This window comes from Elgaria multicarinata, chromosome 11, assembly GCF_023053635.1.
Source record: "Elgaria multicarinata webbii isolate HBS135686 ecotype San Diego chromosome 11, rElgMul1.1.pri, whole genome shotgun sequence".
In the NCBI taxonomy this organism is placed as follows: domain Eukaryota; kingdom Metazoa; phylum Chordata; class Lepidosauria; order Squamata; family Anguidae; genus Elgaria; species Elgaria multicarinata.
The window spans coordinates 36,736,158-36,806,448 of NC_086181.1; the positions used below are offsets into that span (position 1 = coordinate 36,736,158).

General features: G+C 43.2%; 3 protein-coding genes, 1 long non-coding RNA gene and 2 other non-coding genes across 7 annotated transcripts; all 6 read left to right on the forward strand.

Annotated features, from left to right (window-relative positions):
• The first annotated feature begins 13,035 nt into the window (after positions 1–13,035).
• LOC134405713 (uncharacterized) lies at positions 13,036–31,572 on the forward strand. Its single transcript, XM_063136959.1, has 10 exons — positions 13,036–14,356; positions 15,752–15,979; positions 16,205–16,432; positions 17,900–17,927; positions 19,175–20,520; positions 23,568–24,830; positions 26,392–26,950; positions 28,083–28,219; positions 29,771–29,942; positions 31,068–31,572. Exons 1-10 carry the CDS (start codon positions 13,340–13,342, stop codon positions 31,352–31,354), a joined length of 5,265 nt encoding a protein of 1,754 aa, XP_062993029.1. The 5' UTR covers positions 13,036–13,339; the 3' UTR covers positions 31,355–31,572.
• A 1,708-nt stretch (positions 31,573–33,280) lies between these two features.
• LOC134406520 (uncharacterized) lies at positions 33,281–37,571 on the forward strand. Its single transcript, XR_010025975.1, has 4 exons — positions 33,281–34,172; positions 34,695–34,844; positions 36,690–36,768; positions 37,396–37,571. It is a non-coding gene; the product is annotated as an uncharacterized LOC134406520 (long non-coding RNA).
• On the forward strand, positions 34,930–35,007 carry LOC134407093 (small nucleolar RNA SNORD126). The gene has a single exon (XR_010026017.1). It is a non-coding gene; the product is annotated as a small nucleolar RNA SNORD126 (small nucleolar RNA).
• Positions 37,030–37,176, forward strand: LOC134407090 (small nucleolar RNA SNORA79). The gene has a single exon (XR_010026014.1). It is a non-coding gene; the product is annotated as a small nucleolar RNA SNORA79 (small nucleolar RNA).
• Positions 37,572–41,927: 4,356 nt separating the features above from the next.
• CCNB1IP1 (cyclin B1 interacting protein 1) lies at positions 41,928–45,004 on the forward strand. Of its 2 annotated transcripts, XM_063137423.1 has the most exons (3): positions 41,928–42,224; positions 43,337–43,670; positions 44,651–45,004. In XM_063137423.1, the coding sequence occupies exons 1-3, from the start codon at positions 41,928–41,930 to the stop codon at positions 44,848–44,850; spliced, it is 831 nt and encodes a 276-aa protein (XP_062993493.1). In that variant the 3' UTR covers positions 44,851–45,004. The 2 variants fall into 2 exon arrangements, 1 of the variants encoding a protein (XP_062993493.1); XR_010025963.1 differs by lacking the exons at positions 41,928–42,224; positions 43,337–43,670 and adding an exon at positions 44,048–44,137 and having other exon boundaries at positions 44,651–44,725.
• A 674-nt stretch (positions 45,005–45,678) lies between these two features.
• Positions 45,679–56,310, forward strand: TTC5 (tetratricopeptide repeat domain 5). Its single transcript, XM_063137422.1, has 10 exons — positions 45,679–46,418; positions 47,964–48,096; positions 48,677–48,888; positions 49,289–49,439; positions 49,549–49,640; positions 50,274–50,330; positions 50,782–50,928; positions 51,021–51,235; positions 53,786–53,933; positions 55,314–56,310. Exons 1-10 carry the CDS (start codon positions 46,371–46,373, stop codon positions 55,431–55,433), a joined length of 1,323 nt encoding a protein of 440 aa, XP_062993492.1. The 5' UTR covers positions 45,679–46,370; the 3' UTR covers positions 55,434–56,310.
• The last annotated feature ends 13,981 nt before the right edge of the window (positions 56,311–70,291 follow it).

The following is a 70,291-nucleotide window of genomic DNA, read 5'->3' on the forward strand; positions in this document are numbered from 1 at the left end:
AATGAATCCCTATGGGCAAGTATGGTTTTTCTATGGAGAAGTCTGTCCCATGGATCCCTATGGGCAAGCGATTTGCAATGAATCCCTATGGGCAAGTATGGTTTTTCTATGGAGAAGTCTGTCCCATGGATTCCTATGGGCAAGGGATTTGCAATGAATCCCTATGGGCAAGTATGGTTTTTCTATGGAGAAGTCTGTCCCATGGATCCCTATGGGCAAGGGATTTGCAATGAATCCCTATGGGCAAGTATGGTTTTTCTATGGAGAATTCTTTCCTATGTTTCCCTATGGGCAAGCGATTTGCAATGAATCCCTATGGGCAAGTATGGTTTTTCTATGGAGAAGTCTGTCCCATGGATCCCTATGGGCAAGGGATTTGCAATGAATCCCTATGTGCAAGTATGGTTTTTCTATGGAGAAGTCTGTCCCATGGATCCCTATGGGCAAGCGATTTGCAATGAATCCCTATGGGCAAGTATGGTTTTTCTATGGAGAAGTCTGTCCCATGGATCCCTATGGGCAAGCGATTTGCAATGAATCCCTATGGGCAAGTATGGTTTTTCTATGGAGAAGTCTGTCCCATGGATCCCTATGGGCAAGGGATTTGCAATGAATCCCTATGGGCAAGTATGGTTTTTCTATGGAGAATTCTTTCCTATGTTTCCCTATGGGCAAGCGGTTTGCAATGAATCCCTATGGGCAAGTATGGTTTTTCTATTGAGAATTCTTTCCAATGTTTCTCTATGGGCAAGCGATTTGCAATGAATCCCTATGGGCAAGTATGGTTTTTCTATGGAGAAGTCTGTCCCATGGATTCCTATGGGCAAGGGATTTGCAATGAATCCCTATGGGCAAGTATGGTTTTTCTATGGAGAAGTCTGTCCCATGGATCCCTATGGGCAAGGGATTTGCAATGAATCCCTATGGGCAAGTATGGTTTTTCTATGGAGAATTCTTTCCTATGTTTCCCTATGGGCAAGCGGTTTGCAATGAATCCCTATGGGCAAGTATGGTTTTCTATGGAGAATTCTTTCCTATGTTTCCCTATGGGCAAGCGATTTGCAATGAATCCCTATGGGCAAGTATGGTTTTTCTATGGAGAAGTCTGTCCCATGGATCCCTATGGGCAAGGGATTTGCAATGAATCCCTATGGGCAAGTATGGTTTTTCTATGGAGAAGTCTGTCCCATGGATCCCTATGGGCAAGCGATTTGCAATGAATCCCTATGGGCAAGTATGGTTTTTCTATGGAGAAGTCTGTCCCATGGATCCCTATGGGCAAGCGATTTGCAATGAATCCCTATGGGCAAGTATGGTTTTTCTATGGAGAAGTCTGTCCCATGGATTCCTATGGGCAAGGGATTTGCAATGAATCCCTATGGGCAAGTATGGTTTTTCTATGGAGAAGTCTGTCCCATGGATCCCTATGGGCAAGGGATTTGCAATGAATCCCTATGGGCAAGTATGGTTTTTCTATGGAGAATTCTTTCCTATGTTTCCCTATGGGCAAACGATTTGCAATGAATCCCTATGGGCAAGTATGGTTTTTCTATGGAGAAGTCTGTCCCATGGATCCCTATGGGCAAGGGATTTGCAATGAATCCCTATGGGCAAGTATGGTTTTTCTATGGAGAAGTCTGTCCCATGGATCCCTATGGGCAAGCGATTTGCAATGAATCCCTATGGGCAAGTATGGTTTTTCTATGGAGAAGTCTGTCCCATGGATCCCTATGGGCAAGCGATTTGCAATGAATCCCTATGGGCAAGTATGGTTTTTCTATGGAGAAGTCTGTCCCATGGATCCCTATGGGCAAGGGATTTGCAATGAATCCCTATGGGCAAGTATGGTTTTTCTATGGAGAATTCTTTCCTATGTTTCCCTATGGGCAAGCGGTTTGCAATGAATCCCTATGGGCAAGTATGGTTTTTCTATTGAGAATTCTTTCCAATGTTTCTCTATGGGCAAGCGATTTGCAATGAATCCCTATGGGCAAGTATGGTTTTTCTATGGAGAAGTCTGTCCCATGGATCACTATGGGCAGGCGATTTGCAATGAATCCCTATGGGCAAGTATGGTTTTTCTATGGAGAAGTCTGTCCCATGGATCCCTATGGGCAAGGGATTTGCAATGAATCCCTATGGGCAAGTATGGTTTTTCTATGGAGAATTCTTTCCTATGTTTCCCTATGGGAAGGGATTTGCAATGAATCCCTATGGGCAAGTATGGTTTTTCTATGGAGAAGTCTGTCCCATGGATCCCTATGGGCAAGCGATTTGCAATGAATCCCTATGGGCAAGTATGGTTTTTCTATGGAGAAGTCTGTCCCATGGATTCCTATGGGCAAGGGATTTGCAATGAATCCCTATGGGCAAGTATGGTTTTTCTATGGAGAATTCTTTCCTATGTTTCCCTATGGGCAAGCGATTTGCAATGAATCCCTATGGGCAAGTATGGTTTTTCTATGGAGAAGTCTGTCCCATGGATCCCTATGGGCAAGGGATTTGCAATGAATCCCTATGGGCAAGTATGGTTTTTCTATGGAGAAGTCTGTCCCATGGATCCCTATGGGCAAGCGATTTGCAATGAATCCCTATGGGCAAGTATGGTTTTTCTATGGAGAAGTCTGTCCCATGGATCCCTATGGGCAAGGGATTTGCAATGAATCCCTATGGGCAAGTATGGTTTTTCTATGGAGAAGTCTGTCCCATGGATCCCTATGGGCAAGCGATTTGCAATGAATCCCTATGGGCAAGTATGGTTTTTCTATGGAGAAGTCTGTCCCATGGATCCCTATGGGCAAGCGATTTGCAATGAATCCCTATGGGCAAGTATGGTTTTTCTATGGAGAATTCTGTCCCATGGATCCCTATGGGCAAGGGATTTGCAATGAATCCCTATGGGCAAGTATGGTTTTTCTATGGAGAAGTCTGTCCCATGGATCCCTATGGGCAAGCGATTTGCAATGAATCCCTATGGGCAAGTATGGTTTTTCTATGGAGAATTCTTTCCTATGTTTCCCTATGGGCAAGCGGTTTGCAATGAATCCCTATGGGCAAGTATGGTTTTTCTATGGAGAATTCTTTCCAATGTTTCTCTATGGGCAAGCGATTTGCAATGAATCCCTATGGGCAAGTATGGTTTTTCTATGGAGAAGTCTGTCCCATGGATCCCTATGGGCAAGGGATTTGCAATGAATCCCTATGGGCAAGTATGGTTTTTCTATGGAGAAGTCTGTCCCATGGATCCCTATGGGCAAGCGATTTGCAATGAATCCCTATGGGCAAGTATGGTTTTTCTATGGAGAAGTCTGTCCCATGGATCCCTATGGGCAAGGGATTTGCAATGAATCCCTATGGGCAAGTATGGTTTTTCTATGGAGAAGTCTGTCCCATGGATCCCTATGGGCAAGGGATTTGCAATGAATCCCTATGGGCAAGTATGGTTTTTCTATGGAGAAGTCTGTCCCATGGATCCCTATGGGCAAGCGATTTGCAATGAATCCCTATGGGCAAGTATGGTTTTTCTATGGAGAATTCTTTCCTATGTTTCCCTATGGGCAAGCGATTTGCAATGAATCCCTATGGGCAAGTATGGTTTTTCTATGGAGAAGTCTGTCCCATGGATCCCTATGGGCAAGGGATTTGCAATGAATCCCTATGGGCAAGTACGGTTTTTCTATGGAGAATTCTTTCCTATGTTTCCCTATGGGCAAGCGATTTGCAATGAATCCCTATGGGCAAGTATGGTTATTCTATGGAGAAGTCTGTCCCATGGATCCCTATGGGCAAGCGATTTGCAATGAATCCCTATGGGCAAGTATGGTTTTTCTATGGAGAAGTCTGTCCCATGGATTCCTATGGGCAAGGGATTTGCAATGAATCCCTATGGGCAAGTATGGTTTTTCTATGGAGAAGTCTGTCCCATGGATCCCTATGGGCAAGGGATTTGCAATGAATCCCTATGGGCAAGTATGGTTTTTCTATGGAGAATTCTTTCCTATGTTTCCCTATGGGCAAGCGGTTTGCAATGAATCCCTATGGGCAAGTATGGTTTTCTATGGAGAATTCTTTCCTATGTTTCCCTATGGGCAAGCGATTTGCAATGAATCCCTATGGGCAAGTATGGTTTTTCTATGGAGAAGTCTGTCCCATGGATCCCTATGGGCAAGGGATTTGCAATGAATCCCTATGGGCAAGTATGGTTTTTCTATGGAGAAGTCTGTCCCATGGATCCCTATGGGCAAGCGATTTGCAATGAATCCCTATGGGCAAGTATGGTTTTTCTATGGAGAAGTCTGTCCCATGGATCCCTATGGGCAAGCGATTTGCAATGAATCCCTATGGGCAAGTATGGTTTTTCTATGGAGAAGTCTGTCCCATGGATTCCTATGGGCAAGGGATTTGCAATGAATCCCTATGGGCAAGTATGGTTTTTCTATGGAGAAGTCTGTCCCATGGATCCCTATGGGCAAGGGATTTGCAATGAATCCCTATGGGCAAGTATGGTTTTTCTATGGAGAATTCTTTCCTATGTTTCCCTATGGGCAAACGATTTGCAATGAATCCCTATGGGCAAGTATGGTTTTTCTATGGAGAAGTCTGTCCCATGGATCCCTATGGGCAAGGGATTTGCAATGAATCCCTATGGGCAAGTATGGTTTTTCTATGGAGAAGTCTGTCCCATGGATCCCTATGGGCAAGCGATTTGCAATGAATCCCTATGGGCAAGTATGGTTTTTCTATGGAGAAGTCTGTCCCATGGATCCCTATGGGCAAGCGATTTGCAATGAATCCCTATGGGCAAGTATGGTTTTTCTATGGAGAAGTCTGTCCCATGGATCCCTATGGGCAAGGGATTTGCAATGAATCCCTATGGGCAAGTATGGTTTTTCTATGGAGAATTCTTTCCTATGTTTCCCTATGGGCAAGCGGTTTGCAATGAATCCCTATGGGCAAGTATGGTTTTTCTATTGAGAATTCTTTCCAATGTTTCTCTATGGGCAAGCGATTTGCAATGAATCCCTATGGGCAAGTATGGTTTTTCTATGGAGAAGTCTGTCCCATGGATCACTATGGGCAGGCGATTTGCAATGAATCCCTATGGGCAAGTATGGTTTTTCTATGGAGAAGTCTGTCCCATGGATCCCTATGGGCAAGGGATTTGCAATGAATCCCTATGGGCAAGTATGGTTTTTCTATGGAGAATTCTTTCCTATGTTTCCCTATGGGAAGGGATTTGCAATGAATCCCTATGGGCAAGTATGGTTTTTCTATGGAGAAGTCTGTCCCATGGATCCCTATGGGCAAGCGATTTGCAATGAATCCCTATGGGCAAGTATGGTTTTTCTATGGAGAAGTCTGTCCCATGGATTCCTATGGGCAAGGGATTTGCAATGAATCCCTATGGGCAAGTATGGTTTTTCTATGGAGAATTCTTTCCTATGTTTCCCTATGGGCAAGCGATTTGCAATGAATCCCTATGGGCAAGTATGGTTTTTCTATGGAGAAGTCTGTCCCATGGATCCCTATGGGCAAGGGATTTGCAATGAATCCCTATGGGCAAGTATGGTTTTTCTATGGAGAAGTCTGTCCCATGGATCCCTATGGGCAAGCGATTTGCAATGAATCCCTATGGGCAAGTATGGTTTTTCTATGGAGAAGTCTGTCCCATGGATCCCTATGGGCAAGGGATTTGCAATGAATCCCTATGGGCAAGTATGGTTTTTCTATGGAGAATTCTTTCCTATGTTTCCCTATGGGCAAGCGGTTTGCAATGAATCCCTATGGGCAAGTATGGTTTTTCTATTGAGAATTCTTTCCAATGTTTCTCTATGGGCAAGGGATCTGCAATGAATCCCTATGGGCAAGTATGGTTTTTCTATTGAGAATTCTGTTCCATTGTTTTCTATGGGCAAGCGATTTGCAATGAATCCCTATGGGCAAGTATGGTTTTTCTATGGAGAAGTCTGTCCCATGGATCCCTATGGGCAAGGGATTTGCAATGAATCCCTATGGGCAAGTATGGTTTTTCTATGGAGAATTCTTTCCTATGTTTCCCTATGGGCAAGGGATTTGCAATGAATCCCTATGGGCAAGTATGGTTTTTCTATGGAGAAGTCTGTCCCATGGATCCCTATGGGCAAGCGATTTGCAATGAATCCCTATGGGCAAGTATGGTTTTTCTATGGAGAAGTCTGTCCCATGGATTCCTATGGGCAAGGGATTTGCAATGAATCCCTATGGGCAAGTATGGTTTTTCTATGGAGAATTCTTTCCTATGTTTCCCTATGGGCAAGCGATTTGCAATGAATCCCTATGGGCAAGTATGGTTTTTCTATGGAGAAGTCTGTCCCATGGATCCCTATGGGCAAGGGATTTGCAATGAATCCCTATGGGCAAGTATGGTTTTTCTATGGAGAAGTCTGTCCCATGGATCCCTATGGGCAAGCGATTTGCAATGAATCCCTATGGGCAAGTATGGTTTTTCTATGGAGAAGTCTGTCCCATGGATCCCTATGGGCAAGGGATTTGCAATGAATCCCTATGGGCAAGTATGGTTTTTCTATGGAGAAGTCTGTCCCATGGATCCCTATGGGCAAGCGATTTGCAATGAATCCCTATGGGCAAGTATGGTTTTTCTATGGAGAAGTCTGTCCCATGGATCCCTATGGGCAAGCGATTTGCAATGAATCCCTATGGGCAAGTATGGTTTTTCTATGGAGAATTCTGTCCCATGGATCCCTATGGGCAAGGGATTTGCAATGAATCCCTATGGGCAAGTATGGTTTTTCTATGGAGAAGTCTGTCCCATGGAACCCTATGGGCAAGCGATTTGCAATGAATCCCTATGGGCAAGTATGGTTTTTCTATGGAGAATTCTTTCCTATGTTTCCCTATGGGCAAGCGGTTTGCAATGAATCCCTATGGGCAAGTATGGTTTTTCTATGGAGAATTCTTTCCAATGTTTCTCTATGGGCAAGCGATTTGCAATGAATCCCTATGGGCAAGTATGGTTTTTCTATGGAGAAGTCTGTCCCATGGATCCCTATGGGCAAGGGATTTGCAATGAATCCCTATGGGCAAGTATGGTTTTTCTATGGAGAATTCTTTCCTATGTTTCCCTATGGGCAAGCGATTTGCAATGAATCCCTATGGGCAAGTATGGTTATTCTATGGAGAAGTCTGTCCCATGGATCCCTATGGGCAAGCGATTTGCAATGAATCCCTATGGGCAAGTATGGTTTTTCTATGGAGAAGTCTGTCCCATGGATCCCTATGGGCAAGCGATTTGCAATGAATCCCTATGGGCAAGTATGGTTTTTCTATGGAGAAGTCTGTCCCATGGATCCCTATGGGCAAGGGATTTGCAATGAATCCCTATGGGCAAGTATGGTTTTTCTATGGAGAAGTCTGTCCCATGGATCCCTATGGGCAAGCGATTTGCAATGAATCCCTATTGGCAAGTATGGTTTTTCTATGGAGGATTCTTTCCTATGTTTCCCTATGGGCAAGCGGTTTGCAATGAATCCCTATGGGCAAGTATGGTTTTTCTATGGAGAAGTCTGTCCCATGGATCCCTATGGGCAAGGGATTTGCAATGAATCCCTATGGGCAAGTATGGTTTTTCTATGGAGAATTCTTTCCTATGTTTCCCTATGGGCAAGCGGTTTGCAATGAATCCCTATGGGCAAGTATGGTTTTTCTATGGAGAAGTCTGTCCCATGGATCCCTATGGGCAAGGGATTTGCAATGAATCCCTATGGGCAAGTATGGTTTTTCTATGGAGAATTCTGTCCCATGGATCCCTATGGGCAAGCGATTTGCAATGAATCCCTATGGGCAAGTATGGTTTTTCTATGGAGAAGTCTGTCCCATGGATCCCTATGGGCAAGCGGTTTGCAATGAATCCCTATGGGCAAGTATGGTTTTTCTATGGAGAATTCTTTCCTATGTTTCCCTATGGGCAAGCGATTTGCAATGAATCCCTATGGGCAAGTATGGTTTTTCTATGGAGGATTCTTTCCTATGTTTCCCTATGGGCAAGCGGTTTGCAATGAATCCCTATGGGCAAGTATGGTTTTTCTATGGAGAAGTCTGTCCCATGGATCCCTATGGGCAAGGGATTTGCAATGAATCCCTATGGTCAAGTATGGTTTTTCTATGGAGAAGTCTGTCCCATGGATCCCTATGGGCAAGGGATTTGCAATGAATCCCTATGGGCAAGTATGGTTTTTCTGTGGAGAATTCTTTCCTATGTTTCCCTATGGGCAAGCGATTTGCAATGAATCCCTATGGGCAAGTATGGCTTTTCTATGGAGAAGTCTGTCCCATGGATCCCTATGGGCAAGCGATTTGCAATGAATCCCTATGGGCAAGTATGATTTTTCTATGGAGAATTCTTTCCTATGTTTCCCTATGGGCAAGCGATTTGCAATGAATCCCTATGGGCAAGTATGGTTTTTCTATGGAGAAGTCTGTCCCATGGATCCCTATGGGCAAGGGATTTGCAATGAATCCCTATGGGCAAGTATGGTTTTTCTATGGAGAATTCTTTCCTATGTTTCCCTATGGGCAAGCGGTTTGCAATGAATCCCTATGGGCAAGTATGGTTTTTCTATGGAGAAGTCTGTCCCATGGATCCCTATGGGCAAGCGATTTGCAATGAATCCCTATGGGCAAGTATGGTTTTTCTATGGAGAAGTCTGTCCCATGGATCCCTATGGGCAAGCGATTTGCAATGAATCCCTATGGGCAAGTATGGTTTTTCTATGGAGAAGTCTGTCCCATGGATCCCTATGGGCAAGGGATTTGCAATGAATCCCTATGGGCAAGTATGGTTTTTCTATGGAGAAGTCTGTCCCATGGATCCCTATGGGCAAGCGATTTGCAATGAATCCCTATGGGCAAGTATGGTTTTTCTATGGAGGATTCTTTCCTATGTTTCCCTATGGGCAAGCGATTTGCAATGAATCCCTATGGGCAAGTATGGTTTTTCTATGGAGAAGTCTGTCCCATGGATCCCTATGGGCAAGGGATTTGCAATGAATCCCTATGGGCAAGTATGGTTTCTCTATGGAGAATTCTGTCCTATGTTTCCGTATGGACAAGCCCTTTTCAATGCATCCCTATGGGCAAGTATGGTTTCTCTATGGGCAAGTATGGTTTCCCTATGGGCAAGCATTGTCCTTTGTTTTAGTACGTCCCCTTTTTAGCTGAGAGAGAGAGAGAGAGAGAGAGAGAGAGAGAGCGAGCATATCTTAGTAGCCACAGTGTTCATCAAGAGTTTGATGATCTTAACAAGTAGCATCCTCCAAGGATGTGAAATGAGAGGCTATTGGTCCAGAGGAACGGGTGAGTTGAATTGCAACTAAACCTTGGCCATGGGGAATAGCTTTGCTCTATTGAAATCCTAGCCAAATGCATCTGCCTTCAAAACACTGCTGCTTGCTGGGTAATCCTGCTGCCACGTGATGTTTTTATGACTGCTTCTAGATTCCTGACAAATTAGAGCAAAACAAACAACAACAGAAAGCTGTTTGCCAACTCTGATTTTTTTAAAAATGAAGAAAGATTCTGAGCATGTGCAGATTAATATTAAAGAAGAAGTGGCGCCTCTGAGCATGTACAGGGTGCCTTCATTCCATCATGGCAGTGTCAACATAACTTTCATTGCCAGACAGTTGACATTGCTCCCCTACTTTGAAAAAATGGGATTAATATTCAAGTTCAGCAGTAGACAGGCTTGATAGACAGGAAATGGAAAGTGAAACTTATTTGCATCTGACAGAAAAAAGAGAAGAGAGTGTGTGAGAGAGGGCATTTCTCAGGAGCAAGAGTGTTCATGAAGGGTTTGATCTTGGCAGGTAGCATCTTCCAAAGGTGTGAAGTGAGAAGGAGTTGGGAGGCTCCAGGGCTGCAGAACCAGGTGAGTTGAACTGCAGCTCAGAGGGAAAGCAAGCCTTGGCAAAGGGGAATAGCTTTGCCCTATTGAAATGCCAGCCAATTGCCTCTGCCTTCAAAGGAGCACCGAAGCAGCAGGGAATCTTGAACCTCCCTCATGGTCTTACACCCCCACCCCACCTTTAAAGGGCTTCAATTGTGTAGCACAAAACGATAACTTCACTTCTCTCATCCGCTGCCATACGTGCTTTATGGCTACTTCCAGATTCTTGACAAGTTAGAGCAAAACAAAAACAATAGAAAACTGTTTGCCAACCTTGATTTTTAAAAAGTGAAGGAAGGAAGGAAGACACTGAGTGTGTTGCGGTTTAATGTTAAAGAGCCTCTGAGCATGTATAGAGGGCCTTTGTTCCATCACAGCAGCATCACCACAACCTTCCCTGCCTGACATTCCTTCCCCTGTTGAACAAATAGGATTAATGTTCTAGATCAGCAGTGGATTCTGTAGACAGGCTTGATAGACAGAAGTTCTGCCTGTTGAATTTCTGCCTGTTGTGCAGCTGATTCAGTCGCTATGGAGGCTTATGTGGAGAGGGGCAGCCCATCTTATCCTGAATATCTGTTCCTTATTGAAGCACACACACCGTTTTGCTTTCGGTCTCCAAAAAGCACTCTGCCATATAGCTGCTACCAGCTGTGTGGCATAGTAGTCAGAGGGCTTATTTATTTATTTATTTTATTAGCTGAAGCTCTTTGGGAGGTTCACAACAATACACAGATAAATATAATTAGCCTGGGACTCAGCAGATCTAGGGCTTAATCCCTACTCGGGCATGAAGCTCACTGGATGAATTTGAACCAGTCATTGACGCTCAGTTTAGCCTACCTCACAGGGTTGTTGTCAGGAGAAAATGGAGAGGAGGAGGACTATGTGAGCCATTTTGGGGTCCTTGCAAGAAGAAAATAGGCGGGACATAAATGGAGTAATAATAACATTATTATTATTATTATTATTATTATTATTATTATTATTGTTATTATTTATATAGCACCATCAGTGTACATGGTGCTGTACAGAGTAAAACAATAAAATAGCAAAAATACAAAAGAAACAACAAATACAAAGTGTTCAGCTTTATGCTGGTCTTAGAGGGGCCAGGCAGCAGGATGACACATTCCTCTATCTCTGGCTGAGTGAGTTTTTTCAGCCTCAGGTGATTTTATTAGGTGTCAATGGCCAGGTGATAAAATTGTCCTGAGCTAAATAACATTTTCCTGGGGCCTATCAATCAATGGCCTGAATGCCCGGATGTGCAAGATGTTACGCGTGCCACAGGGAAGCATAGGAATCCCAGGTGCATGTGTTTCAACAGTGACACCTGCATCCCAATGGGATCCTGCCCTTTGTCCCTTGCCACATGCTCTGATCCCTTTGCCCAAGGCACATTGCAGTTTGGAACGGGGCTGGCGTTATGACTGGAAAACTATTTCCCGGCATTTGGGAGTTCAGTTCAACCACAACTCACGAACCACCATAGTTTTGCCACTGCTAGGATAAACGGGTGAGTCAGCTCCCCACATCAGGTATTTTTCATGGCCCGTCTGAACTCCCATAAAAAAACACATCCACAGAATGTTACAGCTGTGCATCCGGTGGCTCATAAGGCATAGGACATGTGTTATTTCGTTTGGCCTCGCCTTCGGAAAGTGAAATGAGAAAATCACATTCTTTAAAGAAATGGAAAGTGAAACTTCTTTGCATATGACAGAAAAAAGGGATGTGTGTGTGTGTGTGTGTGTGTGTGTGTGTGTGTGAGAGAGAGAGAGAGAGAGAGAGAGAGAGAGAGAGAGAGAGAGAGAGAGAGAGAGAGCATTTCTCAGGAGCGAGAGTGTAATTAAGGGCTTGATCTTGGCAGGTAGCATCTTCCAAAGATGTGAAGTGAGAAGGTGTTGGGACAGAGGGGGCTCCAGAGCTGGAGAACCAGGTGAGTTGAACTGCAGCTCAGAGGGAAAGCAAGCCTTGGCAAAGGCGAATAGCTTTGCCCTATTGAAATCCCAGCCAATTGCCTCTGCCTTCAAAGGAGCACCGAAGCAGCAGATGATCTTGAACCCCCTCATGGTCTTACACCCCCACCCCACCTTTAAAGGGCTTCAATTGTGTAGCACAAAATGATAACTTCACTTCTCTCATCCGCTGCCATACGTGCTTTACGGCTGCTTCCAGATTCTTGACAAGTTAGAGCAAAACAAATGAAACAACAATAGAAAACTGTTTGCCAACCTTGGTTTTTAAAAAGTAAAGGAAGGACGGAAGACTCTGAGTGTGTTGCGGTTTAATATTAAAGAGCCTCTGAGCATGTACAGGGGGCCTTTGTTCCATCACAGCAGGTACAGCATTTTGGCAATATGATGGTGCAGTGATGGCAGAAGCTTTGCCTGTTGAATTTCTGTCTGTTGTGCAGCTGATTCAGTTGCAGTCTCATTAAGGTAAGTGGGGAGGGGGGAAACGGGACTATGAGGCTTACATGGAGAGGGGAAATGCATCTTATCCTGCACATCTGTTCCTTTTTCAAGTACTCCCCTTTATGCTTTCAGTCTCCAAAAAGCATTCGGCATGCTGCTGCTGTTTCTGTTACTACTATTAATGATATTAATCAGACAGTGTGGTGTAGTAGTTAGAGAGCTGATTTTATTTTTTATTTATTTCATTTCTATACCACAATTCTAATAGGTGTCAATGGCCAGGTGATAAAATTGTCCTGAGAACTAAATAAAGTCATCCTGGGATTTATCAGTCAACAGCTTGAATGTGGGAGATATTATGTGTGCCAAAGGGATGCATAGGGATCCCGAGCCCCTGTGTTTCAACAGTGACACGGGCATCCCAATGGGCTTCTGCCCTTCATCCCTTGCTAGGGTGACCATGGGGAAAGGAGGACAGGGCTCCTGTATTTTTAACAGTTGCATAAAAAAGAGAATTGCAGCAGGTGTCATTGGTATGTATGCAGCACCTGGGGAAATTCCCTCTTCATTGCCACAGTTAAAGCTGCAGGAGCCCTGCCCTCTTTTGTATCTGGTCACTCGAGGGCAAAGCTTCTGCAGCTTTAACTGTGACGAAGAGGGAAATTCCCCAGGTGCTGCATGCATACAAATGTCACCTGCTGAAATCCTCTTTTCTATGCAACTGTTAAAGACACAGGAGCCCTGTCCTCCCTTTTGTATGGTCACCCTACCAGGTTCTGCTCCCCTGTCACTGGCTGACAGAGAGGGCAAACATGGCCTGTGGCCATCTGTGGGACAGTATATAATGCTTAGTGGCTCCTTGTCTTTCTCCTGTACCACCACTGCTGACCTCTTCCCTCTCTTCTCAGCAGTCAACTAATCAGGTCTGAAGGAGGCCAAAAGATGCCTTTGCTGGCCACGTCGGCAGTGAATATTCATGATAGCAGCTGGGGCAAGATGGTTGCATGAGCAAAATGGAGTTCTAACCGGCTTCCCGCCCTCCATGTTGATGTTCACATGCGAGGACAAGATGAGCCAGGAATCCCAGCATGCAGCATTGATTCCAGTGCTACGATGCCCACCTCGGAGCCAAGTGGAGGTTACTTATGGAGGCAGGTGGAGTGGGCAGGGGTGGGTGAGCCCCACCACAGAAGCCTTGGACACCACAGAGACCCTGTTCATCACCCCTGTGGAACAGCAGTTGTGGGAGCAGCTGGTGGGGCTCCTGTCCCCATGCCTTTGGGGAGTCAAGGTTTCTGGGGGCCTCCAAGGTGACACAGGGATGATCTCTTTCTCTGGGCCCCTAGAGGTAATTTTGAGAGCCAAGGAGGCCATCAGCAAGCTTCTCATCCTAGTGGGCTCCCTAGTCAAAGTCAACTTGATGGCCATTCCGCGGACTGAGCACAGGGCCGCTGGGTTCTTCCACCTCCGTGAGGGGTTCCATCTTTTCCTCTGGGAAGGAGAAGCTTCTAGATTCAAGGTGGACGCTCTAGTGAGGATCAGGCTTCCTGGTGGAGGCGTGGATGGTGGAAACGCGGTCTTTGCTCAGAGGGTGTGGAGCCAGGAAGGCTCCTTCCATACTAATTTGGACATTCACCTTCCACCCCTGGCAAAGGCAGAAGTAGCAGCTGGAACAATGAAGCTAGCTTTAGAGGCCGCCTCCCAAAGAGGCCTCCAGTCTCTAGTGATCTCCGACTCGGGGGCCTCCATCTCCACAGCTGAAGCAGAGGCTATGGCTGTAGGAATTGAAGCTTTTAAGAAAGACCACCCCATATCCTCCTTGAAGAGCATTAGTTTTGTTTCCCGTGGTGGAAAGGCGGTGGAGCTATTCCGGGAGGAATGTAGGAAGCGCTGGTCTCCGGGAAAGGACAACCTGGAGAGGCTGAGAAATGCACTGCTGACTTTGGAGGCTGCCAGGATCGAGGTCGCTGCTGCTTCCAGCACAAGGAAGAAGGTGAGTATTTCTTACTGGTCCAGCCTGACGAAAGGGAAGGGGCAGGAAGAGAGGCAGATGAAGGGATTTGGGGGTTTGAAAAGGGATAGAGAGGTGATAAAGGCATGAGAGTCTGGGGTTCACCATTAGGGTGACCATATAGAAAGGAGTGCGAAAGCAAGGAAAGGGGAGTAAAAAATTGCCAAAGGCAGGGGCGGAACCAAGTAATCTTCTACAATAATATTATTAGTAAAAGTTTTATTAAAGTGCCAGGTGCCCACGCGTTTTGAAAGCGGTTGCGTTCTTCCTCAGGGCCTTATAACGTTAGTGCAGTTGTCTGTAGAAGCTTCTAGGCTAGCATGATACAGAAAGAAGCGAGATATATGGGGGAAAGAGATCTCACTTCTTTCTGTATCATGCTAGCCTAGCAGCTTCTGCAGACAACTGCACTAACGTTATAAAGCCCTGAGGAAGAACGCAACCGCGTTTGAAATGCGTAGGCACCTGGCACTTTAATAAAACTTTTACTAATAATAGTATTGTAGAAGATTACTTGGTTCTGCCCTTGCCTTTGGCTATTTTTTACTCCCATATAGAAAGGAGGACAGGACTCCTGTACCTTTAACAGTTGTATAGAAAACGGAAATTCAGCAGGTGTCATTGGTACGCATGCAGCCCCTGGTGAAATTCCCTCTTCATCACAACAGTGAAAGCTGCAGGAGCCCTGCCCTCTTGACCAGATAAATCCCCCCATCCTTGCATGCTGCAATCCTGATCTGGATACAGAGCTTCATCCCACATACCTGTTTCCTTCGAATTATCCCCTACAGCGTTTAGCTTTCGTTGTTGTTGTTGTTGTTGTTGTTGTTGTTGTTGTTGTTATTGTTGTACCCCAGGCGGCAGCACTTTGCATACCAGGAAGTGGGTTTAAGGGGGGAAATGTAAAAAAATTATAAAAAATCAACGGATGACCCAATCCGATTCAAATTTGGTATGCTTAAAGCTCTCCTTAATATCTATTACTGTGCCGATTTTGATGTTTCTATTTTTAAAGCTTACGCAGATGTAAGCATTTGTTTCATTTTTCTCAAATCCTGCTCCTGTTCCCCAGTGGCCGCTCGGAAGATACGCTCGAAAACTAGTGACCAAATACAGTGAGGCTTTTCCCTTTATAGCACAATTAAAGCAGGATGCATGGGAGTACTTCACAGTCAAAGCAGATTATAAGGTGGAAAACTTCGGAGTCCTTTGCATGCAATTCGCAGTGATTGCACAGTATAACCCTGGTGTGATAAAGCTCTAAGTCCCTGCATGCTTACCGTTGGGTAAAAAAAACAGAATAGATGCAGTTCTGCATTCATTGATCTCTGATTGAGCTAAGGCCATTGCCCTCTCTGGGTGCATTGTTTGTTCCAGACAGATGTTGTGGTTGTTCCGCTGGTGGTGGATTCTGATGGGCTGGGCTGGGGCCCGGACGCCTTTGCCGTCACGGAGAAGGCTCTAAGGGCTGTGCCGCGTGCTGTGGACTTGCTTCCGGGAGAAATTCTTCCAGTGACAGCGTCGTACTTCCCAGAATTGGACTGCAGTGTCGTCTATCTGGTATGGCTTGAAGGGTCTCAGCTGAAGCCTAAAGATGCCTGTAAGGTAATGCAAATGGGACGGAGTTACCCTGTTGCTGCCCCAATATCTATTTCTCTTCCGTCCTCCACCTCAATACTACCTTCCACAGATATGCCTCTCCCATCCCTGCTATTGCGCATCTGTCAGCTTTTCTGGTCTCCAATTTTCTCAAATAGATTTGCACAAGGCGTTTGGCCTAGCTCATAATCTAGTTTCCACCCACTAATGCGCCTCACTGCCATTTTCCAGCAGGCCATTCAGAAGATGGTTTGGAATTGCCTCTGCACCTGCTATGGGTCCTTCCTGGAGTCCATTTCATTCCCTCTCCTACAGCCAGCAGACCCAGGCCTAGCTGCAAAGGGAGACATCTTGATGACCATGCTGGAAGAGATGGACCGCTTCCTGAAAGAGGTTCCCAACACCTGGATGAAGCTGGTGCAGATTGTTCCTCCGTCAGGACGGACTCTCCCTCACCTGGTAACCATTGTAGGAATGGACCGAAGGAAGGCACAATGTGCTGTCTAGGTGCAAGAGCAGAAAATGGGTTTTTCTGCACAGGGCCGGCGCTACCACTAGGCGAACGAGGCAGCTGCCTAAGGCGCCGACCCTGAGGGGCGCGAGCGCAGGCAGTGTTGGGTGATAGCTGGGTCAAGATGGCCTTGGGTGCGGATCGTCATGTCACAGTGTTGCAACAGTGAGAAGTGGCTCCTTCTGAAATTCCTCCTCCATTTTACAAACCAGTGAAAGATGTAGGAATCCTCTTCTGCGTTGTATCTGTTTATTTTATGGAAGGGTAGCAGGCTCTATTGGGAGCCAGGAATCCAGACTTCTGAATCAAGCTCAGAAAAGGGTATGCATGACTGAAAAGGTTAGAGACACCTGCCTTCTTTCACTTGTTTTGGGAGAAGCGTGGCTTGGTGGCTTAGGAAAGGGGTCAGGAATTCAGATTCCTCATTCCCCAAGTGTTTCCCCAGGTAGAGGCAATGTGAACCACTGGTTACAGTTTCCGTGTTGTGGAGAGTGTGTGTGTGTGTGTGTGTGTGTGTGTGTACATACAACTGCATGCAACTCAAGGGAGGTGCAGTAAGGTCTAATGCGTTTAAACTGGGATGAGACTAACCTGAGGGTGCTTCCAGGCAAGACTTTTAATGTTCAATCTCCCTGCCTCATTCACTGCATTTTGCCAGAGGTCCAGATAACAACTTTATCCATCTATAACCTTCCTTTGTTTCCTACTTCTTGTTCTTCCTTTTTTTTCTCACCGTGGAAAACCCATTAAGGAAGAAAAGACAGAATAGCTGCACAATGCCTTCTGACAGAGCTCTCCATAGGTTGGCTACTTATGCCTCGCCAACCAAGAGGATACAGATTTGCAGATGCAAATGTATCTGTAGAAGTGCACTTTTTAGATATCGTAGCTATTATTTAAATAGAAATACTATACATCTCATCATAGTGGGAACACTGTGACCAGATGACTCCCTGCTTAGTCTGCTGTCCAGGTGCTAACTGGGGATGGACAACTTCAAGGTCCATCTCTGCTCTCCCTCCTTATAGTTCTGGACTTGGACTAGGCAGCCCATCAAACAGAAGACACCTTCAAGTAAAGCTCTGTCCTCTGCCAGCTTTTCAAAACAGAGGATGGTTCTCTGTATATTAGGTCACCTGGCCACCCCACCTCTCCGTCTGGAAGCACCTGGATACTTTTGGGTTCCATCATCAGTCTTGGAAATACAGCAGGGTAGCCACCCTTGATGGCACTGTGGCATGCGGGAATTAAACAGTTGGAAGAAGGCTTCCTCGAAAACCCTTCCTCCACTGCTTAATTTTGGCACCCTTTCAAGGCAGAGGTCAATGGAAGGGGGAAGAAATGGTGGCCCCCTTAGAATGTGGTCTTTTTAATAAATATAACATGTTAAGTTGAGATCTGTCTCTGTCTTCTAGGTGGAAGATTATATCACTGCTGCTGTAGGTAAGATCATGACATTATAATTGCTTTAACAGTGGGCCATAGCATCTATGTAGGGATACCTCCCTGTTTACCAGATATCTAAAGACTGCTTGCCCTTATTGCATTTGTACAGTTGTAGTAGATTTAAGGGGGCTGGAGCTGTCCTCTGGAAGCCACTTTAAAATGCACCACATGAATGCTGTGTGATACTTTTCTCCCACAAATATCCAAAAAGAAAAGTTTTGTCAGCAGGGGCATGGAGAAAACTGCCATCTACAGTGACCCTGTAATCTGGAATACCAAAGCAGGTCTATCAGAGAGTCATACCTGTTTACCTGTTCACACAAATATATGTTTGTTTTATGTAGAGAGGTGGGAGTGACTTGAGTCTGAATCAGCCTGAAGAATGAAAGGCTGTTGTTAGCTAGCAATGCAGACTGAGAATAATGCTTTCTTTTCCCGAGAGGTTGGAGAGGGTTTGAAAGACAGATTGCTGCTCATGGAAGTGGATAGACGCCTCCCACTTTGACCTTTAGTAAACAGGTTTTGCAGGTTTGGGTTGAAATGCTTTAAAAACTTGCAAAACCTATTTGATCACAGGAGACAGCGAGGCAGAGTAGATATGTATGTATAGTCTCTCTTAATCTGCTTTCATTTCTTGGGGGTTCAATCCTATGAACACATGCTTAAGCGTTGGCTACTTGAACACTTTCATCCTAGGAATAAGACCCATTGATCACAATGCGGCTTTCTTCTGAGTAACGTACTTAGGATTGCACTGTTAGTGTGCATGTAGATATGATTTGGTTTTATATGCATATTTTTATAAAAACTGATCTTGCCTTAGGCCCACAAAAGGTTCCAAAACCAAAAATGGAGGGGTAGGGGGAGAGATGACGTATGTGTTTTCACAGCTCTCTCAAAAAGCCATGAAAGAGGGAACCAATTAGGACTTGAATGAGGGAATTCCGCAACCCAGGTGCCACAGCTGAGAAGGCCCTGTTGCAATGTATCTTAACAGCAGGGGCCAGATTGAGACTCCAGGTAGGCCAGATTTTGCCCATGGGCATGAGGTTCCCTAGCCCGATATAAAGCATGTGCTCTACAACCAAGCTGCATTCCCTTCTCTATCCCCAGCTTCCAAATCCCAAGTCCTCCTAGGAATCTGTCAGGAATACACAGGCCAAAGAAGAAGATAAATCAGATCCCGTTTGTATTTACAAGGTACCAGCATAGCCTACTATTCAGTAAATCCACCTTTCTTCCAGAGCCGGTGGGTTTATGTCATCTGGAGGACCCACTCTTCCTCCAGTACCTGGAGGAGAGCCCGGATGCCTTTCACGAGTTCGAAGTGCGGCTGAAGGAGGTTGGTTACAGCATCCGGCTATGTTCTCCATGGGGAATGTTGATGTTCCAGGCCACTGGTCCGCCTGTGCAGCTGCATGAGTTGGGAACCGTATTTCATTCCGTGCGCGAAAGGTATCTGCTGCATTGTGAGATACGGCCAGAAGTGCTAGAAGCCCTGCTTGAGCAACAGACTCTCGTGAAGATGTTCACATCCATCCGGATCTACATATGGGACAGAATGTGGTTCGTGGGCTTGTTTGAAGAGATAGACTCTTTCTTACGGCGCCTCGTCCAAGTGGCCTCTCAGAGGCAAGTGGTGAGTTGGGAGTGCTTGGCTGAATCGCTGCCCAGGTGCACCATTGCCAAAGATGCTGTGCTGCAGGAGATGCTCCCATCCAACCCCCTTGTAAGCATTGAGATCCTTACTAAAGCTCAAGTGACAATCAGATTTTGGGGCCGCCGTCAAAGAGTGGAGGAAGCGATGATGCGCTTTAAGGAGCTCCTCAACGCTTTCCAAGTTTGGCCGGTTCCTCTGTCCAATCTCCAGTTTCACTTTATCAAGACACGGTGGGGGGAATTCTTCCACAATGACTTCTTCTTGGAGCAAGGCCTCCTTGCTGTGCTGGAGATTTCTGAAGTCATCCAAGTTGCTGGCCTAGACTTGGTTAAAATGAAGGAAGCCAAAGAAATCATCATGAAGCAGGTGTTGGAGAGGACAGTGGAGATACCGGAGGAGCTGAGGTGGACCACTGAGTGTGCGGAGTGGAAGGAGCTGCTGCACAGCTTGGGGTCCCATAAGGAAGTAGCTCTTCATCAGGCTGCATCCCAGCAGGTAACCGTGGTTGGCCTCTCTCCCCGTATCACTGAAGTGGAGGAATCTATTAAGGAGTACCTACAAGATAATTCTCTGGTGGAGGAAACAATGACTGTTGCCAGACCAGAACTACTATTAGCTGGGGAGAGTCTCCTTCATATTATGGATTGGAAGCATCTCAAAGTGAGCATCCAACTCCAGTCACATGGTCAGATTTTATCCCTGCACCTGAGCGGCCTCCGAAAATACGTGAGGAAAGCCACGCCAGTCATCAAGATGGACTTAAATTCCCTCGTGCTTGGTTCGGTGCCTCTGAGGAAGAAGGCTCTGGGGGAATACTTCTTTGGGGTTGGAGCATGTCTGCTCAAGCAAATGGCCCAACGATTGTGCTGCGTCACTAAAATTAAGAATCGTAGCAGTAAAGTCACCAATAGCAAAGGCAGTTGGGAGCGGGTAAGTGCCAGAAATGTGTCTATTTAGTTAGATGTTGGTTGGATGGGGCTATTCAGAGCTTTGTCTCCTGAGGTCTGTCTTTTATTTGTGGAATGGTGAAGGAGATGGTCCATTGGATTTGAACAAGGCCAAGGAAGGTAGGTGTGTGTGTGTGTGTGTGTGTGTGTGTGTGTGTGTGTGAGTGTGAGTGTGAGTGTGTGTGTGAGAGAGATGTTTACAGGGGCCAAGATGTTGTGGTAGGAGCTTTAAGTTAAAATATGCTAGCCTTTTTGATCCCACCACTTTTCCTCTTGCTCCTTTTGCCTTCGGCCCCACCTGTCAAATGCCAGTCTCCTGGCTTTCTTTGTAGTCTAGCTGTCAAATCAGTATTTCTGGTCAATCACTTTTATTATGCGAACTACAGACATTATAGGCATTGTCTCAGGCTACAGACAGTATCCTCATGCAGCAATTAGAGGCTGGCTTTCCTAACAGGCTTTGCATAATACGGTATTGTGTAGATCTCAGATCGCTACCCAGAATAAAGCACCATGAAAGAAATTTGCTACGAAACTCCTGTTGTCTACTATGGGGTATCCTTCTGAACTTGAGTGGGGTACCAAGTCCTGCCCTCAAGGTGGATCTTTCCATGGGGTGGTCTCCCTTGCTCTAAGTCTCTTAGAGTGCCTCGTGACCCAGCATTGAGCCTCCTCTTTCACCTGACGTTTAACTCTTGGGTCTCTTATTCCTACTCCTCCTTCTCTTCATTAGCAGTCTGCATACCCACAAATTCAGAGGGCCCCACTTATTTATTTATTTTATTTTATTTATTTTTATTTTATTACATTTATATACCGCCCCCCAGCCGAAGCTCTCTGGGCGGTTTACAACAATTAAAAATAGTAAACATTAAAAGTGTACAAAATTTTTAAAAACATAAAAACAGTATAAAAACAATATCATTCAAATGATTAGGTGGCAGCTGGCCTTCATCCTCTCCGTCACTGTTACTCTCACCAGCCTCCTGCTTCCATAACTTTGGTGCCTTGACAACACCTTCCCTGTCACCCTCTCTGTCTGACTCAGAATCACTTCCATGTCTGCAGAGGTGCTGGGCCCAATCCCTATACCGCCCACTGCTGGACTGAAGTCCTCAAGAGCTTCTCTGAAATGGAATTTGGTCCTTGGACTGAAAGAAGTTCAACATCCCTGTCCAAAGGCCAACGGGGCAGGGTCAAAATACCAAAAGCATCAGCATATTTTAGCTTGAAGTTCTTACTGTTCTTACTCTCCTGCTTAGGAGAGGCATTTCAGTCTCTTAGAATGGGGGGAGGGGGAATGGGCAAAAGCCAGGAAACAAGCAAACAATAGGAGATCAGGGTAAAGGCGGTAGGGCCAGGGGAAGAGGGGTGTGGCCATTTGGAGTACTCCAGGGGGCCAGATTGGGACCCCAAATGGGCTGGATTTGTCCTGTGCTTCTGAGGACCAACAGCCTTGTTCTAGATGCAAAGGTATCTTTATTTAGACAGGCCTTTGGCTGACAAGGTGACTTGCATTTATTTATTTATTTATTTATTTATTTATTTCACTTTTATACCGTCCAATAGCCGAAGCTCTCTGGGCGATTCACAAAAATTAAAACCATGAAAAGCATAAAAACAACCAACAAATTAAAAACATGAATACAAAATACAATATAAAAAGCACAACCAGGATTAAAACCACACAGCAAAAATTGATATAGGTTAAAATATAGAATTAAAACAGCAAAGTTTAAATTTGTTAAATTAAGTGTTAAAATGCTGAGAAAATAAAAAGGTCTTCAGCTGGCGACGAAAGGAGTACACTGTAGGTGCCAAGCTAACCTCTCTGGGGAGCTCATTCCACAGTCGGGGTGCCACAGCAGAGAAGGCCCTCCTCCTAGTAGCCACCTGCCTCACTTCCTTTGGCAGGGGCTCACGGAGAAAGACCAGCAAAATATTTTAGCTGGTTGTTTTTAATGATGTTTTATCTGCTATCTTTGAATGTTTTGTGTTTTTTTACTTTGCATTTTATTGCGGATTTATTGTATTTTTATTTGGCTGTTGGCTACCTTGAGCACATTTAGGCCTGTATCACACACATCTGTCATAAATAAATGCATCTTAGCAGCATCCTCTGTGACATTGCACTGCATCTTTATTTTTATTTATTTTATTTATTACATTTTTATACCGCCCAATAGCCGAAGCTCTCTGGGCGGTTCACAATCTGGGGCTGGGCTGGATCGACTGCTTCTTCACTGGCTGCTGTGAAATATTGCTGCCCTTGCTGATCAATGGCAAGTACACTTCTACTTGCCCTAAATTTTCTCGCTATTATTTGTTTTTTATTCTTCTTATTGCTAAGCCAATGCTTCACTTTCTCCATCCTCTTCCTATTATGACATTTTAAAACTTCAGAGGGAAAGTCCATTGCAGCATAAACAACAGGTCTGGTGGCATCTCCTGACAAGCTTATTATGGTGTCAGTTTTCACACACAAGCTTTTGCGGGCATCCCACAAAGTGGGGCTTTGGCCGATGAAAATATATTTGTTAGTCTTTGGGGCGCCACCAGACTTTGTTTTCAGTCTCTCTTTTGTAACCCCACTAAACATGGGAACATCAGACTTTCACTGGGTTCACCTATTATGGTGGAAGAGGCCTTCAATATGTTCACCTGTAAAATAGATTCAAAATAAGAGGAAAGTCCACGTGGATGATTTTGTGCTTTCTCCATCCACTTTGTCAGTTAGATCAGCCTTTCACAACCTGATGACCTCCAATTGTTTGGACTACAACTTCCAGCATTTCTGACCATTGACCATGCTGGCTGGGACTGACAGGAGTTAGAAGCCTGGGGTCACCAGGTTGGGGAATGCTAGGCTAGATGGAAATTTTTCAACAGGTTTTTATTTTGTTGGGTGGAATTCTTATACAACTTTTAATGTAGAATCTTTGCTGATTTTATTTCTTACATTGTAGATCTTATCAAGGCTTATTTTGTGTCTAATTTCAGATTTTGGCATTTTCTTTTTCTTTCTTTTAGGGATTTGTTGAAGGCTATCCAGGGATGATCTATGCACTGGGCAGAGAGAACCAGGTGGTCTCTTTCGAGCAAATTTTGGCTGGTTTCATCGCCACATTCCATGAAGAATCCATCTGCGATGAAGCAATAGCAACTTTCAGTGACGAGAACCTTAATAAACTCCACAAGAATACACGGCATCAATTTCCTGTAGGTCTCCATCGCTTGCGCGATGAAGAGTTGCAGATCTGTGGCTCCCAAGGAGACGTGGCAAACATTCTGCAAGCCATTCACGCACAGATTGAGGAATACCAGGCGGAGTGGATAGAAGTTATGGCTCAGTACAAGGCAATCCCATCCATCATTGTGAAAGAATGTTTGTTTGAAGAGATACTCCCAGCTAACCGGGGAATAAACGCCGAAGTCCTGGCTGAAAATCCACCAACTGTCATATTCAGGGGTCCCCGTCAGAAGGCGGTAGAGGCCGAGAGGTCTTTAGAGGAGATGCTCAGTGGCTTCCAGGTGCTGCCAGTTCCTCTGTCCAATCTCAAATGTCAGTTTGTCAAGGCGCAGTGGGACGAGCTCTTCCATGAGAGCTTCTTCTTGGGGCAAGGCCTCCTTGCCGTGCTGCAGATCTCTGAAGTCATCCAAGTTGCTGGCCTAGACTTGGTTAAAATGAAGGAAGCCAAAGAGATAATCATGAGGCAGGTGTTGGAGAGGACAGTGGAGATACCGGAGGAGCTGAGGTGGACCACTGAGTGTGCGGAGTGGAAGGAGCTGCTGCACAGCTTGGGGTCCTATAAGGAAGTAGCTCTTCATCAGGTTGCAGACAGCCAGGTAACCGTGGTTGGCCTCTCTCCTCGTATCACTGAAGTGGAGGAATCTATTAAGGAGTACCTACGAGATAATTCTCCGATGGAGGAAAGGATGGATGTTGCCAGACCAGAACTAGCATTAGCTGGGGAGAATCTCCTTCATATCATGGACTGGGAAGATCTCAAAGTGAAGGTCCAACTCCACCCAAACGGTCAGATTTTATCCCTGCACCTGAGTGGCCTCCGAAAATTTGTGCAGGAAGCTATCCAGATTATCAAGGAAGACTTGGCTTCTCTCGTGCTTGGTATGATACCTCTGAAGACGAAGGCTCTGGGTGAATATTTTTTGGGGTCTGGGGCATGTCTGCTGCAGGAAATGGCCCAAGAAAGGGATTGTACAGCAAGGATGCAAATCCAGCAGAGCTCTGGCCCCTACAATGGGGTCATCAATAGCTATGGAAATGAGCAGGTAACTATGATTGTCTTTTTGAGGGTACAGCTTTTCTGTGCCCCTTCCTCAAATGTATGTTGGTCCTCAACTAGTGTGAAAAGTCTGGAGTTAAGAGCTGTGACTCCCAGACAGGTTTACTTGGTTAAATACTTATGGGGATGAACCTTTCACATCTAGGACTCCATCCATTAGACTTGTTTTGGTGTAAAGGACTAGATAGGAAATAGATTTTTTTTGATGCAGTTGCATGTATTGGAACACAGAATAAAACCAACACCCAAATTGTAGAACCCCTCCATCAAGGCTTCTTGTGGCTCTAGACTTGGGGTCTACAAGCTTTTTGACCCCAAGGGCTGCATCAGGTGCCTGCTGGGGTGGTGGTGGTGGTGATGGCCTGACATAAGTGTACCCACACAGACACCACTCGTGTGTGTGTGTGTGTGTGAGTGAGAGAGAGAGAGGTTGAGATCCATCACACCAGCATTTTATCGCACTCTTGTCATGCCTGGTTTGCTGGTTTGCAGCAGGGTACTCACATGACATTGTGCCTGTCCTGCAGTTACCCCACCTTCCCCCACCCATTTCTCGTGTTTTCCTAGAGCGGGGAAAGTCTGGCTTATTTCCTCCATGCAGGATTAAGTTGCCCTTCCACCTCTGTGTATTGCTGTCTTCACATATTTTCTTTTGTTGGGGGCGTGTGCTTTGACCGTGTGATTGCTGATGAAAGATGAGAGCGGTGCGGTGCACCTCCTCCAGCACACCGGGTCAAATGAGCAGGCTTGTGCTGAGCTGGTCAAATGGGCTTTTTCTGCTGCAACCCCACCCTCCTTACCTGCAGAAATGGCGCCCAGCCAATTAAACGCTGAATCGGTAAAATGCTAGACAACAAAGCTAGAGTGAGGGATGGGGAGGCTCCCATGTCCATCACCCGACAAGAACCCATGAAGTGGAGGGGGAAGGAGAACGGGTGGGGTGGACACAATAGTGGGAGTGCAAACAAGTGAAAAGAGAGTCCCATGGTATAGCTATGATCGTGAAAGGGACAGCACTTGCTGCGCTAAAGAAACAGAGGTCAAAATGTGGGTGCATACCAGGAAAAAAAAAGGTGTGATGGAGCTCTGTCTGTATCTCTCTCTTACACACACACACACACACACACACACACACACATACGTACACAGACACAACTCACACTCACCCCAGCAGCAACAGCACCTGTTCCATGTCACAGCATTAAGGTGTTGAAGCCCCCTCCCCTCCTCAGCCACTCAAATCCGATCATTAAAAAAGAGAGGGAAAATGCTCTAGGAGCAGGCACTATGGTTTGTGCCATAAACACTTGCTTCCTAGAGTATCCTGGGAATCTGGAAGGAACTTCCAAGTGCTCCAGGGCCACACTAGGAATGAGCTTTCCGTGGCAGGAACCATAGGACCTGTTCCTAAAGCATTTTTCCTCCCCCTTTTTCAGTGGCAGCAGATGCTGGGAGTCTGGGGGTTACCAGATATTGCTTGGGGTAGCTGCTGCAGCCTGTATTCTTGTATCCGTTCTCTAAGTAATTAGACGTTCTTGTTTTCCTAGGATCTGGCTGAGGAGCACTGGGCTGCAATACATGTAGTGGGCAGAGAGAGCGATGTGACCTCGTTCAAGCAGGTTGTGGCCGATTTCATTGCCAACTTCCATGAGGAAACCATCTGCAGTGCGGAGATTTCAGCCTTCAGTGACAACATCCTCAAAGAACTCTGCGATAACACATCACATCAGTTTCCGGTTGTCCTCCATCGCCCCAAGGAGAAGGTTGCCCGGATTTGTGGTGCCCAGGAAGACGTTGAAAACATTCTGGGGGCCATTTACACAAAAATTGAGGAAGCCTTCCTTACAAAGTTGCAGGAAGCCCACGCTGAGTGGATTGAGTCCAAGCTTCTGTACGAGACTATCCGGTGGCATCGGATGACTGATGCTGGCTGGTCCACATTTGACATGAACACCAACCGGAGACTGGAGATGGCGTACCACAAGAAGAAAATGTGGGCGCAGTTGCCGTGGGATGGACAGACAATCAAGATCAACTGGCTAAAGGGTGAAGCCTTCCTGCCAAGCAAGGCGAAATTCAGGATAAGAAGAGAGATCTGCTTGTGGGGTGAGGAGATGGCACCTGTCAACTGAAATCTCCTCCTTTTCCTTCCCACTTTCTTGTGGGGAGTTGTCTATGTCCAGATTCGCATGATCAATGTGGCTTATTTTCCCCTCCATGCATGTTTGTTGCGTGCCGGGGTGGGTGGGATTGGTCGTGTCATGTAAACCATGCCAAGGTGGCTTGTTGCCATGGGTAACAAGCCACCCGAACCCATAGGCTGCTGTAGGGTGCCTTATTTCCCGCTCTGTGGTCGTGTGAATTGGCATTGTTGATCTTCTACAATTCCCATTTCTGCTCATTGTGCTGCACTGCTCCCCAGAGTGTTGTTTCATCTTATAAAGATAAAGACAGTGTTGCCGCACAACAAGCAGAAATCAACAGGTGCAGTTCTTTTCACAGCCAAAAAAAAGAAACAAAAAGCTTTGCTTGTTGATTCATATTGGTTGTGTAGTTACAAAAGACTTCAAGTCTCCGGTACAATGGGGGTGGCAATGGGGATGGGATGGCCACTACCTCCTGCTGCTGTACATGTTCATGGTAATAGCCTTTTCTCTAAGGGGAAAACAGGTGTAGGGCTTTAGTTGTCAGTATTTTACAGCCTGGATCCCGAACGCTGAGATTTGCCTCTCCTAGTATGCATTCATCGCCTTCCCCAATCCAGTTCCCTCCAGATGTGTTGGACTGCAATTCCCATCATTCTCATGATGGGATATGCAGTCCAACACACCTGGAGAACCAGGTTGGGGAAGCTGCATTTGGTGAAGTGTTCACCTCCCCTACTCCGCATACTTTTTGAAGTGGCACATATGTCTTTACATGTACGTTCATTCATCCTTCAGCATACCAAAAGCAAAACTGTAGGCATTTAAACCAACAGGTGTAAAACTCTTCTGGAAATTTGTGGGCAGCACAGTATTTGGAGGATGGACTCTCACCAGTCATCTTTTTCCTGACATACTGAAAAAGTGCATGAAAGCTGTTATTTTTGACCCAGAGCAGGGCAGTAGGTGAGCTTTTACTAGGGCAGCAGTGGCAGGCGCACCTAAGATGTTGTTTTGTGACACTGAGAAGGATATAAGCAGAATGCAAGGTTGGCCGCTACAAGCCAGTCATGGTTTCTGTTTTGCCATTGCAGACAAGAATATTGCTCCACAATGGGAAGCCATGGATGGGAGTCTGGTGAAGAAAGTGGAACTGCAGACCAGCTCGGAGGAGTATCAGGACGTTGTAAAGAATTTCAAAAGGACAGCCAGTGACTGCACAGTCCTCAAAGTGAGTTGTGATGTTCTTGGATGCTGAGGAGGAGGCCTCTTTTGAGCCAGAAGGCGACATAGAGCATCATCAAATGAGTGTTTTATTGCATGCTCGTTACTCCCCCCTTCTAGATGTTTGCAGGTCCTTTTGACAACGTTGTCCACCTCCCATGAGTCTCCTGCTCCTTCTTGGCTTTTTTCTGTCACAAAATAGACCCCTTTAAATCCTTTTTTTTAAAAAAACGGAATGTGCCACCATTTCCTGCTATGTGCAGGAAAAGTGGCGTGATAAAAACGGCCACTGAATGGGCCACGTATTCATTGTTTACTTCCTCTTTCTTTCCCTGTGTGAAGAAAGAGGAAGTATTGTGGGACAGAAGCAGGGGGAAAGCAGTGGTAAGGAAACATGACCCCCACCCCCACACCAGTCTCATGACGCCAGTCTCATCACGAGAGGGAACTGGCTTGTGCTACAGGGGATCAGGGGCACATGTGGAAATTTGAGAGAGAGCATGGGCACTCTCAAAAAATGGCTGCCATGGGGAATGCAGAACGCAGACAAGCTGGAGCGTGTTCAGAAGAGGGCAACCAGGATGATCAGAGGTCTAGAAACAAAGCCCTATGAAGAGAGACTGAAAGAACTGGGCATGTTTAGCCTGGAGAAGAGAAGATTGAGGGGAGACATGATAGCACTCTTCAAATACTTAAAAGGTTGTCACACAGAGGAGGGCCAGGATCTCTTCTCGATCCTCCCAGAGTGCAGGACATGGAATAACGGGCTCAAGTTAAAGGAAGCCAGATTCCGGCTGGACATCAGGAAAAACTTCTTGACTGTTAGAGCAGTGCGACGGTGGAATCAGTTACCTAGGGAGGTTGTGGGCTCTCCCACACTAGAGGCCTTCAAGAGGCAGCTGGACAACCATCTGTCGGGGATGCTTTAGGGTGGATTCCTGCATTGAGCAGGGGGTTGGACTCGATGGCCTTGTAGGCCCCTTCCAATTCTACTATTCTATGATTCTATGAATGTGTGGGTGTCCATTCAGAAGATGGCTACCATGCTGGTCATGGCCGGTCACAAAACATTTCCCAAATGGCAAACTACTGAAACTAAAAGAAACATAACTTGCCAAATAACCTAATTACAAGTAAAAAGGGAATCTAAACTCCAACACACAAAATTACTATTTTGAACTCAAATAAAGATGGTGCGGGAAGGCAGAATTTGTAGCCTCCCAGGTTTTTTTTTAGTTTTTTAATAAAAAAAATCATGAATTTTAAAAAGTTTAAGAAATAAAATAAAAATCAGGAGACGCAGGGAGCCTGGTGGGTGCTGAGAGAGAAATTTGGCCATCCGGTTTCTGGGTTTTTAGGGAGTTAAATAGACAGTTGTCGACCAATTCTAGAGCTATTTTTTCAGTGCACATTTTGGGGAGGAGGGCTGTAATGTGGCAAATTGCCCCCAGGGGATTATTTTGGCCTTTTGACATGAACTCCATGATGGAATTATTTAAATACACAAGGCTCACTCGAATGAAATGACCCCACCCAATGCCCTGGCAATTCCCAACAGGTGGAGAGAATCCAAAACCGGTACCTGTGGGTTTCCTATAGCTGGAAACGCAGCTGGATGGAGAAGAAGAACCCGGAAGGGACACAGAATGAGCGCATCCTCTATCATGGGACATGCCCAGAGAATTGGTATTCCATCCACGAGATTGGCTTCAAAAGCACCTGTAGGAAGGGTAAGAGGGTGTTAAAGCTGTTTCTATTGCCCACACCTAAGAGCGATCCAGTCCTGCCAGTCTTGAACTAAAGGGTGTCATCAGACAAATGTTTTGTGGCACGCTAGCGACTGGCCACTCACAGATCTTCGTGAGACACTTTGACGACACTGCAATCCTCCTGTGTGTCTCCAGCTCCTTCTCCTGTTTTTCTCACTTCAAAATACCACCCAGAAAATCCGATTCTTCTGGCTGTAGCATTAATTGGTGCTATTTCCTGCTGTGTGCAGGAGAAGTTGCACCATAAAATCATCCACTGAATGGGCCACGTGGTCGTTGCTTTCTTCCTCTTTCTTCCCCATATGAAGAAAGAGGAAGCTGTTTGTCCCTATTGTGGGACAGAAGCAGGAGGCAAAGTGATGGTAGGGAAATGCGACCCCCCCCCCCCCACCTGTCTGACTGGGCCAAAGTCACCCAATGGTTTTCCATGGCTGAGTGGGGACTAGAACCCAGGTCTCCTGACTCCCAGTCCAACACTTTAGCCACTACACCACACTGGTTTATAAGGATCCTAGGGAAAGCATTGTGTGTTCTTTTTCTCTCCCCCTTTCTCCTAAGCTCTCATCTACACCAAGCAGGATATTCCACTTTTTAAGTGGTATGAAAGCAGTGTATAAAAGGCAGGAGCCACACTACTGCTTTATAATGGTATTAAAGTGCACTGAGAGCTGTTGCCATGACACATACCATATACTGCTTTCATACCACTTTCATAGTGTTATATCCCACTTGGTGTAGTTATGTCAATGGGCCCCAACAGTGCACTTCAGTACCACAATAAAGAAGTAGTGTGGCTCCTGCCTTTCATATACCGCTTTCATACTGCTTTCATAGTGGACTATGCTGCTTGGTGCAGATGAGCTCTAAGTTTTACAGTGCAACAATACTTCCTTGAAATGAGGATAGGTAAACCAGTCCATGGACATGCAAGGGCTTGACTTTCCCTAATCACTTAAATACACCATTGCATCCTTACACCATTTCAGCCTATCAGAATTGTATTCAATTGCATTCAATTGCCAGAGAAATGATACTTGGACAGTGTGCCCAAATGTAATCATGTCTTCTGCTTTTGTTTCTTTACAGTGGGCCTCTATGGACAAGGTATTTATTTTGCAGGGGATGCCAGCCGTTCTGCCTTCTATGCCAAGCCAGATTCCCAAGGACACCGGTACATGTTTCAGGCTCGGGTTCTGACTGGGGAGTATGACTGCGGGAGCGAAAATATGGTTTTGCCACCCACAAAGCGAGGGGGAAGAGGCCGATATGACAGTCTAGTGGATGTTCTCAGCAAGCCAACGATCTTTGTGACGTTTTTTGATGATCACGCTTACCCCGAGTACCTCATCACCTTCAATGGGCTGGCATCATGACCAAGGCTATGAAGGAGTAGAAGGGACACAATTGGAAGCAAATGTTACTTTCTAATGAACTGGAGATTCAAAACAGTGTGGACTCCAGGCTGGAACTGGAAGCAGTTTCTTTTCTTTTCATTTACTCCACAGGAGGAAAAAAGAAATATATATAATTTAGTAATTTCATTTCCTGAATGGTTAGGTGCAAATTGCAATAAACCCAGCTTATTTTGTCATTTTATTTTGTGTTCTTTTGGAAATGAAACCACATGTTCTGCTATTGTTGCAAAGGACAAGGGTTGACATTAGTGGAATTTTCTGACTGGTAGCCATGGATAAAAATCTCCCATTTCTTCCAGGATTCACATCAGGTTGATGATAGGGGGCTTATGGGAGTTGTAGTCCAACATGTCAGGAGGGCACCAGGTTGGGGAAGGTTGATCTAGCAGTGACCTGAAGTAGCTCTCTGAGGTCTTTCTGCTCCTTACAGTCTTATAACTTGATATACACAGGGGAAAATGCCGGGGCGGGGATAGGGTTCTGTCTGAATCTCCCCTGCAGCTGCACTTTTCTCTCTTTGTTTTAACTGCAAGACACCCTATTCACAGATATGCCATGTAATGATGCCCCTCAGTTAAAATAAACATCAGGGGGTTCAGTTCAGTGAAAACTTGCTGCTTCATTGTAATATAAGAACCAGGAATATATTGCTAGTTGGGTTACTCACTAAGGTGGATTTTCATTGTGGCTCTAAGGCCAGACTGAAAGCTCCATCCGACGAGCGTTTTATTGCAATCTCGTAACTGGGCACTCACTGAGTTTTCTCAGGTCCTTCACATGACATCGTCTGCTTCCCGTGCACCTTCCACCCCTTCTGGCCTTCCTTGCGTAACAAAAAAACCCCCTCATTAAGTCCATTTTTTTTTAAACTCGGAATTGCTGCTCTCTCCTGCTGTGTGCAGGAGAAGCAGCACCATTAGAACAGCGGACTCAATGGGACTCGTGCTTGAAGTTGGAATCCACCAGGGGAAGAGCCTTCAGCGTGGTGGCGCCCCTCCTGTGGAATTCCCTGCCTCTGGAGGTCAGGCAGGCGCCAACCTTGTACTCCTTTCGGCGCCTCCTGAAAACATCTTTATTCCAAGAAGCCTTTCTTTAACATGCAGCCTTGGATTTCTGTTTTTGCTTCTTTTAAATTTTGTTTTAACTGTTGTATTGTTTTTGTTTTCATTCTACCTTGTACACCGCTCTGAAATTTTTCAATGGGGAGCAGTATATAAATATTCTAAATAAATAAATAATAAATAAGTTATATTCTGGTTTAGATATATCTCTAGCCATGTGCATATGTGTTTAGAAGCACATAGCCATGAATCTATTGAGTATGGAAAGGAATATCCACACATTGCTGAGGTCAGAGGTGGGTTGCCTGCCTACCCTAAGTAAATTGAAGCCAGCTAGCAAGGATTTCTGAATCCAAATAGTAGAGATAAAATATCTCTCTATCCCTCTCGCCCCCACTCCCTGTTCTAAACGGCAGTCCTGAAATAAAGAAAGTTTAGGACAACCACCAGTGGATTATTTGTTGGGAAGAGCTGTGAGCTCCATTCAATTCTAAGACGCAAAATACATTCCTGGGCTCAGAATTCTTTAATTCTAAACATATGACATTTGCACCAGCCTCCGGTTGATGCATTTCCGCGTTGTAATACAAATAAAATACCCTCCCCTCCAGGTAGCTCTCTCAAGCCTGACGTCTGCGCTTCACTGTTGACGCAAATTACTCATTCCCAGCCAAAAGAATCACTGCGCCTGGGTAAGAGAATCGCCCGCCTCGAATTGAAAAAGTGATTGGCTTGCCTGCTCGGCCAATAGCAAGGCAGGCTACCAGTATTTCCTGGCCCGCCTAACTTCTTCCTCTTTCCTTTTGTTCGGTCATTTGGCTGTCGGGTAGGTAAGCAGTGGGTTTGTGCGGGACTGAATCCGTTGCTAATCTCGGGCTTGTTTTCGTCATCCGTCCTTATTATAGCTTTGGGAAGAGTTCTAGTTAGAGGTAGGGGTTGGGTGGCTAGAGATTTGGCCTAAGATGATTACACCCGTAAATATATCCCATTGAGTTCAGACGGATTTATTCCGGATCTTCTATGCTTAGGTTCTTGTCTGCCTCTCGGCATGTTTTCGGTACCATGTTTTCTCCCGTGCAAAAATTCATGGTAGTGTTCAAGCCCCACTTTTCCTTTTTCTCTCCCGGTACACGTGCTTGTGCTATGGAAAGAAATCGTATATATTGAAGGTTAGACCGGGAAGTGCTGTAAAACTGCTCTTTTGCAGAGCTAGAGGGGGAAATCGGTTAAATGCTGGCTCTTGAGTAAGAATCTTTTCACTCCGGTTAAGGGTGTAATCTATGGATGCTGGAAGGCCTTTTTTTTTGTCTAAAACATCCTTGGGAGTGTGCCTTTAGTGGCTTTTGTTTTGTATGTGCCATGTTTTAAAAAATGACTTCTTGTAAAGAGCAAAAAGTGTCCGAAAGGTTATTCAGGCCTCATATGGGTAAAATCCCTTAAAATGTGGATCTAAGAAAGCAGTGCGTTCTCTTTTTGTACTCCTGGATGCTTCCCCACCTTCATCCCTGTCTCAAGACTAAGTAGAAGCCAAAAGTCTGTCATTTAGCAGAGGTGTTCACATTTGTTCTTTTAAAGCTTCCCTCACCACGTGTTCAACAGATTGGGGAAAAAATGGATGGGCACTACTTACCTTCGTCACCAAAGCAGTGCTATATCATCATGGAAACCAGACATCTGGCATGGACACCGGACTTTCTTTTTCCACATGCATTTAGGTAAGACATTACTGAGAGGGAGTTTTTGAGCCTCTAGTTTTGCAAGGATTCTGGAAATTGCTGCTTCACAGTTTGGCAGGATGTATGTATTTTCTAGGGTTGGTCTTCATTGTGATTAGAAATTCCAGGAAAAAATGTGGAATGTGCCATTATCATAGCTAAAGTAAACACATTGTTTATTACATAAGAAATTTCCTTTAACTAAGCCACAGCAATAGTTTTTCTAGCCTAGTATCGACAACTCTCCTGGTTGGAAGTGAAATTAGTATTTTGCCTATGCTATCCTTTTTCTTTGGCAAATTAACCACCATTTTCCTATTCCTTGTCAGTATGGTATGAGGTTTTTATTTATTGCATTTATATATTGCCCCATAACCAAAGCTCTCCGGGCGGTTTACAAAGATTATTAACTTGTGTTTGTATGTTGCCAAGAAAGAATACTGCGATGCATTGGCTATATTTGGAGGTTCTGGGCTGGATAAGTATGTTAAATTTATAATAACCTATGACTTTCTTTCATAGAACATGTGTTTGGAGGAGGACAAACACCAAATATTTCAAATATACCATTCTGAAGTGAGCAGCTGCATTGCAAGATGATCTGAGGAAATTCTGAAAATGCCTGAGATTTCTAAACTCAGGAGTTTGTTACCTCTTGATAGTGAAGCTAAGGTATGGCATTGGTTTCTCTTAAAATGAGAAATTGTGATCAGCTGGCTTCTTTTTGTGACTGGGAAGTTTTAAGATAATTTTGGGGAGTCTGCTATGATGAGCTGCATGATCTGTCCGTGTTTCACCTGATTAACCCTGATTATAAACATGCCCTGAGCAGATACCTCCCCCTTTCCACAGTGGCTATCTCCAGAAAACTGCTGATGTCCATATGTCTATTTTAAGTATATTCTTGTCAAGGCTGAATGTTACATAGATAAGCTTGTAAAGGCTGGGTGTTACATCGATAACTTACAAACAACATAGTAACCTATTGCAGCAGTATCTGAATACCTTATTTGCCTTCTGAAAGGTAAAGATGTTAACTCAGTGTATCTAGAGAGAAAGATGATGGCCACAAGACTTCCCCCAAAGTCAGCAAAGAGTATTGTGGCACTAGATCAGCACTTACTATGGCACAAATTTTCTATTTGGACTCTAGTACACAAAACCATGTGCCATAATGAACTTGTTAGTTTAAGGCAGCCTTCCCCAATCTGGTGGGCTCCCTGATGTAGACTACAAATTCCACCATCCCTGACCATTGGCCATGCTGTATGGGGCCAATAGTTGTACAAAAATCTGGAGCCCACCAGGTTGAGGGAAGCTGATGTTAGGTGTTGGAAGACTCATTGTTTTTGCTGCAGCAGACAAACATGGCTGCCCCTCTGGAAATGCATGTGTTGAGCAGACATCTCTTAAAAAGTGTTACTTGGACTAGCAAGCTTTCAGTTATAGAATTCTTTCGACTGGAGATTGTTCACTGGGCAATTCCCTTGGTGCCCACCGGCCCGATTATAATTTTATTACGTTTTAAAGAATTAAAAACATTTTAACTGCAATATGAAGTGCTGCCTTCCAGTGCTATTTTTATTTGGGTTGAAAGAGTGATTTTATGTTAGAGCTCAGTTTCCACCTCTGCCTTGTACCAAAGTTCTTGGACAACCTGCTTTTCTCTTAGTCTCACTGGTTTGCCTTCTGGGAAATGCGAGTTTTATGAGCGGCCGTGGCCCCATGGTTTCCATTTCATGAATGGTTAAACCCTGCCCCCCATGGCAGCCATTTTGTGAAGCACCCATGCTAATCTCAAAATTCCAAATATGCCCAGTGGCCCAAAACATTTGGGGACTCCTTTTGTACCAAGTCACATGGTACTTGACATTCTTACCGCTTTAGCACCCAGCTTAAACTTCTGCTAAACAGAAGAATGAAAACCTAGGGCATGTCTGCTTGTGCTTCAGAAGTGCTGTCTTGGAGTACTATAGTGAGATTAGTCTTTGTAAATTTCACAAGAAAGCAAGGTAGTTCTTGTAAATTTCACAGGAAAGCAAGGTAGTGTATGTTGAACAGGAGATTTAAAGAATTCAGATGCTCAAGACTATACTATTTTGTATGTTGATAGATACATGGACCATTTGATTATTTAGTATTTGGTAGCAGCTGACTATCTGAAATGATAACATTGAAGATCATTTGATTTTTGAGTTGATATAGAAATTCTACCTCTGGTGTTTACCTTGTGGTAGCACTTTCCCACATGCAGAGTCCTTTGTCATCAGGTGATTAGTGTACATGTGTGAATCAGCCCTTTTGTCTACTAGCATAGGAGCAGGATTAAAATTGCTCACTATGGGATCTGATTCTATGTATGGAGATTTCCTGTTGGAAACCTGACACTTAACTCTTTCTGTAGTAGGAAAACTGTAGAGGGAAAACAATCATTTTCTTCATAAGGGGATTTCTGTATAGTCTGCAGATCAAAGTACCTGGAGATCAGTTACTAACTAATGATTTGCCACTCAATAGGAATGATGATTCTGAAAAAGATGGAAAACTGTTGATGCTTTGCTTCTCCCCACTGCATCCTGAGCCCCGTCTATGAAGCGTAAGTACTGAAGTGTTTTCTCTGACTTCTAGCAGTACACATATCAGACCAGAGCAATTGTTAATATATTATAAGAAGGGGCTATTTATGCAGTAGATTTTTACCTGGCACAGTAAGAGTTCTAATTGGGGGAGTCCTGGCAGTTTCTATGCCTTCTAAAAAGTGGATCACTAAAATAAGTGGAAGGTTGAGGTATAATGTGTGTGTCTTGTGTGTGTAAGGGGGAAGCATGGCTTGGTAAGTGCTAAATGTAAGCGTGTATGATGACCGTTCCTCTCGCTGTCACAAGCCGTAGACAGTGGGATTTTGTGTCATCAAATATTAAAGTCGGCCTTTCTTCACTCAAGGTGTCTTTGGATGGGTTTGGCTATCTGTTGGCACTATTGAACTTTGCGGGGCCGCACATTCTAAAAAGAGCAAACTAAAGGATTTTAAAATTTAGTCTAAAGTGGAATAGCTGATACATTCATACATCATCAGGATCTTTTAGCTAGAAGTTTTTGGAATGTGAACATGTGGGTGAAATGGGTGTGCTTCCATGGATGGACTGAACTGTCCTTGTCAAGGTTTTTTCCCCCAGGCAGCTTGAATTATGTTTTTAAATGTCTCAATCCTATTTTTCCACAGGAATGCTCGAAACAGGCTTTAAAAAGAAAACTTCTTCTTTGATTACTGCTTGGGAAAAAGTGGCACGGAAGACTGAGGAAGACATTTGTAAACAAGACACTGAATCTCCTTTGTAAGGGTTGTGTGAGCCCACTTGCAATAATGTTTTTGTCTGAATAAAAGTGTTGTCACATTAAGAGTATTGTCACATTTAACAGATTTAAATTACCTAGTGCAGTATATGTTGAGTATCTCTGTAAACATTTTCTTAATATTGACTGTATACCATGGCAAAATTGCCAAATGCATTGTTAGCTGGGTATAATGACATTAAGACTAGAGTTGTATGCACACTTTCTTAGAAGTCCTGATTTAATTCAGTGGAGCTTGCCTCTGAATAGATAATGCATAGAATCACAGATAAAGAAAATGCAGAATATTTGAGGGTGGGTATAATGGCTGTTTCCAAAGGGGTAGCTGTGTTAGTCTGTTACAGCAAAAACATCTAATGGCACTTTAAACAAATTTATTATGGCATAAGCTTTTGTGGACCAGAGTACCACTTCACCAGATACAAGGAATGTCTGCTTCAGTTCGCAGTAATGGAACATTGAGGTATAATATATTTGTGTATTGTGTGTGTAAGAGTCAACATGTGTGCACAGACTGAATTTCAATGAAACTGATTGCAATTGGTCAGTTTGGAGAATAATGACTATCTTGCGTGTCCAAAACACATTTTTTTAAAATGAGAAATGTAAAATTAAGATCCATGAATTGTCAAAGTACCAAGAACCTATGCTTGAGCTGGAGCCACTTTCTTGCATCATCTGGGGGTCAGGTGGGGTGATGAGTTCAAAGACCTCTTCCTCCCTATACTACTGCAAAGCAAAGTTTTCTCACCATTAGGCTTACAAATGCTAAAAATTAGCATGCAAAAATCTGTGAAGGCTTCTAGAGGATAAATTAAATTTAAACCAAGAATTTTAAGATGTCTTGATATTTCATATGCTCTTTTAATTAATTCTATGTATTTGATTTATATTGTATTGTACTAATGTTCCCCGCCTCCATCCAAAGGGAGAGGCGAGTAAGAAAAATATTATTCTATTTTATTAGATCAGCCTTGGACTGCGACACACAGTAATGATTGCCTCAGATAAATGAGCCCTTGATAACCTCTTCAGGGCAGGTTCATTTTGAGTGAGAAAAAACACTGGATGCCAGGATTGCAAGATAGTGCTACTCACCCAGTTCTATAATGGAATCCTCCATTTCTAATTCTCTAGCTGAGGTACCAGCTCTAAAGAAAAACTTCATAGGCAATGTTTATAGAAACCTACTTTTAAAGGTCAGGTAGCATCTTTTAAATGTAGTTTAAAAGGTACTACATTGTTACATGGCATGCTACATGTGCTTCTGAACATGGCTGACGTGGGGCAGGAAGTAGTGAACCTATTTAAAATCGAATCTCGACTTTCAACCAGCTGACAGCTTCCATTATATGCATATTTTAATGCCTCTTCCCTGGCCCCGTTATGTATCTATTTCAACACAAGACCTGAAGAATTCTGCTGAATTAAAAATGTTGGGTACTCTGTGGTTCCTGGCTGATTCTAATAAAATCCTTGTTTTACTATTCTCTATAAATTGAAAATTTAATCTTAAAACAGATCAAGTGCTGCTTGTGGAGAAACTGATTTGGAGCACAACCTTACGTTTATACAGAAAAAAGTACCACACCGCCCAGCATTCCCTTGGCGGAATGCTGGGAAGTGTAGAACTACTTTTCTAAATTCAGATAGGATTGTGCCCTTAAGCAGTTTCCCAGACAACTTCATTTACAATAAACTGAATAAGGCTTTTTAAGGAATTAAAAAAAATGTTTAAGGGGAACCCAGTCTTCTATGTTCTGAGAACTCAACCAACTTGTAAATCTGCCACATGAAGGGCAAAGTAATACCGTATCTTGTAAAAGGAGGTGAGTTTTAGAAAATTTATTTAAATCGTCCCTAATGTTCCCCTTTTAACTTAATCTAGGCTTTCTTCCAGGTTATGTCACAAATAGTTTCTAACCCCTCACGCAATCGACTGCATTTTGACCGCCTTAAGAGAACGTTAGGATAAAGGCGGGAAGCCTTAGAATTCGGTTTGAAAATCAGGCTGCGCGAGCTTGGACGTTAGAACCGGGGGGAGGGGAGGGTTGGTGGGCGGAGTTCTCGGCATGTTCAGTGAGGCAGCGCGTGAGCAACGGTCTCTTCTACGTTTTCCCGCCTTTTCTTCATTGCTTTTGAAAAAGGCAGTTTCTATAGGACCCGTAGCTTCCTCTTTCCACTGTTTATGAATAGGCTTGCTTCACAAGCTTATGTATTGATATAATACCGCCTCATTAGGCAAAACTAGGAAATATTTTGCCACAAAGCGCCACCTCCTGGCATATGTTCATCAAGCAGGGACTGAGCCCTTCCTCCCCTCACATTAGCAGCCAACTCTCCTGTCAGCAGGAGAGGAAGAAGTAAAGTCACCATCTTTGTCTCTTCAAACAGTCCATCCTAACTATTTCAGTGATAAATACCCGTCTTCCCTCTTTGCCTTTGTTCTTTTATGTGTCATGGCTTACATTTAGATTGTAAACTCACAAGGCAGGGACTGTCATGCTACTTATCTTTGTAAATGGCTCTTAGGACCTTTTTTTGGCTAAAGGGCATGGTATAAATGAATTAAAATTAAAAATAAAGTTTAATTTTGAAACACAAAGGGATAGGTATGTTTTAACAAAATATCTGCCCACTTGGGGTACTCTGCTTTTGACATCCATTAAATTTCTGAGATTTGCAGAAGTGAGGGGAAGTACACACTGGTCTCTATGCCTGCCAGAGGAAAAAGCTCCATGGGGTAGTTTTTTTTTGGTTACTATGTTGTGATCGAAAAGTGAGATATATATTTAAAATGAAAAATATTTAAAGTACAATCAGATTGCAAATAAAATGGAAAGGTTACAACACAAGTTCAGTACAGAAAGTGATGATTATACATTGAGTGGATAAGGAGAAACCCATCCTTTTTATTCTTTTAATCAGCCCTGATTAGAAGTTACATTATATAGAAAGGGTAAATATTCTACACAAAGATCATTCAGCATATGCCCCAAATTGCCATTTTGCATGTTCCTAATTACAAGCTGACATTCCTTGTATGAAGTCAAGCTAGCAAAGGAGTCCTGGGAAGGATCTACACTACTGCTTTATAACGGTTTATAAATGTTTTGACAACCAATGGGCCCCAGGACACATTCTATATAATGTTTTCAAAGTGTTATATCCTGCTTGGTGTGGATCTGGCCTCAGCTTGTTTGGTTTACTGGCTATTTTAAATTTCTTCTGTGGAAAACACATGTCCATCTGGCAGTATTTTTCCACTGAACTTTCAACAATAAAAAATTTATATAGTACATGGTATCGTATTTTCAAACTTTTGACTTTACAGTCTTTACTGCTTTCACTTTGCTATTACTACGAGGGATTTGACAGAGACAGTGATTTGCCCAGGACAATGCATCAAGGCCATGACAGAAGTGGAAGTATAATTCTAATCTCCCAAATTCAACTTTGGAAGACAGAAGAAAGCACTGATTCAAACCATTTTGATCCCACTCTTGAGCCTAAAATCATTAATAAGGTGGTCCCTGCCTGCAGGCTTGCACTCTAAAAGGCATGACACAAAAAGAAAGGGGATTGGGAAAAATGAGGGGGGAAAAGCAAGTCAAAGCAGTGCTAGGGTGTAATCCCATGTGAACCGCCCAGAGAGCTTCAGCTATTGGGCAGTATAAAAATGTAATAAATAAATAAATAAAATAAATGTTTAGACAGGAAAAAGCCCTATGGCCCCCTGCTTTCCACAGCTAGCATGGACTCTTTTTAAAAATCTAAATATGCATAGAATTGCGTGTGTGTGTGCGTGCGTGCACACACAAAGTTTAGTAGGTCATGGAGTTGGATTCAAACCGAAGGAAAAGCTGCTACTTCCTATTCCTCTGATGGGCTCAGCAGTGGCAGTTGATAGCAGGAGGGATGGGTGTGTGTCACTGCATAAGGTGGCTGGGGGTAGACAGCACCCTGGGGAACATTGCCTTAATGATCTGCTTGTGGGCTTCTGGAAAAGAAAACTGGTTGTACATAGGCCTTTGATGTGATCCAGCAGGACTTTTCTTATGTTTGCATTTTAAAAATTGATTTTGAGTCTATAGAATGCCACTTTTGATTTCATTTGGCTTCTTTTATGCCTAAAACCATTGGAATCCTCTTGAGGACTAAGGTGTTTGAATTTGGTTCGTGGGTGGGAAGTGCTGTAAACATTCTGAACCTCAATTCTGAGTATGGGTATAAATTGAATAAACGTTCTTAATCCAGTTCTCTGCTGTGTGGTCAAATCCAGTGAGCAATTTGGAAATATTGGCATTAATATTTCTTTCAACCCACAGGTATAGTGTGGTGAATGCTACATGCCTATCCCAAAGGAAGCGCTTGTAATACATTTGCATTGGCTCTATCAACATGTCTGTTTGTGAGGATATGCTTCTTTGCAATTACCGCAAGTGTCGAGTCAAGCTTTCAGGCTACGCATGGGTCACAGCCTGCTCACATATCTTCTGTGACCAACATGGCAGTGGGGAGTTCAGCCGTTCACCAGCAGTCTGCCCAGCTTGCACCAGTGCCCTCTCCGGCAAACTGGATATTGTTCGGACAGAGCTCAATCCTTCTGAGGAATATAAGGCTATGGTCCTAGCTGGACTGCGGCCAGAAGTTATTCTGGACATCAGCTCCAGGGCTCTGGCTTTTTGGACATATCAGGTAAACACTCTTTGAAAGAGCCTCCAACAGTGGTGTTTGGACAAGGCATCCATATTTAAAATATATATATCGGATTAAATTTCTTTTAAAATGCCACATTTCTGTACAATTGGCAAAACAATTCAAAGTGATCCAATTTCAATTACTGTTTTTAGAATTAGTAATTTGAGTTTCTCATGAAATCTGTACTACAAATACAACTAAAACAGGCCACAGCTAGACCTAAGGTTTATCCCTGGTTCATCCAGGGGTCAAACCTGTTCATCTAGGTGACACACAGGGGATCCAGTGCTCAGGCAGAGGTGAACCCTGGATGATCCCAGGATAAACCTTAGGTCTAGCTGTGGCCTTAGTTTGTCAGAGAAGAAGCCCAGATCTTATTCACAAAGCCATCAGTGAGTGTCCTTGGGTCACTATACTGAAGGCTCTGAAATTCTGTGCTACAAAACCCCATATTCTATTAAACAACCGTAACACCATTTTTAGAATAATCTGTGCAAACTGGGAATACGTTTATTTTTATATTACAAAATCAAACTTTTATATATGTGTAACTAGGTACAGTTCCTAAAACCCATGATATCTGAGTTTAGACCCATGAGAATCACATTTGGCCTACTTGAAACTCAGATTTCACTACATTAACATCTATTTTATTATTTTATGCTCAGAATTCATGGGTTCAATGGTAGCAGATTTAGAAAATCTATGCATCCTTACACTTGAGCATTGAATAGTACTGTAAGAGCAGGAAGGCAGAGATGGTGTATAACATTTTTCAACCATGAGGGCTACAATTTTGCTTTAACAAGCAAGCCAAAGTTTTCTGGTTTCTACCCAAATAGATGAGTTGATGTCAAGGACCACATTGTAAGGTGTATTACAAAGTTCCCATTATATTTTCTCTGTGGAGAGAAAAGCATCTGGGAATGGAGTGTAGCAGAAAAACCAGGAGCAAAATGGTCTAGAAGCTGCCAACCACCCCACTGTTCATCTTCTGCTAGTGGTTTCAGCCAAGAAAGCAAGCGTGTACGACACATCTGAGTGTCACATAGTTTGACCCTGATTTTCCATAGGCTCTTATATCTTCCCTTTACTCTCCGTCTTTACAGGTTCATCAGGAGCGTTTGTACCAAGAATATACCTATAGCAAAGCAGAAGGACACCTGAAACAGATGGAGAAAGTCTATACCCAGCAACTCCAGAACAAAGATATGGAGTTGACATCTATGAAAAGTGAAGTCTCCTCCCTGAAGAAAGTACTGGAAGAATACAAAAAGAAATTCACTGAGCTCTCAGAGAAACTCATGGAGCGCAATCGCCAGTACCAGAAACTGCAGGGTCTGTATGACAGCCTACGCTTACGTAATATTGCAGTGGCCAGCCAGGAGGCAGGCCAAGAACCTCCTATGATGCCTCAGCCTGCTGTCTTTGGTTTTCCTTTGGGTAAGGACAGTGGCTCTTCAGTTTGGTAGTTCACATGTACTAGCTTAATCAGTGCAGGGTGGATAATACTCAAATGCAACTAACTTGTTTGCATGAGGCAGTATGAGAGACATAATTTATTTAAGAATATTTATATTAAATTTCCTATTTTAAAAATTCCAAAGCTGTTTACAACACATAAATCATTATAGGAGCATAACAACATTTAGACAAGTTAATGGTTGGCAGAAGCCAGGGTAAACAAGTATTTTTTAATAATTGTAGAAAGCACATGATCGTCAGTGCCTGACGTATCGCAGAGGGGAGTTCATTCCAGGAGGATAATTCCACCACAGAGAAGGTGAATATAGGGCAAATCTCAGTTATAGTTTCAGACCACCTGTATACTGCAATCCTCCAAACAAAAGTAGGCTCAGTGGAACTGCTCTGGAGTAAAATGCAGGTTTTTGGATTACAGCAGGAAGCAAGTATGATGAGTTATGTCCATTTTTAGAAATTATTTTGAATATACAAGTAATTAAAAGGGAAAAATCAAATCAATGTTTAGAACTTTGAAAATATCGTTGAGGCTCCTGGCCTTAGATCACAGAAAAGGCTTATTAGGAACATGTACTTAGTATTCTCTGAGTAAAGATAGTACTATATGGTACCTGTATGTTTTCCCCTGTGGGGCAATTAGCTTTGGAGGGGCAATTTTAATTGGGAAAACAGTGTGGAGGAAAAGTTCAAACAATCCTTTCCAGCACCATCATCCCAATACCTGTCCCCTCTGTGGATGCAGAACTGTTCCCCCCCTTTTTAAAGTGAGATCCTGATCATTGATCTCCTATATCAAGTCATGTTTGGCCCTTATTTTGTACATATATTGAGTGCTGTTGGATTGACATACTAGTGTAATTAATGCCTCATTTATAAGAGATTAAAGTTTAATTAATTATAGGGGATTAACTAATACCATGTCTCTCACTCACATATTCTAGGCAATGCTGCCAGGCTCTCTGGGATTACAACACCTGTCCAGGGCCGGCATGGTGAAGGGGACTTCCATTTCAAATCTTTCTTTGCCTCCTCTCCACCAATGGCCGAGTCTGGCAACAGCTTCTTTTCCTTTGCATCTCCTGGCAATGATTTGGAACAGCACCCAGGAGGCAACAGGGCCTATAAAATCAAGAGAATGTAAACTGTAATTTGTGTCAACGTTTTTATTGCAGGTCATTTTGAAAACCCATTTAGGCATGAAGCTTGGGCCAATGGCAAAAGTGCTCCTGCAACACCTGAGTTTTAAAAACAAACAAACTTACAGACCAGATCTCAGTGAACTCCAGCAGGTGCCAACTTTCCTGAAAATCTCAGCCACATCAAATCTTAAGGCAACCTGTAGCAAGGACTATAATAGTCAATGCTTCCGTTAAAACCAATTCTTTTCAAGTACATTATCCCCACAACATTGGGTTGGAACCAGACTAAGACATGCTTAGAGCAACCCCATTAAAATCAGTGGGATTTAAGTTAGTTAAGTAATTAGTTACTAATTTAAGTCTCATTGATTTCAGTGTATTTTCTAAAGATGACCAATTCTGGATCTGGCCCAGTGCACTCTGGTTGTTTCAGACAGTTACTATAGACTCCCCTCCCCTTTACATATCTTGTCACTGTTCTGTCACCCAGAAACTGCTCCCCTTTCCCCAAACATTATTATGGCTCAGGCTGTGATACTAAAAATACTTCCTTAAAGCAAAATGTGTTAAGGATTGTTACACCCTGTAATTTTTTCCAGTTGTGCTGACACTAAAATGCTTAATTGTTGTACTAATTTAACTGTAATGTGTTGTAATACATTCTCTCCTTCTGATGATTGATTTCAAATGTTACATTCATATTCTAGTAATATTTGCTCTCTCCAATTATGTGCATAAACATATTTGCATGGTTGTGTTTGTTTTGTTCATTGCTGCTTGTAAGTAGAGGTCGGAGTGGGAGAACCATCCTTATCTGCCTTACATATTACCCTGGGTATGTATTCGAAGGGGTGATTAAGATGTGTAGGGAAGGAAGCCAGCATTAAGAGAAAAGTAAGATCTGCAACATGTTGCAATATATTTGCACCTCCTGTTCAGGGTTCCAGCCTCCATGTCCTCCTCCAAAAGACCATTCCATCCTACCCCCTTTCTTATTTAAATGACAGTCAATATTCTGTGGGTACTGAATATGCTCAGTCCTCATTGCTCTTTTTTCCGGGGGCGGGGGGAGGATTGTCAGCCATTAAAGGTATCATATTTACCCTAACTAGCCATTAATTAATGACTAAGATCCTAATATTAGGATTACATCTGTAGATTTCAAAAAGTCTTGCAGCCTAGGCAAGTGTCTGAACATAGCCAGAGTATTTTGTTTTAATAGTTTCAAAGACAGCCTTACCAGAATAGAACTTTAGAACATGTACGAATTCCTTTCGTTTGTACAGAGAACCGGATTATTTCTGTTTTTAAATGGGTAAGGAATAGTTTGAAAACACAGAGGATACGGAAAGTACGTAATGATATCAAGCGTGTCTCAAAGCACCTGGCCGCTTCAAGAGAGAATTACCGTTTCTCCTGTCGGAACTGTAATGTGGCCTCCAGACCTTTAGATGTCTCTGCAGGTACGTCTGAGGTTGTAAGTAAAAGAACAGCAGGAAACGGAGGAGGGTTAGAAGCGATCATGGCCGAGGAAGAAGAAGAAAACCCACAAGCTCGGAAAGGTTTACAGGTAGGGCGAGCAAAAAATCTCGTCGTGTCCCAAGTTTATCCTCCCCCGCTCCAACACTCTCCAAGTCAAGATATTATCCTAACAGAAAGCGATTTATTTATTTATTTATTTGAGCTTGCAGCGAAGCAGTTGGAGTTCCTTCCCCGTTTCTTGCAAAGTACTTTTTACTGAAAGGATTTACCCGCACGAACATAGCGAGGAGGAATAAACAACACTAATTAGCATTTCTCGTTTTGCTAGTAGATGAGGATGATGGCTACAATCTCCTGCCTTGTCTTCACTGCCTAATTTGCTTCTCAAACAGCCTGTAATTTACACTCGGAGGACAATACTTCAGGCAATGGGGAACGAGGGGAGAGTGAAGAAATGTGGACTGGAAACCATTGGAGGGGAATTGTAACCTGTATGCTGTACAGGAAGCTCTCTCACTTGATGGCAGAGGATTCTGCCCGTTCTTGTTCCTTCTCAGGGTTTTCTTGATCCCCAAGTCGGGGTACACAGTGGCATCCAGATTCTGCACCTGAGATATATTCTGTGCTGTGTGGTATGATCACAGCAAAGCAAACTGTTGAGGTTCACGACAATTGAGAAGCCATAATTTCACACCTAGAATTCTTATTCTAGAATCAAAGATTTGTGTGTTAGACTGTGGTTACTCCACAGGGAGGGAAAAGCACTTTGCACACAGTCAGGTATATTTTTGTTCGTTTGTTAATACTTAACAACTTATAACTTGGTAAATTAAGTACTCTGCCTGCTCTCAGATGTGAATAATGCTAGGCTGCCAGACGCTGGAAATAAACAATATCAGGTGGAGTACTAAGTTCCTCTTACGCAGGGCTACTCTTGGGCTTGGTCTGGAAGCTGCAGCTTCTTCAGAACACAGCAGACAGGCTGTTGATTGGAGCAGCCTATTGCCAGCAATATAACACTTTTACTGTAACAACTGCACTTTATGCCAAAACATTGAACTCAGTCAAATTCAAAGTTTTGTTGTTAGCAGATAAAACCCTAAACAACCTTGAATGTCCCTGACTGGATACTGCAGTCAGCAGGGAAAGTACTTTTAGTCATACCTCATTCTTCTGTCCTATGGTTACCAAAGATAGGGAGTTTAGTGTTGCAGCACCTTTTTTTTTGTAGAATTCCTCCCCTATTAACATTTGTTTAGACAAGCTTTCCTTGAAGTATGCTTGTAGTTACGTATCTTTTTGATCAATTTGTATTCTATATTGAACTTACATATTTTTTGGATTATTGTGTTTAATGCTACATACCACTTTGTTATTTTTTATGTTAAGTGGTATACATTTGAAAAATAGAGTATGTTCTGGTTTTTTATACACACTTCCTCTGACATCTGCTAACCTCACTGAATCACCATAGCGATTGACAGTTGATCTGACCCAGTAAAGTCATGCTCATAGTGGTGCTTCCTTCCCCAAAATGGTATATGTTAACTTTTAGTGCAAGTATTTTGTGTATTGACAAGATTTGTTTGCCTGGACTGATGATAACATTCCCTGTTTTGAAACCTCCTGATAGGAACTGGTTGACCAGCTATATCATTTCCGAGACCATTATTTTGAGAACCACAGTGTGGAGGATGCTGGAAAAAAGCAGCAGGATGTACAGGAGGAGATGGAGAGAACTCTTCGGCAAATGGAAGTGATAGAAGGTAATTCCCACAGAACCTACTTTTTTGTATCTCCATCCTGCATACCACCTAGCTCCTCCTTCCTCTCACACTGTCACAATTATTCCTTGGCTTCCTCTAAACTAGCCTTCCCCAACCTGGCCAATGGCTGTGCTGGCTGAAGGATGTTGGGAAATATAGTCCAAGACATCTGGGGAAGGCTACTCTAAACCATTCAGTACCCTTCACATAAGAAGAGCCCTGCTAGATCAAACAAAAGGGCTTTCTAGATCACTGTCCTGTTTTCCATGGTAGCCTTCCAGATGCTTATGGGGAGTTGAGAAGGATGTGAGGGCAAGAACCCTCTCCTGCTTGTGTTCCCCACCAGTTGGTATTTAGAGGCATGCTGACTCCAATTCTAGAAGCATCACATCTAGGAGATATTGATAGCCTTATCTTCCATGAAAACACCTTGCTGTTAAACTGGAACAAAATTGTACTGATGGTTTTGGGTCATCTTTGCAGTTGAACGTCCAGTGCAATGGTGTGAATTTCATTTACTTGTAGTGCAAGCATAGCATTCACTTTCTCTCCCTCCCTCCTCTCCCCTACCCACTGTTAGGTATGTCTGAGGGGCGAGCTCACACACTGATGCTGAAGGGGAAAGCTTTGAATGTGACCTCGGATTACAATGCACAAGCAGAAGAGCTGCTCTCCAAAGCTGTTAAGCTAGATCCAGAACTGGTAGAGGCCTGGAATCAGTTAGGAGAAGTTTACTGGAAAAAGGGTGATGTCTCTGCTGCTCATACATGCTTCTCTGGAGCACTTAGCCACGTAAGTCTCCTCGATGTCATAAGACTGTAAGAAATACCATGCTAGATCAGACCGAGGGTCCATCTAGTCCAGCACTCTGTTCACACAGTGGCCAATCAGCTGTCAACCAGGGACGAACAAAGCAGGTCCTTTCTCTTGCAGGCGGGGATTCTAGTTTGAAGAGCTGTTTGGAACTACTTCTGGATTTCCCAGTGACAATTTTAACACCAGTTTGTAGGAGATCAAGCAAATCTTTTCCTACCTAAGGCCATGCCCTGAAAAAGTACTTTGGGGAAGCCAGTACTTGGAGTTTCAGTGAGACAGGTTATGAGTTATTTAATGGAAACGTCTTGGCTTGCAGTGTCCTGATTTCAACTGAGCAAACTTTTGTCTTCTTCTCCCCACTTCTCCTTCTCTTCAGTGCAAGAACAAGGTGTCCCTGCAGAATCTCTCTATGGTGTTGAGGCAGCTGCGTACAAGCTCTGCTGATGAACATGCACACAATGTGATGGACAGTGTGCGGCAGGCCAAAGTGGCAGTGCAGATGGATGTGCGCGACGGTCGTTCCTGGTGTGAGTCTGCAATGTGTCCTTTTTAGCCGGTTCTTCAATGGGATGGGATAGAACAAAGAAGGAAACAGGGCAGGCAACTTACTAATTCTCCATTCTCTGTATTCCACAGATGTTCTGGGCAATGCCTACCTCTCCTTGTTCTTCAATACAGGGCAGAACCCCAAGATCTCCCAGCAGGCGCTGAGTGCCTATGGCCAAGCAGTAGGTGCTGGAGGGGACTCTAGAGAAAACTGTGGTGGTGGGAGGAAGGCGTTGGTGGTCCAGGTTGAGCCTCTGGAGGAGATTCCACGTTGTCAGTAGTCAAGGCAAAGAGAGCTGATTCTGCATTGTAGTTAAGAGCATTGGTTTGGGGAAGGTTATCCTTTTCCTCCTCAGTTGTGACCTTCAGAATGTTCTCTCAGTGGGCTTTAAAAAGCACTTACACTGGTTCCGATAAAAGGCTCCTTAAAAGGTCTAACTGCCGCATTGGGAGTGATTTGGGGGGTTAACCTCTCCCCAGCTTAACACCTGCTATGCACTGCAGTTAGACTTGAAAAGAGTCTTTGCTGGCTCCACTGGAAATATTTTTTTCAAGCCCTGTTTTTGGGAAGATGGGAGGCCTCATCTGGCCTACAAGCCAGAGGTTCTCCATTCCTGCTTTGAATTGTGAATTAATGGTGTTCCCTCTGTTCTACATAAAATGAGAACTTCCCAAAGCTCTGCTTTGGGGCAGGCTACAAGTGAAAATGAATATTTGCCCTGGTGAAGAGCATGGGGCATGAACAGTGCTCCTTAGAAACTGACATGCCCAGAGGAAGTGATGCTGGGCATTTTTTTCTCCTGTTCTTCCTTTAGGTGAAGGTGGACCCCACTGCATCGTGTAATCCAGATTTACATCTCAATCGAGCCACGGTGAGCAGACAGGATGGGGAGGGGAGTGATGCAATATAAAGTAAGGAGGGGGCGGCTTGAAGGTAACTAGGGGCATGTGGCCTGTTACTCCTGTCTTGCCTCCTAACCCGTAAGAGTGCTAATGAATTAGACCTCCCAACATGGTGCCGTTTAGATGTTTTGGACTTCAACTCTCATCAGCCCCAGCCAGCTTGACCAGTGGAAATGATTGTTGTTAGTTGCAGTCCAAAACCTCTGGAAGGCACCAGGTTGGAGAAGGCTGCATTAGACTCTGCAGCTCTTGCAGGACTAAAAGTATCCAATGTTTGGGCTTCTTATCCTGATTTTCCTTCCCCTTGCCATCTTTGTTCAAATACTAGAGCTCTGAGCTTTTGGCTCCCAGGAGACTGGACTCTTTGTTCCTTCTGACCCTAATCTGTCACCTGTTTTGTTTTTGGTTCTTTTGGGTCAGCTGTATAAATATGAAGAAAACTACATGGAAGCTCTGGATGGATTTGCACGGGCTGCAGCCCTTGATCCAGCTTGGCTGGAACCACGCCAAAGGGAGCAGCTACTCATAGACTTCCTAGAAAGGCTGACCAACCTCCTTGAAAACAAGGTATTGTGGGAACGAGGCTTGGCTCTTTGTCTGTGCAAAGCAACATCACTTCCATCGCAGTGACTCATTGTGTTCCTTTTCCCCCCTTACAGGGCAAAGTGAAAGGGAAAAAGTTGCAAAGCATGCTAGGAAGCCTGCGTACTTCGCAGCTGGGCCCGTGTGGTGATGGGCATTACCAAGGGCCCTCGGGTCAGAAGGTGGAACTGGAGCAGCGTCCCCTAAGTGCCTTGCGGCCTGGTGTTAACTCTGGTGGGGTGGTACTGGGGAAGGTGCTGTTCAGCTTAACCACAGAGGAAAAGGTGCCCTTGTGAGTGTCTACCCATCTTTCTTTGGAATCTTTCATGGCTTAGTATCTATTATTATTATTATTATTATTATTATTATTATTATTATTATTATTATTTTTATATTTATTTGTATCCCGCCTTTTGCCCAATACTGGGCCTCAAGGCGGCCTTACATTGTAAAACCTAGGAAAAGGAATGTAAAAAAAAATCCACCCAAAACCCCCAAAAACAAATTAAAACAAACGTTTAAAATACATGACAAATTACAAGTCATTAACATAGATGGAGGACAAGATTATTCTACAAAGGCCTGCTGGAACAAACAAGATTTAGCCTGCTTCCGAAAGCCCATCAAGGAGGGAGCCGGTCTAGCTTCCCCGGGAAGAGAGTTCCAAAGCACTGGAGCAGCCACCAAGAAGGCCCTCTCCCATGTTCCCACCAAGTGCGCCTGTGAAGTTGGTGGGAAGATCTCAAAGCACGGGCAGGCTCATAAGGGAGAATACGATCTTTCAAATAACCTGGACCCGAGCCAAATTTTTACCTTCCTGCTTAGCTTTATTCCTCTCTCTTCAGTATTTGCCAGGACTTTGTGGAGAGCACAAAGGATGGGGGCCTTTCATTAGGACATCCCCACCCCTATTCCCAAATGTGGAAGATCACCCCTTACTACTGGGTAATCATTGCTTTTACTCCTACTGCCACTATTTAAGAACAACCCTTTTATTTGACACTTATTTCCCCCCCAAAATAGCTGATCCTTAAGTATGAAACAAAACAGACCAGAGGGGCTGGAAAAGTAAACAAAGATATATAGTATTTTATTAAATAGAAAACAAGGAAGTGTATTATTTTAAGGATGCTGTTAGTACTTTGAACAGAATTTCTGTACAGTTACTTTTACCATCAGTCAGGTGTTAGAAGCCCCACTTCCTGTCCCTAACCAAACTTAAGGCAGTTCTCCAACCCAGTTAATTCACAGGCCTAACATGTGGGCTTGAATAGCAGTCTCCTTTCTGGTCAGGTTTGACTCCCATCACCGGCTGAGATACAGGCTGCTTCAGCTCTTTCCTCCAAAAGCTGCTGCAGTCTTCGTCTGCAGATCTTCTTTAGCTTCTGCTTCATGTGCTTTCAGCTCAGCTTCCAAGTCTTGTAGTTGTAAATTCTTCAGGCCCCTCAGCCTCTCACAAAGTCATCTCCTCAGGCAACTCTCTAGTCTGACTCCGCCTGATAGACTCCTGTCAACAGATTCTTCACAACTCCTTATATTTGTCCTTGTCAGAACCCGCCAGCCAATCAGCTTTGGGGTGGCCAACATTTCGCCACCCTATCTCTGTGTAAACTTTTGACCCATGAGGATCTTTAGAATGTTCTGTTATTTCCCACTCAGATGATACCAATTTCAATCCTGCCTTCCCATATACATCGAGAGAACCTGCCTTTATTTACACCTTCTAGTGGTAATAGTAACTGCCAAATTATCAGCACACTGTATCTACAATGTAACTCCCCTCAGGCACAAGCCTCGAGCTAAACTTTTACCTCAGTTCTTCACAGGTTTGTATTCTGCCCTAGTCTGGAGGCTTGGGGCAGATATATTGAATTAAAAGTAGCAAAACAAACAAGCTTGTACTTTGAGGTAACATCCCTCCTCTGCTTTCTTTCAAATAAACATTCTTAACCTCTAAGAAGGCTACAAAATGCTTCTGTATATGTATTCAGACTAGGGCTTTAGTGATCCTCCAGAGGAAGGCAGTCCCAATAAAGAGAAACTATCAAAAGTACCTATGTGCCTTTGGTGACTGAGTGTGTGATAACAGGGCACTCTTATTTGAGTCTAGGGACCATGATTCCTATAAAATGTGTAGTGTTCAGGGTGCACTAGAGCTTTATAGATAATGACCGGCTCCTTGAACTGTGCTATGTGCTGTTAGATATGTAGGGAGGCCCATCTTGTCTTACCACTGAGGGAAGTATATTGAGTGGTGCCACAAGATAGGGCCTTCTCCTTGGTGTCACCCCAACTTTGGAATGCCCTCCTCCAAGAGGTACACCTGGTGCCAACTTTACTAATATTTTGGTGCCAGGCTAAGACCCAGTTGTTTACCTGGATGAATTATTTATTTATTTATTTATTTATTTATTTATTTATTTATTTATTTTATTTAGAATATTTATATACCACTCCTCATTGAAAAAATTTCGGAGCGGTGTACAAGGTAAAATGAAAATAAAAACAGAATAAAACAGTTAAAACAAAATTTAAAAAGAAGCAAAAAAAACCAAAAAACAGTTAGTTGCCACTTCAGTGAAAATCCTTTCTCTACAATTGATTATTTGTTTTCTTTGTGGATAGTCTATTGTTTACATAAGGGGTTTTTTTTTTGTATTTTTTTTTTGTTTTTATAGTGTTTTTTACCAGCCCTGGAATTTTTTTTTATGAAGGGCAGCATATAAATAGAACTAGCTAGCTATCTTTGTTATTTCCACTTGCCTTTCAACTCAGCAAACTCGTTGATTCTTCATCCTAATGGTTTGTGTTTTCTTCTTTACTTTTTTCTATTCTCCAATAGTACTTTTGGCCTGACAGACTCCCTCGAGGGCTCCTGTTTTGCTGTGACTGTTTACAACATGGCACAAAGCTGGGGGGTTCTGATAGGTGACTCAGTAGCCATCCCTGAGCCTCACCTTCGGCACCATCACATCCAGCATCGAGGCAAAGTAAGTCGAATTCATGCTCTCCCTCCAGCCCTCCAAAGCTCTGTTATCTGCCCTGTTTTATGAATAAAGTCCTTCCATAATGGCAACCCTGAAAGTGTCTAAAGCAGTGGTTCCCAATTAGCTAAGTACTGCGGACTCCTTGTTTTTCAAATGCCAAGCCATGGACCCCCTACTTTTGAAAAATTTGTTCTCTCTATGGTAGTTAACTGTGCGAAGCAATTTTTTTGGAGAAAATAAGGGGTAGCCCCTAATAAGCAAAGGATTTTAGGTATACTAAAAAAGACCACAAAATGTGTGATATTACCATGCAAAAATGACAATGATTTAGTTAGGAATATAAAGAGTTTAATTTTACTAACGTCTAGTTTACAATTGAACAAATTATGACATGTCTAGCTGGTACTACGCCTAAATGTGGTGGGAGAAATCATGCCTCTTTTTGTCCCGAACAATCCCTTACACATCCGGTTCAATATTTCCTACTTTTAATCTCAAATCTGGATCAACATCGAGCCGATTTCTAAGCTTGTTCTTCATATAACAAAATTTCGAAAATGTTTGTTCACAAAGATATGTGGAACAAAAGGGAACTAGATGTTTCAAAGCTTTTTCACCTAACCTCTTATAATCAGGAAAAACCTTCACCCAGAATTGGTCCAGTCTACATTCTTTGAAAAATGATTTCAATGATCCATCACAAGTCACATCAACAAGTGCATCTTGCTCTTCCACAGATAGAGTTGTTAGTTGTACATCACTACATTCAAAAGGATTCCTTATCCATGAGTTTTCAGGATTAGGTGGAGGGAAGTAATCTCTGAAGCTAGTCGCTAAATTACAGAGGTGCTTTCGCGCATGTCGTCACCGTTGAAGCAAACTGAGCGCGGGAGATGGCATGGTTTTTTTTATTAAAATGCGGACCTTGCAGAGCTAATATATGAATGGTGCCAAGGACCCCCTGGGTGGGTTACGTGGACCCCCTGGGGTCCGCAAACCACCAATTGGGAACCACTGGTCTAAAGGTTGTAATGGGCAGCATAGAATTACTTGAATGGAGAAATGTTAGAAACACTCTAAAGCAGAGACGAGCAATTCAAGAATTGCTGGCGTTGTCCACTCTACTATGGTTTCCCCCACATGTATTTGCGTTTTTCCCAAGTTGCTGCTATGACTTTTCCATGGCTGGGAGAAAGATATGCCAAGGAGAAGAAAAGGCCTTACCGGCTCGAGTCTTGGTTATACTGGTACTTTGAAAACATTTTTTCCAGTTGACAAATATCACGATTCTATTACACAGCAGTCAGTAGGATTTGGAGTGAGCAGATCCCACTTTGACTGAATGTTTCTTGGCTTTCTTCTTCCTCTCCCCCCTTCCCCCAGAGTTTCACTTTCTCTAGCATCCGGGTGGAGACGCCTCTGCTACTGGTGGTGAATGGCAAGATGCAAGGATCCCAGAGTCAAGCTGCCCCCACCATTGCATACCAGGCACAAAGTGAATGATGAAGAGGAGTGGGAAAGGAAGGGCCTGTTCCCCCATTCAGTGGTGCTTGGTCTTTGGGTAGATCTTGGCCTTGGAAGATCTTGACGTTTAGTGGCTTAGGGAGGTTGGACTTTTTTTATGATAGGCATTAAGTGAAGGAATGAGAGAGACAGAGCGGGAATTGGAGGGCATTTGTGCTCAAACTGGGGCTTATCGCTCTTGTTTTGCTCCTCCTCAGTTCCACTTCCACAGGCACTAGCTTCTGCCTTAATCCACGGCTGTCATAAAATTAGGTGTAATTAGTCAGTTTGCAAAATTAGGGGGCTGCTCATTCGCTCCATGTCCCTTCTCTTTCTCAGACTCTTCCAACTTTCCCAGCAACTTTCCCATTGGGGAGGATCGCTGCCTTCTCCACCCTGGTGCCGTCCAGATGCTGTCCACGACTCCTAGCATTCCTGACCATTGGTCATGCTGAATGGGGCTGATAGGAATTGAAACCAAAATATCTGGAGCACCAGTTTGGGGAAGGATGTCCTTGTTCATTAGTCATTTTCCTTCCATTTCATTTCATTTTGAGCACTTGGGCCTTCTAGGGTTCTTATCTCTTTTGGAGATCACATTAGGTTGGATTCAGGGTTATTTGTACTTAACAGTAGACTCATTGACTTGAAGAGAAGACATAAGTCCCAGTTATTTCAATGGGGAAACTTTAAGTATGACTAAACTCAGATCTGACCCATTGTCTGTTATGGATGTGTATATAAACGATAATGTTTTGTATTTATTTGGCAACGTTTTGAATTTGTTTTTATAATTTGTATACATTTTCCCAGGCTTTTGGCTTCTTCCTGCCCCCCTCCCCCAAGAAATAAAATGTGTTCTTTGCTATTCAGGAAATGCCTTATGTCTTGAAACCATAACAAAGAACAGTACAAAATGTCAAATTTGAATAAGGAAGCTTCAAGGCATCATAACACACATCGCCCAATGTTGTCTTCTTAACAACCCTACAGCATCAGTAAGTTGGGCTGAGAGAGAGCTGCTTGCCCATTACCAAATGGTGACCTGCCTTAAATATTTGGAAGCATTGGCAGTTGATTTCTATAGAACAGGGGTGGGCAAAAGGTGTCTTGCAGAGTGGATCTGCGTCCTCCTCTTTGGGTGGGTGGGGCAGCAATTTTAGCCAGATCCTGATGGGCCTGCAAAATTATGGTCAAGGAATGGTTGAAACATTTTCCCACAGTTTTACTCATAAGAAAAAGAAAAATGCCTTCAAGTTGTAAAAGCAGAGAAATTCTACACTTTAAATGTTAGCCTCTATCACGTTGATACTGTGATCTGGTTTCATACACAACAACAAGTGGTGGATTGTTTAACCCATGAATTGTCAAGCTAGAGCAAGCAAGCACTCTGCTTCTTGCAAGCTTGTTGCTCTCACTCTTTATCTGACTTTGGAAATGTGTCAGCCTGGAACTCTGGGTTGTTAAAACTTTATGAGCAGCTTGAGTGGGGATTTTGTTTGAGCTAGAATTCAAACCAGTGTCAGACGATCAACCAATGGTGGTCTCCAGTCCATGAATTGTGTTCCCCTGACAAACAAGGTAACTTTTATGAATTCTCTTGTTTTAAAATTGCAAGGACTGTTGCTTAGTTGCTGGGCTTGGGCCCTGTGAGAAGAGAATGCTTCTGCCTACCGCTTGTCCTCTTCAGTTCAAACGGAGCCCTAGAAAAGTTCAAATGCAGGCATCAGCTACTTATGCCAATATGTTTTCTCTCTCTTCCTGGTCCGCAATTACACAGTATCTTTATTAGGACCAGCCAAAATGTCTTTCTGGAGCTGTGTGCTCTGAGGAGATGGCTGTCTCTTCTAAACTGGGAATTGGAGCAATGTATGCCAGATAGGTGCTTACAAGGAAGAGGAAGGACCAAAAGATGATGTGAGTGGTGGAGGCAAGCAGGTGATCTCTGTCCCAGGGACTGGGTTGTAGGAGATGAGCAGCAGTGGGCCTGGGTAGCAGACCCAGTGATCTAAGTGGGGTTTACAGAACAGAAGCTGAGACACCAAAACAACAGGGATGAGGAACCACAGCAAACCAGTGAACCAGCAGAAGGCTAGTGATGTACGTTCTTGGCAGGCTCAGATGTATCTAAAAATCTGATGTGACTTCCAGCAGAGTTCCCTTCTATAGGGAAAGTGTGGCAACACGAAATGCATCCATTTTGTTGGATAGTCTGCTATGACTAACTGCAGTGTTGCCTTATATAGGGAAAGCGTGGTAACAGCATTTAGTATTGGAGGCAATAAATACAGGCTAGGGCCAGTTTAGAAGATGTTCAAAACACCTTACTTAATTAGTGTTTTTATATGCATTGACAAGAAGACTAACACTGCTTTAATGACAAGCACCCCCTAGCACTGGGTGTGTGAATGTGAGCGAGTGATTTAGTAGTTGCTCCCTTTCCGGAGAGACCATATGCAGAGGCAAGAGAGGAAGGGGAGGGAGAAGGAAAAGGAACTGATCAGACAAGGGGGATGAACAAGACAAGTGACTGTTGATGTAATATATTTTCTATTGCCCATTAGTGCCTAGAAGCATGCTGAGTTCCTCTTATCCAATAAGATGGACATGAGCATTGAATAGCATAGAAGGTAACAGATGGCCAAATACCAATCCAAAGTGGCTTTTATATGGAGGAAACGTCATAGAAGCAGATGATCCTGGGTGGGAATATACCTGTGTGCTGCCTCTTCCCAGACTGTTAGTGCAGACATATCTTACATCAAGCAGGATGCTTGATTTGCAGTAATGCAGGATTTTCAACTAGGACTCAAACTGAGAATCAGCTCCCATCTCTCCTGTAATATTCAGAATCAGCTACATTATAGGTCTGATGGAAGCTACTTGTTCAGCACAGCCCTCCAACATGTGATAAGGGTATAACAGTTTATTATACTGTTCTCTCAGTCCAACCTGAAGTATGGGGATAAAAGCAATGGGTAATGCTGCAGATTTGTTGTAACTTATTGCCTCAGTTTCAGCCCAACTGCAATAGTATATTGTATTTAAGTGTTTTTATCTTATGTGAACTGGCCAGAGAGCTTCGGCTATGGGGCGGTATACAAATGCAATTATTATTAATAATAATAATAATAATAATAATAATAATAATAGGGGTGTAATACCTCTGGGCAGTGCTGCAGGATCATTGTAAACCACTCAGAGCCTGACCTGTAGTATTCAGTGTGAACTACACTGCCAGGTTGTCATAAGCCACTCTTCATGACACAGATCCTTCCAACTTGCAATATGGGGACAATGACCTGCATTTATTTTGTCATTTGCATTAGCGTTATGCTTTTGAAATGCCTCACACTAAATACAAAGAGTTGGACAGAGAAAGACTTTCTTTAGGTAGTTCCCACTTAAATCCCAGGGGACATTTGAAAAAACCTTTCCAGTGTAAACCAAGAAGTGATCTCTCCAGACCATAAGGAAGTTCTCTTTACTGTGTTTATCTCTATGTGTTTATCAGCCCTCATTTTCAAGAATATCACACTCCTGTTCACATCTGGTTTTCTCTTTTGATAGTGAGCTTTCTGTGGCTACTGAGCATGCTCTATTCTTAATGAGGTGTTTTGAGCTCTCTTCCCATGCACACGTTGGCCTTTTCTACACCGTCTATTTTTCCAGGGATCATCCCTGTGCATCCAAATGACATACAGGGGATCCCAGGAGCAGGGAGGGATGATCCCTCCATTTCCTCGGGATAACTGAGACTTCAGTTATCCTGGATTTACCTGTGGTCCTGGGACAATCCTGAGGACCGTAGGCGGTATGGGCGCCTGTCCCGGCTTCTTCCCTCCTCACTGTGAGTAGCGGGGGTCATCGGGGAAGGAGCCAGGATGGGGGGGGGGAGTCCAGGGCCATCGGGGCTGGGGTGGGGAGTGTGGTTGGGGCTTCACCTCATTTTTTAACCTTAATTTTCACTGGAGCACAAGTGCACTCTGGCAATTCCTCTTTAAAAAAAATAAAAATAAATGGCTGCTGGGCCATCCTCGAATCCACACTACATACGTTGGATGTCAGATGTGCGCTAGCCTTTTATAAAGCATGCACAGAGAAATTCCGTTTGTCTCCCCGTCTATGGACAACATCAGGGCCAACTTGTGTCCACACAAAGACTATCTGCATGGATAGTACAAACAATTTGCTTGGCTTATAAAATGGCTAAGATTGACTTGCCAAACACGGTTAAAGCACACTCCACCAGGGCTGTATCCACATCGACAGCATTTGGCCTTGGGATTTCGCTATTTGAGCTGTGTTGTGCGGCAACATGGTCTACTCCGACTACGTTCTTCAGACACTACAGATTGGATGTACGCTCCAGAACTGATTGCTCTTTTGGAAGGGCAGTCTTCTTGGATATCCTGCAATAAGACACCGACCTGCCACCTGTAAGTCAGCTTGCTAGTCACCCATATGTGTGATGCACAGTACCACGAAGAAGGACAGGTTGCTTACCTGTAACTGGTTTTTCGAGTGGTCATCTGTGCAGTCACACAACCCACCCTACTTTTCCCACTGGGTGTCTTCTCTTTTATGGGGCACTAATTTGGGGACTGATCTTCAGTTGGGGCTGTAATTCTAGTCTCTAGGGAACTGAGGAGTTAGGCGGGGACCCTCCTAAGCATGTGCAGTGGGACGTTAGGGGAAGGTTCCCGCCAAAATCTCTATCAGCTATAGAAACTCCCCCAAACGAGACTCCGCACAGGTGCAGAGCCCATATGTGTGACTGCACAGATGACCACTAGAAGAACCACAGTTACAGGTAAGCAACCTGTCCTTCCCAACTGCATATGTAGGAATTCAAAGTTGCTGGAAGAACAGTGCAGCAATAATAGAAGCAAAATCAAACGGAATACTGAAAAATCTACAGTCAAATCCCAACGGGACCATATGATTACCAATGATTTCATGAATACCAACAGGATCTGTTCTGGCAGAAGATAGAGAAACGCTTGGATTGACAGAACTGAGCCTGCCTCAAAATAACTTCCCAGATTGGGGTGGTACAAGTTATTTGGAACAGAGTCTTTATAAACTCAGCACTGGATATGATGCTTCAAATGTACTGTTTTAGGTATGTAATTTGTACAGGACTTGTGCAAAAAGCAATGCAGATTAAAGCAATTTTAATAATCCCAGGACAGATAATCAGTTTTGCCTTTACTCTCAGAATGAGAAAAGAAAACATGTCTCTGTGAAGTCTCAGGCAGGATTGCTTTATTTATTTATTTATTACATTTCTATACCGCCCAATAGCTGGAGCTCTCTGGGCGGTTCACAAATGGTATTGTGAACCGTATAATGGTATTGAAGTACAACGACAGCTGTTGGGGGCTATGACACAATCCATAGACACCATTTTCAAAACGCTTTCAAAGTGTTATAACCTGCTTGGTGTCTCAGAAGGGGCCAAGAAAATGTGCACCAATGATCCCACTTTAGGGCATGGCCTGCTCCATCTTGGCGGAGTGCAACTGTCTAGAGAACTGTGTTAGACGAAAGTAGCCTCTTGGAGAGTTGGACTAACTTCCTGAATATGTAAGGATTGGCATAAGAACAGTGGATGTCCTGTTCACATCATGGACAAAAAGCATCATGAACTCAAAACCTTATTTGGAGGGAGGAATAAAAATAAACACCTAGGAATAAGAGAAGAAAACCATAAATGTGTAAACACCAGTGCTGTTGGCCTATGAATATTGTATTGGATCACTGCATTTACATTAATTTTGACATCACATGAGTCATCCTAGAATGATTGCCTTCATCATGGAAATGTTGGTGAATATTCTCTAGAATAGTTTTCCCTAACCTGGTGCCTTCCAAATGTTTTGGGTGACAAACCCAACATTTTGGACCATTGGTCATGCTGGCTGGGACTGATTGGAGTTAAAGCCCAAAATATCTGAAGGGCATTGGGTTGGGAAAGGCAGCTGTAGAGAGTAGCAGTGGAGTCTGTTGGGAATGTCTTTAGCCATGGAAGGAGACAAGTAGGAATAGGATTGATCAGGCTTTAGAGTTTTAGAAGATCCTAGACCACTCACTTTACTTTTCACATTGTTATCAGCCACTTCTTACATTAGCAAACCATACAACTGTTGAATGGCTTGATTTTGAACTATAGCAATGTTCTTTTGGAATTGTGTATTTTTCCCTTGAATTGTTCATTTTTTGTATGTTTGCACAAACAGATGTCCTGATAGCATCAGAGAACAGGTGTACCACTTCTGATAGATCTGTTGACTGAGTAGTAATAAGGCCTGAGCACTAGGTCCACCAAGAGAAGTAGATCTGGCCTCTGAGTAATTTATATACTAGGTCTATCCCTCTGTTGTTTCTCCTTCTCTAACAATATTTTATATATTTCACTCATTAATCCTTTTGAAACTATACTACTTCCTTTTCCTTTCTCCTTACTTACTACTAATTCTTCAAACCTCGTCATCTTTCTGCACATTCTATTATCTTTAATCCACTTTTTATTCCATTGCTCTAATTGACCATATTCTAGCCAAGATAGCTTCTTCTCCTTTAACAAATTTTCCATATCTTCTCTTGTTTTAATATCTCTTACCCAATCCTTTAATTTTATTTTATTTTTCTCTTTTAATATTTTACATAATCTACCCTTTAGATCCTCTGGGAAATTCTTTAACATTATTATCGGTGCTAAGGGAGAGTTGCTCGGAAGCAGCTTCCCTTTAAATTTACTCCAAATTTCCCATTGAGTCCTCAGGAGTGGATTATCTATACTTCCAACCCACTTTCTTCCTCCATCTTTAAAAAAAACATTCTCCAGATTCATCTCTACCTTACTTATAATTTTTTCTTCCATCCAATATAAATCTCCTACTCCCATAATTGCTTCTACAACATGTCTTAATCTATTTGCTACGTAGTATAATTTTATGTTTGGGAGACCCATTCCCCCCTTTTTTTGGCTTAGGTACCAATTATTTTTATTCACTCTTGCTCTCTTTTCTCCATTACAATATTTATTAATAATATTTTGCCAACTTTTTATCTCGGTTTCTGATATTTTTATAGGTAACATCCTAAATACAAAATTAATTTTAGCTAATATCTTCATTTTTATCAAAGCTATTCTCCCAAACCAAGATAAATTTAATCTTTTATATTTTTCCAATTTCTCTAGTACCTCCTTCTTTAACCTCGTTAAATTTTCCCTTTCTAAATTCTCTAGATTTTTTGTAATTTTAATTCCCAAATATTTAATCTCGTTCTTAACTTTCAATTCCATTCCCTTAAATTCCCAATCCTTTTCTTCCCTCTTAGTATAGTTAAACAACATCATCTCTGATTTAGACCAATTTATTTTTAACCCTGTAATTTCCTCAAATTCCCTCAACTGATATTTAATTCTTTCTAATTTTCTTAATGGATTCTTAATGGTCAATAAAGTATCATCCGCAAACATATTTAGCTTTATTTCCCTTACCTCTCCAATTCCTTCTAATTCTTTATCCTCCCTTAGTGCCTTCGCCAAAACTTCCATAACCATTACAAAAAGGACCGGCGAGAGCGGACATCCTTGTCTTGTTCCTCTGGCTAGTCGTATCTTTTCAGTAAGTCCGTCATTTACCACCACTACCGCCGTATTTTGGGAATATAGCTGTTCTATTACATTTTTAAATTTATTTCCAAATCCCAATTTATCTATAATACTCTTTAGTGCCTGCCAGCTCACACAATCAAAAGCTTTAAAAATATCTAATGCCATAATACCTGCCTTAATATTTGCTTTTTTTATTACATTTATTACATTTAAAACTCTACCCACTAAATTATGCATATGTCTTCCTACCACAAACCCACATTGATCTGCTCCTATATATTCTGCCAAGAATTTATTTAATCGTTTGGCCATAATAGATGTAAAAATTTTAGCATCCTGATTTATTAAAGAAATAGGTCTATAAGAATCGGGATTAGTCAAATCTTTATCTGGTTTTGGGATCAGAATTATCACTGAATGTTCCCATGATTCAGGTATCTTCTCTCCTGATAATATCCTATTATAAAGTTCCATTAATTTTGGAACTAGACAATCTTTGAAGACCTTATAATATTCTGGACCCAAACCATCTGCTCCTGGTGATTTACCCACTTTTAACTTATCAATAACCTCTTCAACTTCTCTTTGAGTTATTACTGACTCCATTAACTCCTTATATTCTGATTTTATTTCCTTCTTTATAAACCTTCCAATATACTCCTCCACCTTTTCTTGTTGAATTTCTTTACCCTTGTACAATTCCTGATAAAATTCCTGAAAATTTTTTATTTTTGCTTTCATTGCATGACAATAATTCCCTCGGCTATCTTTCAACGTTTCTATCCCATTCCTCCCTTTTTCTTTTTGTGTGAGCTTGGCAAGCAACCTCGAGTTCTTATCACTGTTTTCAAAATATTCCCTTTTCACATACATTAAATTCTTTTGAATCTCTTCTATATTTAAATTTTCTAATTGTTTCTTCTTAGCTTGTATTTCCACTAATTTATATTTATCTTTACTTCGCCAATATCTTTCCTCCAAGTTTTTAATTTCTATCTCTAACTTTTCCTGTTCTGCACGTTGTTGTCTTTTTAAACTACATGTTTCTCTAATACAGATTCCTCTTGCTACAGCCTTCATGGTGTCCCAAATGACTGACCCAGCTGTTCCTCCTTTTTCATTAATTTCCCATGACTCCGACAGTTCCTTCCGAATTTTATCTACTATTTTATTGTATTTCAATATCTTTGTGTTCAACTTCCATCTATATGCCTCTTTATAATCTTTCTTAACTGTAAATTCTAAACTTAACAAGGCATGATCAGTTACTTTTATTACCCCCATTTCCATTTTACAAATCCTCGTTGCAAAGTCTTTTGAAACAAATATATGATCTATCCTGGAGTATGTATGATGAACTGGGGAAAAATATGAGAATCCAGGCCTATTCCCGTTAAGTAAGCGCCACGAATCTAAATAATCATTTTCTTTTACTAATTTATTCAATATAGTCATATTGTTTCTCTTTTCAACATTAGTGGGATTTGACCTGTCTCTTTTATTATCCATAACCATATTAAAATCCCCAGCTAATATAACATACCCCTCCTTAAATTCTTCTATTTCTTTAAACAACTTTATAAAAAACTCTCTATGCCTCTCATTTGGGGCATAAACATTAATCAAAGTATAGACCTTTCCCTCAATTTTACCTTTTAACATAAGATATCTACCCTTATCATCCTTTTTTACCTCTTCTAATGTAAACCCACTTTTTTTTGAAATCAAAGTGGCCACTCCATTTTTTTTTGATGTCCCTAATGACTTTTCATAATAGGCTAGCCACTTTAATTTTATCATATTCGAATTCTCGGAGCCTTGGTGTGTCTCTTGGATCATTATAATATCTGATCCCTCTTTATTAAGCATTTGTTCTATTCTCTTCCTTTTCACGACTGCCCCTAAACCTTTAACATTGAGTGTTGATACCTTTATCTTTTTATCCATAATCACCCTTTTGAAATCTCTTCCGATCCCTTGTGCTCAGCAGTTCAAACTTGCTTACATAAAAACACAAACTCCATACATAAAACCCCCACCCTCCTACCCCAATCCCTCCTCCCCTACCTTCCCCCCCTCCCCACCCCCCCACTCTAATCCCCCCCCCATATCCCCGTGAGTCTAGTACTCCAGCCATCTACTTTAAAGGGGGAGGGGGGAGGCAGTGCTGTGCCTGGCCGGCAGGTCTCTATATTAGCATTTTTATTTGCAATTATCTCCAAACATAATTAAGAATTCTCTTACTCTCCAGATGTCCCAGCCTCATTCCCTCCCCCACCCACTCCAGCCCCATCTGCTTCCCCATCCAGACCCAGCCTCTTCAGCAAATCTTTACCTTGATCCAATGAGGTTACTCTGTGTTCCCTCCTCCCATATGTAAATCTTAAAAAAACCGGGTAACCCCATGCATAAGGAATTTCATTCTTCATTAATGTTTCCATTATTAGTTTAAGACTACGTCTCCAATTTAATGTACGTTGAGAAAGATCATTGTAAATTTACACTGGTTTACCTTTATATTATATCTGATTCTTAAGTCTCAATTCTTTCATAATTTGCTCTTTTTTATAATAATTACCAAATTTCACCAAAATGTCTCTTGCCCCTTTGTGGTTTTGCCCCCCCACACGATGGACTCGATCCGGATCCAATCCGTCTATTGATATATCAGGCATCAGCTCCTTGAACCAGTTCACGATGATTTCTCTAAGATCTTCTCCCTGCGACTCCTTTAGCTGCTTTATTCAAAAAGTAGATCTACTAGATTAATCTTCCGAGGCAATCGATCACAGTACCCATTCTTTAAATTGTATATTAGTTGATTTCTCAATAGCCTCTTATTCCTTCTGGTCCAAGTCCGCTTTAGCCTCTATCTTTTTGATCTTATCCGAATTTTCCACCTTTTTATCCGCTAAATACACAATTAATGTCTAAATTCACTCATATGCTGATCCATTTTTTTAAAATATAACAATGTTATTTTCAGCTATAATGGGCCTGATCTCCATCAACGAGGGAGGGTTACTACCACTTTCTCCTCCTTCAATCATATTTTTTCTTTATTTGGTATTGTATCCAAAGGGACTGGGTCTTTATCTTCCTCCTCTTGCTCAACTCCAGGGGCTGTCCTTTCCAGGAGGGAGAGGCATGCCAAATTATGATTTGAAAGTTCCTTTTTTTTATATAATTTGAAGGTTTCTTATTTTTTTTTCTTCTTTTTTTTCTTTTTTTTTTTTTTTCTTTTTCTTTTTTTGTATATTAAGCTTTGCCCAACTTTTGATCTTTCTTTTAACGTTAGGCATGGGACTCTTCTGGGTAGGGCATAAATCTTAGAGTGTAACTCGCTTCCTTAGCAACTTATGCTGGCTTCTCTGTTATATATCAAACACTTTTTCTTTCTTCATGAGGGGGGGGGGAATATCCAGTTCACAACAGCATTCACTAGAGGGGATCAGTTTAATCATTCGCAGCCTCTCAGCTTCCCACATCTCCCTCACCGAATGCCGAATGCAGCTTCTTCCACCTTCTCTCCCCCCCTTCTCACCACGCCAATAAATCCAATCAACAACTTCCACCTTACAAAGCCAGCATTTCAATCGTTCCCATGTGAGATAAGAATGAAAGGTTGTAACACAAATCAATGTCCAGCAAGCACAAATTCCTTCTTTTTAAACTGCGTCAGTGTTTGCTCTTTAACTTTCGGTTTCGACAGTGCTGCCGCTTACAAGACATTGTATTAAATATCAATCATCTCACCTCCCTCCTTCAAATCTCTCCGCTTTTCCAGCTCCTGTGACTTTTATAATCATTTTCTGTCGTTTGCTCAAAGATTTATGCCCATTAGAAGAGAGATAATTTCTTTTTCCGGCAAACGCCGCTTAGAGCCTCAGAAGAAACCCGCCATTGCTCAGGCGGCCAGCTCCGCCCCCTCAGCATGCTCTATTCTTAATGAGGTGTTTTGAGCTCTCTTCCCATGCACACGTTGGCCTTTTCTACACCGTCTATTTTTCCAGGGATCATCCCTGTGCATCCAAATGACATACAGGGGATCCCAGGAGCAGGGAGGGATGATCCCTCCATTTCCTCGGGATAACTGAGACTTCAGTTATCCTGGATTTACCTGTGGTCCTGGGACAATCCTGAGGACCGTAGGCGGTATGGGCGCCTGTCCCGGCTTCTTCCCTCCTCACTGTGAGTAGCGGGGGTCATCGGGGAAGGAGCCAGGATGGGGGGGGGAGTCCAGGGCCATCGGGGCTGGGGGGGGGAGTGTGGTTGGGGCTTCACCTCATTTTTTAACCTTAATTTTCACTGGAGCACAAGTGCACTCTGGCAATTCCTCTTTAAAAAAAATAAAAATAAATGGCTGCTGGGCCATCCTCGAATCCACACTACATACGTTGGATGTCAGATGTGCGCTAGCCTTTTATAAAGCATGCACAGAGAAATTCCGTTTGTCTCCCCGTCTATGGACAACATCAGGGCCAACTTGTGTCCACACAAAGACTATCTGCATGGATAGTACAAACAATTTGCTTGGCTTATAAAATGGCTAAGATTGACTTGCCAAACACGGTTAAAGCACACTCCACCAGGGCTGTATCCACATCGACAGCATTTGGCCTTGGGATTTCGCTATTTGAGCTGTGTTGTGCGGCAACATGGTCTACTCCGACTACGTTCTTCAGACACTACAGATTGGATGTACGCTCCAGAACTGATTGCTCTTTTGGAAGGGCAGTCTTCTTGGATATCCTGCAATAAGACACCGACCTGCCACCTGTAAGTCAGCTTGCTAGTCACCCATATGTGTGATGCACAGTACCACGAAGAAGGACAGGTTGCTTACCTGTAACTGGTTTTTCGAGTGGTCATCTGTGCAGTCACACAACCCACCCTACTTTTCCCACTGGGTGTCTTCTCTTTTATGGGGCACTAATTTGGGGACTGATCTTCAGTTGGGGCTGTAATTCTAGTCTCTAGGGAACTGAGGAGTTAGGCGGGGACCCTCCTAAGCATGTGCAGTGGGACGTTAGGGGAAGGTTCCCGCCAAAATCTCTATCAGCTATAGAAACTCCCCCAAACGAGACTCCGCACAGGTGCAGAGCCCATATGTGTGACTGCACAGATGACCACTAGAAGAACCACAGTTACAGGTAAGCAACCTGTCCTTCCCAACTGCATATGTAGGAATTCAAAGTTGCTGGAAGAACAGTGCAGCAATAATAGAAGCAAAATCAAACGGAATACTGAAAAATCTACAGTCAAATCCCAACGGGACCATATGATTACCAATGATTTCATGAATACCAACAGGATCTGTTCTGGCAGAAGATAGAGAAACGCTTGGATTGACAGAACTGAGCCTGCCTCAAAATAACTTCCCAGATTGGGGTGGTACAAGTTATTTGGAACAGAGTCTTTATAAACTCAGCACTGGATATGATGCTTCAAATGTACTGTTTTAGGTATGTAATTTGTACAGGACTTGTGCAAAAAGCAATGCAGATTAAAGCAATTTTAATAATCCCAGGACAGATAATCAGTTTTGCCTTTACTCTCAGAATGAGAAAAGAAAACATGTCTCTGTGAAGTCTCAGGCAGGATTGCTTTATTTATTTATTTATTACATTTCTATACCGCCCAATAGCTGGAGCTCTCTGGGCGGTTCACAAATGGTATTGTGAACCGTATAATGGTATTGAAGTACAACGACAGCTGTTGGGGGCTATGACACAATCCATAGACACCATTTTCAAAACGCTTTCAAAGTGTTATAACCTGCTTGGTGTCTCAGAAGGGGCCAAGAAAATGTGCACCAATGATCCCACTTTAGGGCATGGCCTGCTCCATCTTGGCGGAGTGCAACTGTCTAGAGAACTGTGTTAGACGAAAGTAGCCTCTTGGAGAGTTGGACTAACTTCCTGAATATGTAAGGATTGGCATAAGAACAGTGGATGTCCTGTTCACATCATGGACAAAAAGCATCATGAACTCAAAACCTTATTTGGAGGGAGGAATAAAAATAAACACCTAGGAATAAGAGAAGAAAACCATAAATGTGTAAACACCAGTGCTGTTGGCCTATGAATATTGTATTGGATCACTGCATTTACATTAATTTTGACATCACATGAGTCATCCTAGAATGATTGCCTTCATCATGGAAATGTTGGTGAATATTCTCTAGAATAGTTTTCCCTAACCTGGTGCCTTCCAAATGTTTTGGGTGACAAACCCAACATTTTGGACCATTGGTCATGCTGGCTGGGACTGATTGGAGTTAAAGCCCAAAATATCTGAAGGGCATTGGGTTGGGAAAGGCAGCTGTAGAGAGTAGCAGTGGAGTCTGTTGGGAATGTCTTTAGCCATGGAAGGAGACAAGTAGGAATAGGATTGATCAGGCTTTAGAGTTTTAGAAGATCCTAGACCACTCACTTTACTTTTCACATTGTTATCAGCCACTTCTTACATTAGCAAACCATACAACTGTTGAATGGCTTGATTTTGAACTATAGCAATGTTCTTTTGGAATTGTGTATTTTTCCCTTGAATTGTTCATTTTTTGTATGTTTGCACAAACAGATGTCCTGATAGCATCAGAGAACAGGTGTACCACTTCTGATAGATCTGTTGACTGAGTAGTAATAAGGCCTGAGCACTAGGTCCACCAAGAGAAGTAGATCTGGCCTCTGAGTAATTTATATACTAGGTCTATCCCTCTGTTGTTTCTCCATGGAAGAGACCTGGTGTCCATACAATGGACACACATTCACATGATGTGCTAGGCCAGCATGGGTGACAAACTATGCACTGTGGGTTGTTTCATGAACAACCCACAGTATGTGGATTGTGCATGTAACAGTGATTGCCATGGCTTCTTTTACTGCTTCTCCACATTCCTTCCATTGTGGTCCTCCACCCAGTATCTCAGGGTCGTGTGCAGCAGAATTCATCTTGTCTGCCTGTCTTGATCCCCTCACTTGGATTGCAACCCCTTTTTGGTCACCAGTTTGTGTTCTTTAATTTTTTGGTGTCTGTCTTTTGCAATAGCACTATAGCACCATGAATTAAAAATCAAAAGCAAAAGAGGTAAAGCAATTTATGAGAGTGACTGATTGATTACATTTATATCCCATCGTTTTCCCTCCAAGGAACTCATAATACATAATCCTCCTGTTCATTTCTATCCTCCAACAACCCTGTGAGGTATGTTGGCTGAAAGTCTGTGACT

What these genes read in the sequence shown, in the direction of transcription:
- LOC134405713 (XM_063136959.1), top strand. Translation starts at nt 13,340, where the DNA reads ATGATAGCAGCTGGGGCAAGATGGTTGCATGAGCAAAATGGAGTTCTA. An exon ending in CTTCCAGCACAAGGAAGAAG is followed by an intron (nt 14,357 to 15,751) that starts GTGAGTATTTCT and finishes TGTTTGTTCCAG; the next exon opens with ACAGATGTTGTGGTTGTTCC. An exon ending in GTGACTGCACAGTCCTCAAA is followed by an intron (nt 28,220 to 29,770) that starts GTGAGTTGTGAT and finishes AATTCCCAACAG; the next exon opens with GTGGAGAGAATCCAAAACCG.
- CCNB1IP1 (XM_063137423.1), top strand. Translation starts at nt 41,928, where the DNA reads ATGTCTGTTTGTGAGGATATGCTTCTTTGCAATTACCGCAAGTGTCGA. An exon ending in TGGCTTTTTGGACATATCAG is followed by an intron (nt 42,225 to 43,336) that starts GTAAACACTCTT and finishes CCGTCTTTACAG; the next exon opens with GTTCATCAGGAGCGTTTGTA. An exon ending in TGTCTTTGGTTTTCCTTTGG is followed by an intron (nt 43,671 to 44,650) that starts GTAAGGACAGTG and finishes CACATATTCTAG; the next exon opens with GCAATGCTGCCAGGCTCTCT.
- TTC5 (XM_063137422.1), top strand. Translation starts at nt 46,371, where the DNA reads ATGGCCGAGGAAGAAGAAGAAAACCCACAAGCTCGGAAAGGTTTACAG. An exon ending in TCTCTGGAGCACTTAGCCAC is followed by an intron (nt 48,889 to 49,288) that starts GTAAGTCTCCTC and finishes CCTTCTCTTCAG; the next exon opens with TGCAAGAACAAGGTGTCCCT. An exon ending in TACATCTCAATCGAGCCACG is followed by an intron (nt 50,331 to 50,781) that starts GTGAGCAGACAG and finishes CTTTTGGGTCAG; the next exon opens with CTGTATAAATATGAAGAAAA.